Raw genomic sequence first — 57,954 nt, 5'->3', positions numbered from 1 at the left:
TGGCAAAACCATGGTTTCACCATGGTTTCTTAACCATGGTTTTTTAGCAATGGTTATCCAATGGTTCAACAATGGTTCAATAGCCGTGGTTTTTGTACCGTGGTAAAACCATGGTTTCATCCATGGTTCAATAGCCGTGGTTTTTCAACCATGGTAAAACCATGGTTACATCATGGTTTCTTAACCATGGTTTTTTAGCAATGGTTATCCAATGGTTCAACCATGGTTTTGTTACCATGATTTTTGTACCGTGGTAAAACCATGGTTTTAAGCATGGTTTCTTAACCATGGTTTTTTAACGATGGTTATTCAATGGTTAAACCATGGTTAAAAAACCATCGTTAAGAACCCACGGTTAAACCATGATATTGCCACGGTTAAAAAACTATGGGTTTTGAACTATTGTAAAACCATGGTATAACCATGGTTCAATAACAGTGGTTTTTCAACGTTGGCAATATCGTTGTTTAACCATGGTTTCTTAACCATGGTTTTTTAACAATGGTTATTCAATGGTTTAACCATGGTTAAAAAACCATTGTTAAGAACCCACGGTTAAACCATGATATTGCCACGGTTAAAAAACTATGGTTTTTGAACCATTTTAAAACCATGGTATAACCATGGTTAAATAACAGTGGTTTTTCAACGTTGGCAATACTGTTGTTTAACCATGGTTTCTTAACCATAGTTTTTTAACCATTGTAATACAATGGTTTAACTATGGTTTCATTACTATGGTTTTAGTACCATGGTTAAACCATGGTTTATTTATGGTTTTGTTACCATGGTTTTTGAACTGCTGTAAAACTATGGTTTAACCATGGTTTTGAAACCGTGGTGTAATAACTGTGGTTTAACCACGGTTTAACCATAGTTTTTAAACCATGGTTTATTAACAGTGGTAAAACCATGGTTTAACCATTGTTTAACCATGGTTATGTTGGTAAAACCATGGATACTCACGGTTGGATCCTGAAAACAGTCGATCCATTGTAAAACCATGGGTGAACCATGGTATTACCATGGTTATGATGGTAAAACCATGGTTTTTTTTTACAAGGGTGAATATCGTTATACTTTTTTTTATTCAATCATTATCCATTTTACAAACCTGGTTTGTAAAAACGCGTCAAAACGCGTCATATGACGCACGAAAACCAAGGTTTGACAACAAACCTCCTTTGTGAACTCGGGCCTTAGACTTTGATCACTTATTGCTTTTTTAGCGTTCCTCATTTTCGTAAATTACCTTTTACAACATTGCATTATTCAGCTATATGTATAAAGAGCTACGGTCAAGGCTTAAGGGCACACTTCCTGTCACATACAAAAGAAGCTTACTCTGAATGTGGCCTGCCATTGACCCTCGCCGGGGACAAAGGCCGTTGCCCTAGCTACAGATAGAGATCCTTACATAATACCTATTGTTCAGGGGGTTCCCCTTGAACATAGGATCCCCGTGAACAATAGGTATTGCATGTACGTAAGTATGTAAGCCACTGGCTACAGAGTGTAGGGAACAGTTGCAAGCCGAGAATGAATAAGGACTTTTAGAATTGCCGAACGACAACGTGGATTGCTACGATCGACGTCCTTTTAATACACTGCCTTGAATGGACGTCACACCTATCAGAACACGCAAATCTAAAAGTCCCTATTAGAATAAGTGAATGGCCAACTGTCTTTGAGTTACGTTTAGCTAGCGGCACAGTGTCCCCCACTTTTTCAAGTTCCCCCAAATTGCCCCTTTGAGTGTAGGAAAAGTACCTATTTTGCTTTGACAAGTGTCCCTATTAATTTGTAAAAGTGCCCCTTCCCCTTTTCAACTCTGATAAGTGCTCCTTTTCTTTTGACACACGCCCCTTTTCCTTCGACGAGTTCCTATTTTCCTTTGCAATAAGTGTCCATTTTCCATTCTCATTAGTGTCCTTTTAATCTCTAGTAAGTATCACCCTTTAAGTACGAGAAGTGCCCCTCTTCACTTTTGATAAATGCCCACATCAACTCCGATAAATGCCCCTATTAAAATCTGATCGGTGTCCCTTTTCTTTCAACTAAAGCTTTTTTTTATCTCTCTCTCTCTCTCTCTCTCTCACTCGCTCTGTCTTTCAATATCTTTCCATTCCCCCATATCTTTCTCGCCTCTCTTTCCCTCATTATGTTCCCCTCTTACCTTATTAATTTGTCTCTTTTCCTCTCCGTTTCATAGCCTTCTCATTTCTGTTAATTTTACTATGTTTCGCCCTTCTTTTTTATCACTCTATTTCACTCTTTCTTTTCTTCCGGTCAATTTTTAGTTTTCCCTTTTTTCTCTCTTGCATATTTTTTTCTGTTTATCTTTATCGTGCCTTTCAACCCTCATTTTCCTTTTATGTGTTCCCTTCTCCTCGTAGCTATCTTTTTTCCTTTACTATTTCATCTGTCTTCCTGTTCAGTTCTGACGTTTTCCTACCTTGTCTCACGGATTAGTATACGATACATGTTAGTGGAAAGTGCTGAGGTTTATACACGAATATAAAGTACAGTAATTAACTGATGTACACTGAAGGTAAGTTGTGTATAAAGCAATTGGTGTCAGCAGGATACGATTTAACGATTGTTGCAGCTTGTCGCATCGTTCTACCAATGCCCTTATAACCCTAATAAGGCAAGGCGTCAAAAATAAATATACCAGCCAGCGGCAGCTAACTGCACTTGTGCGTCCTGGCTGCATTTTTTAAATTAGCTCAGCCGGCTACCGCTGGCGGTAGGAAATGGCATTCAAAAGCATGCGCCGGCTGCCGCCTTTTAAATGGAAACCGAGCCTCAGATCCCAGCCTGGCGCAAGCCGGCTGGGCTAATAAGTGAAAAATAATTGCCCCAGCCAGGCTTCGGCCGTAATTGCAGCCTCGATGCGCCAATACGTGAGGCGGCAGCCTGCTGGTATCGATATTTTTGACGCCTCGCCTAACTATTTACACGATTACACGATTCAGAGCGACATTCTTCAATCGTGTAAATTTACACGATTACACAGTTACACGATTGTTACATCTGGTCGAATCATCCGACCAATGCACTTAACTATTTACACGATTACACGATTCAGAGCGACATTCTTCAATCGTGTAAATTTACACGATTACACAGTTACACGATTCAGGTGAATCGTGTAAACCGTGTAATCCTAAAAATAAATCGTGTAATCGTGTTGCGGAGATTTTCGGCGTGTACTGTATATTGTAATAACACTTATCAAGGATATTGATTCATAGATACCGTAGTAGTACAGTATTTCCTTTTTAGTGACATTTTTGCATTATCTTTTGATCCAAAAATGTTGGGTCTATTTTTAATCGATTCTAATGCAATACAATGTGCTGTTCTCAAATAAGAGCAGTTTTAATCATAACTAATCAATAATGTCTCTAAATTTGCAATGCTGTGTAAGATTGCTATGTTGTGTACAAATAGGCAACTTTTCACCTAAGCTTTGCAATTTTCTTTCACACTGGTTCATTTGATAATTTTTCTTTTTTAATTCAAACTATGAAGGATCGGAAATTAAGATTAATTAGTGCCAATTTCGAGAGGGGAAAACTGTTTAATTCAGAAAACTAGAAAACTCTGGACTTCAAAGGTTTAAACTTCAAGATCAATAAGTCTGATGTAAATTGAGCTGTTACCAAGTAAGTGTTTTCCTCATAACTGGTCGATATTATTGATATCCTCATGCCAGCGTTGATTGATTATATCCTTCAGCAAGCAAGCAAACTGTATTCCCTAGATATTTGTTTTTAAAAAAAATGTCCATATATTTGGGTAAATGAAAATGCTTGTTAACTCTTTGTTTGCTTTGTTCGCCGATTTGCACGGACGTAGGCGTGCCAACTTCGCATTTTTGCACAGATGTATACGAGTCAATTAGACATTCATAATACCGCTCGCAGTGTGTAGCCACGCGTTGCGTTTACTATTGTTTACATTGTATACATCGCACACTTTCCGGTAAACTGTTTTTCTTCATAGTGTTACATTCGAAATTACCGTGTATTTAGCGGTTTTCTTTGGATTTTTTTTACTGATGTTACGATGGCACCTGCTGGAAAACGTCAACGTGTGTTTAGTGTAGAGGAGGCTCGAGATCTTGTTACTATGGAAGCATGGAGCATGGACTCTGATTCCGACGAATCGAGCAGTGACGAAGACTCTAGTGATAAAAGTGTTCCCTGAGAGTAGACTGATAGAATAAGAATGAATAAAAATTAATGAAAGAGCTAGAGATGACAGCAAGAAAGAGAGTAGACTGATAGAATAAGAATGAATAAAAAAAATGAAAGAAGGAGATAGAGATGACAGCAAGAAAGAGAGTAGACAGTGATAGAATAAGAATGAATAAAAATAATGAAAGAAAGAGATAGAGATGACAGCAAGAAAGAGAGTAGACTGATAGAATAAGAATGAATAAAAATTAATGAAAGAGCTAGAGATGACAGCAAGAAAGAGAGTAGACAGTGATAGAATAAGAATGAATAAAACTAATGAAAGAAAGATGTATCCTGTCTTGCCGTCATCTTTATATCTTTCTTTTATTATCTTTATTCATTCTTATGCTATCAGTGTTTACTCTCTTTCTTTCCGTCATCTCTATCTTATTATTATTATCATTTTCCTATCTATATGTACCCTATGTCTTGCCGTCATCTGTATATCTTTTTCTTATTATCTTTATTCATTATTATGCTATGAGTGTAATACTCTCTTTCTTGCCGTCATCTCTATCTCATTATTATTATCATTTTCCTATCTATATGTACCCTATGTCTTGCCGTCATCTCTATATCTTTCTCTTATTATCTTTATTCATTCTTATGCTATCAGTGTTTACTCTCTTTCTTTCCGTCATCTCTATCTTATTATTATTATCATTTTCCTATCTATAATTATGTACCCTATGTCTTGCCGTCATCTCTATATCTTTCTCTTATTATCTTTATTCATTCTTATGCTATCAGTGTTTACTCTCTTTCTTGCCGTCATCTCTATCTTATTATTATTATCATTTTCCTATCTATATGTACCCTATGTCTTGCCGTCATCTGTATATCTTTCTCTTATTATCTTTATTCATTCTTATGCTATCAGTGTTTACTCTCTTTCTTGCCGTCATCTCTATCTTATTATTATTATTATTTTCCTATCAATATGTATCCTATGTCTTGCCGTCATCTCTATATATTTCTCTTATTATCTTTATTCATTCTTGTGCTATCAGTGTTTACTCTCTTTCTTTCCGTCATCTCTATCTTTTTATTATTATCATTTTCCTATCTATATGTACCCTATGTCTTGCCGTCATCTCTATATCTTTCTCTTATTATCTTTATTCATTCTTATGCTATCAGTGTTTACTCTCTTTCTTTCCGTCATCTCTATCTTATTATTATTATCATTTTCCTATCTATATGTACCCTATGTCTTGCCGTCATCTCTATATCTTTCTCTTATTATCTTTATTCATTCTTATGCTATCAGTGTTTACTCTCTTTCTTTCCGTCATCTCTATCTCATTATTATTGTTATTTTCGTATCAATATGTATCCTGTCTTGCCGTCATCTTTATCTCTTTCTCTTATAATCTTTATTCACAGTAAAGTCCTTTCATTTCATATCACTATTTCTCTCTCATAATGTCTCTCACGTCCGTTCTCCATATTTTATTCATTGCATACTCCACTCGTCAATCATTTCTGATAATAAGCTCTCTCACAATAAAGTAAATGGAAAACAATGCAATATAGTTTATATTTTAAGATTGATTCATTCTTTCTTTGTATATCTATGGCTGTGATAAATGTACTTGAAATCAATTTTATTGAGGGGTAAAGAAGGTGAGAGAACAGATGCGGTGAACATTCATAATGAGACATTTCAATAAGATGCTGATTATGTCATGTATATCACATATAATATATTATGCCTATACCATTTTTACATGCTCATACCAGTGGGCAAAATCAATAACATTCTCTTATTTCTTATTGACTTATCATGGCACAACAAAGAAAAACATCCCCACGACGTCCCTTTTCATGCCCCGCTAAACCGGACATTGACAATAACCTGGGGTAATAGGGATTTCAATGGGCAGATTAGCCCATTGTCAAGGGTGGCTGAGCGGGGTACTTTCAAGTCTCTCCCTATTGAACTTCTTTTCTTCAACAACCTAAATACTAACCTTCTGAATTGTTAGAATACTTGAGCAAGGTATGTAAAGAAAGGTAAGAAGTCCACCTTTCTAATAGATTCGATTTGAAGATGTCTTATCATTGCTAAATAAGAAATTCTAGAGGGATAAAAAACTGCCGTAAATAAGAAAAATTAAACATTATATAATTATGATTATTATAAAAATGATAATTCAAAATATAACAAATGACGGTTCATCGAAAAGCACGTTTTCCGGTCTACAACTTTGCTGCACAATATTTTTCATCATGATCATCCAGTGAAGAGTTATAGCCTCTTGATTCAGCAGAGTCAATAAAGATTCCCTCGAAATGTGTGACCCTAAAAGAATGTGGCACAGGGGTTTTTTTTAAGTGGCGCATAAAGAGTTAAAGGGAGAATTCAACTTTGATAGTGTATGTGTAAATTGTTTTTCTATAAATGTTACAGTTGGGAAAACAAGATTACAAGAAAGTTTGCCTACTAAATCTTAAGGTTGGTAGAAGCCAAAACAACATGTTAATATTAATTTTACAGCATTAACAGTGCACAATTATATGAATCATATGTCTAATAGGATGAAACTGTACATAGATCTACTGTTTAAATCTATGGTTTTTTATGCATTTTTATTTGATACAATGTGAACTAAGTATTGTTAGTCTTTGGATTTTTTATTTGGTATATTTTTAATAAAACTGAATTTGAATTGAATTGATAACGTATAAATAAAAGGTTTCTTGTACAGAAGTGTAAATACAATTTGTTCTTATTAAAATAGACAAAAATATCGGACCCCTTTATCAAAATTTCAAGGTCTAGAAAAAACAAGGAAAAAAAAAGAAAAACAAAACTGGATCTCATTTAAACATTTTATGTTTAAATACTTATATTTTCCCCATCTATTGGCCTGCTGAGACATATATATATATATATATATATATATATATATAATCACTCATTGCAGGTAGATTCATGCATTCAAGACAGTGCACAGAGAGAGAAATTGACAAATTTGCCCCAGTTTTACAAGCAAGCAAGGGCATTGACAAAACCTGTTGACATAGAAGTCCCACTTGTCCGGTACGTGATTGCCAATTTTGGATGTCCGGCAGCGTAATATGAAGATTATATTAAATAAGCAAACAAACATGTAGGCGTCTTGTGTCCATGGATAAGTGACATTTTATGACGTTGCTTTATCATTCTATTATTGATATTATTAGTCAGCCACCAGAGACTAAATCCAGTCAGGCAGTGATATAATTACATTCCCTGAATCAAAGATGAAATGATTTTGATTTACATCCACTTACTACTGAATTCTTTTATTCCTATAGATATAAAAACAGGTACAACCCGGTTAACATAGGCAAGGGTTAAAAGAAAATAGAACATATTTACTTTCAGACTATCAGTGCTAAAGTGAAGACATGGAATCCTGAGATAAAGACCAGGGGGGGGGGGGTTCACAAAACTTGTCATCAGTGACATATGACAGTTTTTGTTATAAGCTACTGAAATCCTTGCTTCTGATTGGTTATCAGCAGATTTGTCACTGATATTTGTCATTTGTCATTGAAAAAAGGCTTTGTGAAACAGGTCCCAGGAGGAAAACTTTCATTAATCATCTTGTCAGAGCCAGGATGGTATTGAATCTGTGTTAAAGTATGTGAGTTAATGCCTTCTGATTCCAAACAGAATATTATTTAGCATTAGATCCCAGGATCAAGAGCATTATCAAAGACATCGAAAACTTGAGACAGACCCAAGACAGGTCTCGATCATTATACCAATGTTGATTGTATTATGTATTATGTAGTCATTAAAATTAACATAGAATGATACAATGATTTAATGCCCAGACTTTTCTTCCAGCTCCACAATTCGTCGCTGTTTTCACGAAGTGATGGTAGTGAAAAAAATTGCATTCACTTTGCGTTATGATTTTCCTCACTACCGTCACTTCGTGAAAATAGGGACGAATTGTTGATATGCAGCTCAATTTTTTTTCTTACCATTTAAGAACTGATTTACATTTCATGGGCAGTACAGCCACTTAATAGAGCGTGTGAATCTCTTCTGATCGTAGAGTTACGCTATCTGGAGGGGAACCTGACACTGGCGTTACAATCCAATCCCCAAGACTATACAGCACTTGAGGATACTTTCACATCTTTTATAACGTCCTTCCTCAAGCAGGCTCAAAATCAAAATCAAATATTCCACTCCATGGATGTCATAATTGCCTGGATTCCCTCAAGACCGCCGCCCCTCCAGCCCACGGGTACCCCCATCATCTTACTCAGTTCCATTAGTCTGGAAGAACAGACTCTCATTTTGATACTTATGACAAAATGTATTGTGTCTTGAATCTTGATTGAAGCCTACAAAATGCTTCCCCCAAAATGGAGCAGCTACAGTGCATGCTTGCATGTTCTAGTTAAGCTAGTCTACAGCTTGAATGGTTCAGACTGTACAAGAATTGTCTACACTCATTCTCTATCTCCATCTGTCACTACCTCACTCCTTTCTTCCCTATCCAACCCTCTCCAACTCTCTCTCTTTCCCCTTCTCCAAACAGCATCTTTTTCTTTATCTCTCTCCTTCTCCATCTTTCTTTCTCTTTTTGTACCTCTCTGCCTTTCATCTCTCCCTCAGTCTCTCTCTTTCTCCATCTCCCTATCTCTCTCTCTCTTTCATATTATATTTCCCCATATTTCTCTTGGTTTCCATTTCGATTCACATATTTCTAGTTTGCTTGCTCTATCTTTCTCTTCCTCCCTCCCTGTCTTTCTATTTTCTCCTCTCTCTTTCTCTCTCAATTTTTATTGCACCCTCTTTCTTTCATGATCTTTATCTCCCACTTTCTCTCCCTCTCTCTCTGTCTCTCTCTATTCTGCTTCTCCTATCCTACTCACCAGGGACAATTGCATAAAATCTAAGTCAGATGTAAAATTGCCTGAAATTGCTTGCTGTGTGATACCGACAACAATGATGATAGCTGGCATTCAAGTTTGTTGATAGCAATAACATTTTGTCTCTTCTGGTGAAAAAAATTCTTCTTAAATTCAAGACGTCGGGATGGGATATTGCATGAAGCCTTGTATGATTAACTCTGATCGAAACCAGAACTGCTATCTTGACATAATTGCCAATTTGATACAACTTCATTATTTAATCTTTTATGTTCTTGCTTTTTTTCCTTTTCAAATGCCACTGATGATTACCTGGATAAAAAACTAAATAAATATTACATCACTGGAATGATTGGATATATATGCCCTATTTAGAAGCAATAAAAAGCATCTTTACAATCTCGAAGAGGTTTGGGGTAAAAAGTATGCAAGGTCTACAGTTCCAGAATTCTATACACATAAAAAATACCAAATGAGTCTACTGAGAACTAGAAGGGCAGTTACTATTTGGACAACTGATGTTAGTTTAAAGGTATAGACCAGTTTTTGGAAACGCCCCCTCAAAAAATGAAATGGAAGCTTATTACCAATCATGGGAAAGAATATGTTTTGAATAATACGTGATGATACAAATTTTGCTGAGAATTACCGCCTACTTATTGATTTATTTGGTAAATTATTATATCTATTTGGACCTGATAAATATCACACACATGTCACGCATGTGTCGCGTAGTCCCATACACATCTTTCTGTGTACAGTGCTTGTAACTTTACCAAGTGGGCCAAATTTCTTATCATTTTGATGATTCCAGAACCTTGCAGTACACACCAACACTTGCTAGATGATCAACCTTTTCTGATCGATTCCACAACGTTTCTTTCACAATGCAATCGCATGACCATAACTAGTCTTTACCTTGAACTCTTTTAATGTCACAATCTCCCTGTGCCACAAATAGTACTTATCAGATAGACATACCAAAAAGGTTTCAAGCATATTTAATTGTTTCCAGTGGAAGGTTAATCTTTACTGGTGTTAATAATAATAATAATACATAACATTAGGCGCTTAATACGGGTGTTTCTAAGCGCACCATTGTCTGACTTAAGATTACCAACTAAAACTAATAATAAACACAAAAAATATAAATCTGTTCTTTATTCAATAAATCATGCATATATAATACAAAAATAGAAATGAGATCAAACATATGGACAAACAATCATGTCATTGAGCAAAGGAAGACCTGAAATGTGTTGCACAAGGCAAATATGTTAAATTTCTATCAAATAGCAATAACTGATGCACGCGTTTTGATGATATTTTTGCTTCTTCAAGTTTCAGACATTGTCAGAAGTATGAGACGGGAAATGAATTCTGACTTTCTACCTTCATCCAATGCTGCCTGGGGACTATTCTAGAGCAAGTTTGTGTAAATGTCAATGGAATGGCAATTGAAATATAATGAACTCCTTCAAACAGGTAGTAAGCCAGAGAGAGAGAGGGAGAGAGCAAGAGAGAGAAAGAGAGAGAGAGAGAAAGAGAGAGAGAGAAAGAGAGAGAGAGAGAGAGCGAAGGAGAGAGCGAGAGAGAGAGAAAGAGAGAGAGAGAGAGAGAGAGGGAAGGGGGGTAAAGATAGATTAGGACATGAGCACAAGAAGTCTACAAGGGATTAAAAGATGGAGATAAGTAGCTCTGTGTATAAGTTCTACATGGCAGTTTGATGGGGATATTTGGGTTGTATTGACCAGCTGTAAACCAGAGATAGAGAAGAAAAAGGAAAAAATATATAAGCAATGAAAAAGTATCTGCCTCTAATTTTCATCAAATTGCATGAAATGGTGTATGCAGCAGCAGTATGAGAACCTTCTTGCTTAGTTCATGGTTCAGCTATCATCGGAAATGTTAGATATAAAACAGTTAAAGAGTTCATGTCGCTGATATGACATGCAATAAATATATTTAATTCCTTTGTAACTGATCAGGTGTTAACAATGGTAGTCATTTTGACCGTTCTAGAAAGTAGTTTGTGTGAACTTCCATCAAACTAAATAAATATGTGCATTTTGATGATTTTCCGATATTGTCAGAAATTAAGAAGGAAGTGCTTTATACATACAATTTTCTTCATCCAATAAACATATGTACTCTGTAGGCTATTGTAACCGACAAGGCATTAATAATGGCAGTCCTTAGGCCAGTTCTTGAGCAAGTTGGTGAAGATTTGCATCAAACAGCAATAAAGAAATGTCCATGACATGTCTGATGTAAGAGTAAGATTAGTATTTCAAATGTCATCATTATGGTGGAAGAGAGAGAGAGAGAGAGAGAGAGAGAAAGACGCAATGGAAAGAATGAAGAAAAGAAAGAAGAGAGAGAGAAAGAGATAGTGAGAAAGAGAGGGAGGATGGAGATCAGAGAGGGGGAGATATGATAATTACCCTAAAATAGCTTTGGAAATAAAGAGAGGGACTAGCTTAGACAGTTACATAAAACTAAGGTAAAAGAGACAAAATATTTAGCAGAGAAGGAGAGGGAGAGAGAGAGAAAGAGGAAGAGAGAGAGAGAGAGGGGGATAAGAAGGAGGAACATGGAGATATGAAGAAAGGGTAGAATACATGAAATATGAGTCGGATCTAGTGAAGACCTAATTTAAAAGAGAAATGCTGAGAGAAAGACAGGAATGGCTAGCAATGAAGACAGACAAAAAATCAAGTGGAAAATAGAAGGATGAGAAATGAAAGAAAAGAAAAAGGTTTTAAAAATAGGAAGAGAAGAGATGAAGGAGGAGATAAAGTAAGAAGATACCCACCTTTCAATTGATTCTTTTCTACTAGTATCTTTAATACCTAAATGTAGTGGATTGGCATTTTTTTTTAGAGTGACATCCACTTTAATTTATTGGACGACTTCCCACCACAAACAAGAGCTCAAATCAAACCCTGGAAGCAAATTTCCTGTGGTACATGGAGACTTCATAATAGAGATATTAAGAGCAAAAGAAAAACAAACATTTAACTTTTCGGTTGCGGGAACACAAGATTGACATGTGAAATCTAATGTCCTTTACCGCGAACTAATGCAAAAATCAGAAATGTCAACCGTGATATCTTTTGGCATTATTGCATTGTGGAGGGGAGCCAGAAGGAAGTCGCTTAACCCGTACATGGCCAACTTCTGCTGGTTAACTTGTGGCAGCATGTACATCAAACAAATAGGTGAGCAAATTTTCTACCGGTATGGGCAGACACAGTAAACGTTGGGTTCAAAAGACTTCAGGGTTTATTGGAGTGAGAGTTTCCTGGGCACTTGGATGTTTTCAGTTTATACTTTCATGAACAAGTTATTGCTTCCTTGCTCTTCTGACTTCAAGAAAGAATACAGTATTGACATACAATAATCCATCAAATTCAACAGACAATGAAATGGTTAAAGGCGTATAGGGGAAATTTTAAGGAGGTTTGTCAAGAAGTTTGTTCTTTTTGGGGGGCCTTAAATTTAATGCCATTACATCAACTCACGTAAGTTGTGTTTACCTTAATTTTTAGAGTGCAAAACTTATAATCCACAGACTTCAGAAAACATGGCAGAGGATGTTGGAAATACTTTGTTATCAAAGAACAACATGTTCTTTAGTATGTTGCCTTTTATATTGATATGACAATCCCCATCTTTCTTTAAGAAAATATTTGATAGTATGATAAATGTATGCCCCTATGGTATACCTGGTACTATACCTTTTCACTAGTACTACTGTATGTTAAACCTATTCATGTGCACTCTCCAGCTGAACAGAAAATCTACATAACCCTCTCAGGTTTCAAAAGGGAAATATTTCCCTTAAACTTGTTGAATGTCAACTGTTTCTCAATTTGCATGCATTGCTGCATGTGATCTTTTGACAATGACATTAAAGCAGTTCATGTCACCATGGATGATTACATGGGAGAGGCCTATATAACAACATGCTCTTTGAAAATAGGAGGTTGTGTGGTTAGTGGATGAGTCTCTGGACTGTGAACCATAAGGTACAGGGTTCAAATCCCTGCCACAGCACTAACGTCCTTTGGTAATATACACTAATCTACATTTGCCACACTCCTCCTATCCCAGGTTAATGGATACCTGGTAGGATTATTCCTTGAAACGCTCTGTGCTGGGCTATAGCCGGGGTAATGAATTCTACATCTCTTTGGAAGCACAAGGGGACGTTATATCATATGTGATATGCCCTATACAAAAAGGAATATTTTTATTAGAAATCAATTTTGAAAAGCATCAATATAATGCTTGGATATAGCATGTATCATCTTCAATTAAGTTTATAACAAGAAGACGGAATGTACAAGAAGAAAAAATTGTAAGAATAGATACAGAAAGAAAAGAGAAAACGAGAAAGACAGAGAAGACGGGGTAAGAAGCAGATTGGTGAAAGGAGGGGGAAATCAAGAGAGAGAGAGTGAGAGAAATCAAGAGAGAGAGAGAGAGAGAGATGCACTCTAATCTTTCTTTCATTTATGCATTATAAGTGAATAATGAATGATCTACAAGCACAGAGAGGGAAGAGCGAGAGGGAGAGGGGGAAAGAGAGAGAAGTTAGAGACAGACAGTGGGAGGGAGAGAGAGATTTGCAACTCCGATTTAAACTGGTTCAAAATTAATGAAAGCAGAATAGAATAAGTTGATATCCCCTAAGGGCAAACTCATGCATCAAAATATTTATGAAAGTAATCTTTCTTTCATTTATGCATTATAAGTGAATAGTGAATGATCTACAAGCACAGAGAGGGAAGAGAGAGGGAGAGAAAGGAGAGACAGACAGAGAAAGAGAGAGAGGGGGAGGGGGATAGAGAGATAGAAAGAGAAGTGAGAGAGAGACAGAGACAGACAGACAGACAGAGAGAAAGAGAGAGAGAGAGAGAGAAAGGGACAGACAGACAGACAGACAGACATCCGGAGGGAAAAAAGGAAATATGTAGAAAGAAAAGCTCGAGCTGGTATCGGGTATAATAGGGGAGCATTGATCTCTAAATTGAGATACTTGAGGTTCCTTGATGGCATTTAGTAGGCCATTCATTACTGGCAATGGCTGCAGGCTATACAGGAAATGGGCAGTTAGCTGCTATCAACCATGGTCTGCGACTGTCCAAATCACTCAAAGCCTAAACTGCATGGCTTTGGATTGCAAGTCATCAAAAAACATCAGCTTAATTGTACAATATTTTGTTCTGTATATACATGAAATACTGCATCTCAAAATCCGACATGCTCTAAAAGGATTAAAACCTATTATTGAAGATGACATCATTTCCTTTTCACATGCCTTTCCAACAGGCTACATTTTGAGATATCTTGGTCTTCAATAAATTCAGCAAGACGTTTCGGTAATCCCTGATGTAGACTTACAATTTAAGTTGAATAATGTTCCCATCGACTTGCTGTCATCAATATAAATTCCTTCTTTTATATATTCAAATCCTAACCACTTTGCCAAAAACCAAGTAGATTCCAACTGGTGGCACTTTGCCATAACAGACATCTCAATGTTTCACAGTAAACATCTTCAAAAACATGGAGTCCACTGAGTTTAATATGATGACAGCTTGCTTACTTTCATGGCTTATCAAAATTCTCCATCAGATTCGACAAGCAGATTAAAAAAACAAAAAACATACAGTGATCAGGTAACTGGCATCAATGTACCAAGCAATATTCCTCTGCACCTTGCTTCAGAGTGGCATTTCTATCCGCTTACTTTGAAGAATAAGCGAAAAGGTATAGACATTTTATCTGATTTCTCAACAAGATATTTTGTCAAGCTTTGTTTTGTTTTGATTACACTTTCTCATGAAATAATCATATACATGTATGATCATCTATTCTCATTGAGAGCATTTAACTTGGATTTGAATTCATTCTAAATTTTAGGAGGCAACAGAGGTTTACAAAATTGTACCATTTCCATTTCTTACTTTGGAGGACTGCAATGAAGAAGTAAAATGTCTTCAAAAAAGTCAAACTAAATTTTCGGTCTTTTTTATATACTGTGGGACGGATTTTTTTTCTTTCTTCAAAAGACACTTAAAGATATTTGAATGATGAAAGTGAGAAATGGAGAAAGTTAGGAAATAGCTTGATTGACTGGTCGGGTATCAACTGAGAAATTAAAAAAAAACGTGATTGTACACCTGTCTGTTAAAAGTATCATTCACAAGTGGCTGTCATTACCTGCATCACTTTGCCTTGATAGCAGATCAGGCAGGATAGCTTTAAGTATCCTTTCCCTCCTCAACAAGAACCTCAACAACAACTTACAGGTCTGAAGGGGTTTTGTTACACCAATACAGAAGTGAGAGAGACACTTCAAAGTGGAATACAAGCGTACCACTTCTTCCTGACTTGCCGAATGCACTCCATAACACTCACCAGAGCATAGTATGTCTGTTAATTGAGAGCCATGCAGAAGGGCACTAGTCCTATGTCACATGATATGACTTAATGCCATTCAGGCTCTCAACATACAATACGCACTTCATGTATACTTACACACATATATATATCCACATCAACACTTCTTCTCTTTGCTTAAAGTAAGCGGTAGAAGTTTCACTGCATTTTTAGATTTCATGCCTGATTAAATTGTAACTTTTGTATTTTCCACCTCATTTAGCTCAGTCAGCTGTAAGAATGTTACTCTATTTTTAGATAAGATTGAATGCGTGATTTCTTGTAATTTTTGTATTTTACACCTCATTTGGCTTGCAGAGGGAAACAATGTTGAAAATATGTTTCTTGTGATGTTACCAAATGTGATTAGTTTCAATAAAGTGCCACAGTTTTATGAGGGCTTTCTCAGCCTGCTGTTCAATAATGATTTGCACTTGTTTGAATTTTGATATAAGTTTCTATAATTTTCACATGTTGGATAAACAAAGATCTGTAATTAGATTTGAATCATATGACAAATCATCCTTGAGTTTGTTAAATCATAGTATGTCAATAATTTCTGTAACATTTTTGTTCTACAGCTGACCCTTATGATATTTACATGTATGTCTACGGGTACGTTTATCATGTCTTGCCAGTCAGAATCAGCATTTCTATATGTACATATCGAACCCCACTATACAAACGTGATTTGCGGGATGTTGCAGGATATCGACTCTTAACGATTTAAAATAAAGACCTTGTCTCTGTGTATAGCTGCTTTTTTTGGCCTTTCAATATCAGCGTTTTAACTCCTTACAATTTTGCCAGAAAGACGTTTGAAAATGCTGATTCCAGGCAAAAAATGTACTATAAATGCGCCCTACAATGTCATACATTCTTTCAGCTGTTGGTGTACCGGAAATATGCAATTACCAACAGGTATAAAGAGGCCTTCAGTTGCTCTGTCACCACTACTTCTTTGGCTAATAAATGCTGTACTGAGACAAGATATTTGAAATATCTCAACGTGACAATAGATATTCTGAGGCAAGAGTGATAGAAATCGAACATTTCCATAAACTCAATGATGATGAAAAGCATTTAAGAAAAATATGAGATGATCCTTAATTAGATTGAATTGGATTGATAGTAATAAATCTAGAAGATATATCTACAAGTCAGATGAAGTATTAAAAGAGGTTGATTCTTACCTTGTATGTGGGACATTGCTGCGTACCATGTCCAAGATCTCAGCTGTATTGTTCGCACCACCGTCTGTGAGGATGAAGATCTGTCTGGGACACCCCCTGACTACAGGATGTCTGTAGACCCACTGCAGGGGCACCAGGAGATTAGCCATGGCACCTAGATCAGCTCTCATACACCTCAGATAGGCACTTGCCTCACTAACATTGTCCTGGGTGTACGGCCGGCTCGACTCAAAGAGTGGCTTGTAGGCCGAGCCGAAGCCGATGATGTTGAATCGACAGTTCATAGGCAAGCTCTTAAGCACCATCATGAGTGTTTCTCGCGCATTGGCGGTGTACTCCCCGCTCATGCTACCACTGCGATCAATAAGGAGGACGTACTCTCCAGGAACATCAAAGCGATAGGTCAGCATCTGTTGCGTGAGCTTTTCAAAGTCCGGGCAGTAGTTCAGCATCAGGACGGGGTTGTGCATGACATCCTTGAGCAAACGCTTCTGCAAGAACGCCCTTGTTTTGTCCTCGTCCTCACCCACCTCACCAGGATTCTTGTACTCATTTTCAGTCTTGACGAATTGTTCGTAAGCGGTGGGGCTGATGTCACCGTGTTCCAGGATGACGACCGGCACGTGCGGCTTGGGGTAGTGGATTGTGATGGCGAGATCGCGATCCATCTGGTGAGGTTCAGCTAAAGTCACAAAAACATTGGAAGCATTTGCTGCAAAGGGTTCTGCATCTACACGAACAGCATGTGAGGAGCTTGAGACCCCAGAAAGCAACGATGGTGCACGGATCTGTGAAATATTGGTATCACATGAACAAAATGGAAAAATTATAGATCTTCAATTAGTTTTAAAAGACACACCAATAAATCTTTAAAATAATAAGTCTGATAACAATACATGTTCATAAGCAAGGGCAAACTGTAGGACTTAGCTGAAATTTGTTATAATTATTAAATCACATTTACTCTGCTCTTATATCAACAGTCTTTTCAGTAGGGCTACCACATTGTGTGCCTGAAAGCCTTCAATCATGAACTATTAAATTTATTGTGTATTACACCAGTGATAGCATACAAAATGAGATAAAAATCTCGATGCTTATTATCATTTCAAAGTCAAGTATTTGTAGCATTCTTTTTTTTACAATCCCAACTGAAAAGCATATACAACAACAAAATGCAGGAGCTATAACAACCATGAATTTATGCAATATCTTCCAGTATAGAAGAAATATATGAAAACTATTAAAAAATTGAATTACCTCGAGCTGGAATTCAAACTCATATTCTTGTGGATTTTCTCCCACTTCATCTGCTATATCCAGTAGTGACCTGTGCAAATGTTCTGTAGTGGTATTGTTTGAGGATGATGATGTTGTCTGTGACGCCTGAGGTTGACTCTGAGGCTGCTGGGGTTGTGGTTCGTTCTCTTTGACCTGGGCTTTCTTATAACGAGGTGTGAAGACACTAGGAATATGAAGCTTGGCCTCACCTAACGTCCCTGTATTCATGAGCGAGGATATACTGAGAAGGATTGTTACGGTTCCATGGGGTCTGATTGTCCCAAGGTTTGAGCAGAAGACACGGGCATTGTGGAACTCAGAGAGTGCAAACTTTCCAGGGGGTAGGACGTTGGGTTGGTTGGCTGTCATGGTGATGCGGCCTGTGAGGATCTCGTTGAAGTGCTCTACCTGGGTGCGGTCTTTGAGGTGTACGGTGATGGTCCGACCTTGCAGCATCCGTGCCTCGAACGCAGCCACCGTCGTGTTCTCGTTCATCTTGAAGCAGAAGACACCTTCTACCACATGATCTTCCTGGTTGTAGTAAGTGAGCGATGCTGCTATGCCAACGGAGAGACCGTTGACGCATGCTGACACGCGGGCTGCCTGAAGGGTCAAGGGAGCCCTCGTGTGGCGATTGATTAGCCCTGGCATGGTGGTTATCACTTTTGTCCACTTTTATGTCATGAAAGTTGATTAGGACTAGTGAATGGTTTCAGAGTTTCTTGATATTTTTGTCAATGTCATGCTTGAAGTTCTCTCCTAACTCATCTGTAAAATAAATGATAGAAATATAAACACCGATAATTATACAATATATCAGACCCCCATGAGAACTTTCAATAGAGTCACATTTTTCATACAACAATAGAATTCTATCTAATTTTGTTATGTATGACGTCTGAAATTAAGACTATTCATGTCTTGACTTGTCATTTTATGTATACGCATTGCCCAATGTACCGCGCGCAGTTTCCATCGATGCCTTCATCGAATAAAGTCCATGCTACCACCATGTAGTTTTAAAGTTACGAATACGTCTTTATTTGTCATCTTTATTTGGCTGAACATCAACCTTGAACATTGACAGAACATAATATTGGCGACGAGGTCGAGATGATTAGTTTGGTTTGCCGCAGTTTGCTGAAATAAAGACTTGAAAAAAGTTTCTCCAGCAGAGACCCGACATGGTTTGGAATTATGCCTGTACACGTGCAGTTTTTTATGAACGCTTTGCCGTACAGCACGTACAGCTATGGAGAATAGTGCATCAGCATGTATTCAGCAAATGAACCGAACTAATGGAGCTGAGTTTGCCTAATTTGGATGAAAAACTCTTTAGCCAGGAGATCCAGCCGTTGATCGTAGGTGAGCGAGTATTTGTTTTGCTGATGTTGCCTCATCAGTTTAACTTTATTAGCCGCAGTTGGATGAATGGTGAATGGATGCCCCCAGCCTAACTTTCAACTTGACGATCAACCAGTGGCAGTGCTGCAGTAGTACTACAGTAGGCCATGCAACTCAGTGGCAGTAGCCAAGCCCATGAAAGCTCCAACCAAGTTCAAGGCCCAGCCCATGGTCAGCCAGCCAGCCCGCCAGCCAGCCAGCCCAGCCCGCCAGCCAGCCCAGCCAGCCCAGCCCGCCAGCCCGCCAGCCAGCCCAGCCAGCCCAGCCCAGCCAGCCCCGCCCAGCCAGCCAGCCAAGCCAGCCAGCCAGCCCAGCCCAGCCAGCCCAGCCCTGCCCAGCCAGCCAGCAAGCCAATTCAGCCCAGCCCATGGCCAGCCAGCCAGCCCGCCAGCCAGCCAGCCCAGCCCGCCAGCCAGCCCAGCCCAGCCAGCCCAGCCCAGCCAGCCCCGCCCAGCCAGCCCCGCCCGGCATACATTGTTTCAGAATCCAGGTTCCTGTATCTAGATCTACTGCAGCGTAGACTAGAGGAGGAAGTGTTTTGTTTTAGCCTTAAAATTGAAATACAGGAAGTTGTTACTTCGTGATTGCCTTCAATTTAGGACCAGGATCCAGTTCAGTGACAGTGTCAGTTGACTCAGTTCATAGTTTCGGACTAGTAGCAACCCACCCAAGTGAAAGCCAGACCACTCATCATGAAGTGATGGTGATGTTGATGCAAGCAAATAAACATTTAGAACTCATTTGATAATATTGTCGATTGTTATGATGAATCTGTTTTGTAACTGAGTGTAAGGACCAGTCCCAGACCAGGACTAGTACCATTACAAGTTGAAGTGTGATTCAAGTGTGAAGATGTGGATCTAAGTAGGTCTACAAATTTAGAGTTAGACATTAGTCTCGGGTTTTTACAGTAAATAACAGTAGAACCTATTAACAATCAGACAATAATTACAATAGATCTAGTCTTTGCAGTCTAGTCCAGGTCTAAAGTCAAGAATTTGGTTCTTCAGTTGTAAATTGCTTGTCAAAGAAATGTGTATGTGTTAGATACATGTGTGGAAGTGGAAAGAGCCCAAATGTTGTTGTTTGGTATTGGTATTTCAAGTCAAATATTTATGCAAGTATTTGTTATGGTATAAAGTTGTTCATTACAAGTTTAATGCTCCTTACATAAACATGGCAGCACAAATGTTTGGTAATGTCCCACAGTTGGACTCAGGGTATAAATTTGAAGATTGGACTGAGGTTCTTGAGTCATGGTTTATAGCTAATGATATTACAGCAGATGCAAAGAAGAAGGGTATATTCTTATCAGGATTAGGAAGTAAATCCTATGCCACATTACGTGCATTGTTGCAGCCCAACAAACCAATTGATAAAACTTACCAAGTATGTAAGGATACTCTGTCTGAACATTTTGCCCCCCAACCAACTGAAATAGTCCAAAGGTATAAGTTTTATACTTGTGTTCAAGAATCACGTGAAACAATCCCGCAATTTGTTGCTCGTTTACGCCAGTTGAGTGAAGGATGCAAGTTTAAAGAATTGAATAGCATGCTTCGAGATCGCCTTGTAGTTGGTTGTAAGGACAAAGCTACACAAAGAAAGCTTCTTAGTGAATCAGAGCTTACATTTGATAAAGCGTTGAAAGTAGCCATGGCCATGGAGATAGCTAATAGAGATGTTGAACAATTGCACTCCAGTGACAATGGTAGTGAAGACAAAGAGGTTCACCAGTTAAGAACCACGCAGATGAAAGAAAGGTCTTCAAGCAAGTGGAATTCCAAGCTTACTGAGAAGGAAAAGCCCACAGGTCAGTGGACTGACCAGAAGTTAAGGTGTTGGCGTTGTGGATCGACAAGACATGTTCATCAATCCTGTCCGTTTCAGAAAGAGCAATGCTATCAATGCCAGGAAATTGGACATACTAAAAGCCAATGCAAAGCAGTAAAGAACTATTTTGCAAGATAATTATATTTATGCCAAGTGAAACTATTGTAGATCAAACTCTATTTGTTATGGGGTTAAACATTTTTAATCTTGTATTGCATAAGTCTGCAAAAGTTCAACAGATGTTGTTTATATGTGTTACATAATTATAAGGCAATGATTAAAAGGTAAACATTTATTTTCTTTAGCGATGAAAGCTAATTTGGTGCATTCATCACAAGTGTTGATGTTTTAAAAGTAACAGTGTAAATTGTTCCACATTTTATCAAAAATACTACACGATTTTCATGGAGAAAATGTCACTTATTTTGGTCTGTTCTTTATTATGCCAGGAGATAAGTTAGTTGATAAAGTTTGGATCCAATCAGTTTTGTATCAAAGTACAAGGATTTTGTTTTATTTTCTTGCCATGTAAAGTTTTCATGCATAAAGTAATGCATAAAGTACTGCATAGAGTAATGCATCAAATAATGCATATGTTGACTATTTTCACGGAGGAAAAGTGTTGTTCCTTGGGTGTCAAACAACCTTCAAGTAAAACTTAGATCAGTAAAAATAGGTTGTTATAACAGTGAACATTTTGTGTTGTTGTATTTACATGCATACAAGCAATGTTGCTAGTTTATGTTATACATGGAATAGGATTTTTTTAATAGAATCAAGTTGTGTGAGTACATTCCTATCTTGCCAGTGTCACATCTCTATACAAACATTTTTTGAGAAAATAAGACCATATTGTTATATAGTTCTGCCCTAGTCTGCATGCCAGTTTGATACATGTATTTCATTTTGATGTACCCATGTAATTCACTAAAAGGGGGAGGAATGTTATGTATGACGTCTGAAATTAAGACTATTCATGTCTTGACTTGTCATTTTATGTATACGCATTGCCCAATGTACCGCGCGCAGTTTCCATCGATGCCTTCATCGAATAAAGTCCATGCTACCACCATGTAGTTTTAAAGTTACGAATACGTCTTTATTTGTCATCTTTATTTGGCTGAACATCAACCTTGAACATTGACAGAACATAATAAATTTAAATGAAAAGTCCATTATTGAAAACATGTGCATGCTTTGAAGTAGAAGACTTGATATAAGATCCTGAAGGATAAATGTATATTTACAATCCTCATGTTCTTTTCATTTCTTCCACACAAACTTCACATCTAACAAAGATAGCAATACAAAAATTGACTCTTCACTAGCTCACTGATCTTCCTACACAATCATGTAGTACACCAAACTTGTTTCTACTTCTCTCCTTCTCACCCACATTCTCTCTCTCTCTCTCTCTCTCCCCATCTCTCTGTCTCTATCTCCATATATATAACTCTCTCCCTCCCTCTCCCTCTTTTTCCATCTACCTAAATATCCCCCCTCCCGCCCACCGCCTCCCTCTCTTTCTATCTCTATCACCATATAACTAACTCTCTCCCTCCCTGTCCCTCTCTCTACCTCTTTCTCCATCTATCTAAATCTCTTTCTCCATCTATCCAACTATCTCTCTCTCTCTCTCTCTCTCTACATCTTTCTTCATTTGCCTAACTCTCTGTCTCTCCCTCTTCTTGAAAACTGTTTGACTTAGCATCTTTTCCACTCTGCAATAGCTCATCCCACTTCCAGCACCTGTAGGCTATCCTGTCGGTGATACTGAACCAAATCACACGTCTTTCTCCTTAGTGGCTAACATGATCCTAAGAGTATTATGCGTGATAAATCACTCACTATCTCAGCCCTTAAAGCTAGAATTCAGTCCTTGTCAAGCGATTACATTAGGCGTGTCTTCATCATCTCGAGATTGCCAAATAGCCCGCTATTTCTGATTTGGGAAATAATCCCGAAGTAACAAATCCCGTCTTCACTATCTCGAGATTCGACTTCGAAACTTGAACTCGACCTTGAGAAATTAGCTCAAGATATTTTGCTCAGCGTTAGCGCGTTTTGCTAATCTTCGGTCTAGTGAAGACGCACGGGACAAATAGCTGGATATTTTGCCAAATAGTGGGATATTTTGCAAACTATCCCAAGATATCTTGGAATGACAATCCTGACCAAATATCCTTCTAATTGCTCCTTTGGTCTGATGATGACGCAAATTAGCTGGATAGTTTGCAATCGGGATAGTTCAAATAGCTGGATATTTGGCAATCTCGAGACAGTGAAGACAGGCCTAATGTGACTGAAACCATCTGGAGGGAATATGACATTTGATTATGTGGTTAATAAGAATTGGTATATACTGTAAAGTTTTAGAATCAGTGAACTGATTAAAATAGATTCAAATTTGCTCTTTAATTCACAGGCACTGCACACAAAAATGCACATATGGGGACTACACACACATGTGGCATGCATGTTTGGTCTAAACTTTTCAGCTAATTCGCATCATATTTCAAATATGAGGGAATATGAAGAGCAATTTTTTTCCGGAGACATTTCTACTATGATGTTCTTCCAAACAAGCGTTAAAAGAATGAGAAAGATAACAAATTGTTTTACCCCTTTACTAGACCTCAATCTTCTCTTTGAAATAATCCTAAGAGTATAACTAGTGATAAATCACTCTCTTCCTGAGCTCGTAAGCCCCAGAGATTTCCCTGAATTTCAAGAAAACCCAAGCAGCACCTGAGAACGTCAAACCATGAAAGACACTTATCCTAGTTACATACAGAATACAGTTTGGTTCTCCAAATAGTAGTTTTGATTGATTGATTGAAAAGGTTTTATTATAATCGCACTTCGCAGCCAAATGACTGAATTATGTACAATTTACATTGGCAATAATACATACAAATGTGGTTTGAAATTCTCACAAAGTATAATATACAGTATATAACAAAATTCATAACCAATGTGACTAAGGCAATAACAGAAAAAATCAAATTAGGTTTTAAATATATTTTGTGAGATACTAGAGGAGGGCTTCAGGGGCTCTAGCCCCCTCTGACTTTAACCTCTCTTTAATGTGTAACTATACCAACCAGTTGTCCATTAAAAAAAAACAGTGATTTCAACAGAACAACCTCATTCACAGGCACTACAAAAGCCTTAAATTTCAAACACACCATTATTCAGGATTTAGAACATATTTTGTATCTGATGTTTACTTGATGCAAGGTGCTGATCATTCAAATAGGTCGCAGTGTTAGTCAATTAAAGTTTGTATTTATATAAACAATCCATCACTCTCATTCGAAACTCCCGTTATTTTTTTTCATCCAAGTAATGCCAGCTGTACCTTGGTATACATGACTATGTTAAGTCCGCAGAGAAATGAAAAATGAGAATAAGGCATTACACAATGCTTATCCATCAATCTGATTTAACTTGGAAGTGATAGTGGTGCATTATGGGAGAGCTAGGTTTCAAGACTTTCAATGATGTTAGATTGATGAAGTTACAATTAATTCATTGCAAGGTTCCGGTTACGTTAATGGTTACCCAAATGTATCAATCTTTTCATACCGGGAATGCCTATGCCATTTCACTCATTTCAATAAATAAATAATGAAACGCAAGTCCAAAACCATCAATCTGGTTTAGATTTCAGCTGATAGTGGTGTACGTGGGCGAGATTTCTCTCCCTTAGAAAATGATTAGATAAAAAGAAAAGAAGTTATAATAGATTACAAGTCTGGTCTATGACAATGGTAATCTACTCTTATCAATCTGACTCAAATTTTGGCTAATGGATGAAAAGCATTTGGGTTGAAATATTGAGAGGATTTTGTTGTTGTAATTCAGCCTTTTATACAGTGCTTCCCAGAAAAAACGAAACCGAGAACTATCTATGTTTTAACTTAATCACAATTATGATTAATAAATGACACATATTTGGAAAGCTTAGATCCTCTTCTTTCATTTGATGCAACTCATATAATGCACATTTCACGCATGAGTGATTAAAAGCAATTTGAAGAGAGGAAACCAAAAAGTCATTTGGCAGGCAGTATCTGAATTTCAAGGAGAAAATCACATTTCCAGAAAGTTCAATTTCTGCTCTTTCATATGACACCTCAATCAGGAAAAATGAGCCAGGAATAACAAAGTTCTGTTTGTTTCAAGTAATGCTTGCCTTTTCATAATTTAGTTGATCAAACAAGTTTGTTTTCACTAACTTCCTGCCATAGCAACAAACAGAGTCGACAAAAGACTTAACTCCGTTTCGTTGAAGATCAGCCATGCAACAGGTCTTTCGTCTTCTTTGAATCATATGAGTTGCATCAAATGAAAGAGGAGGATCTAAGCTTTCAAAATATGTGTCATTTATTAATTATAATTGTGATTAAGTTATGATAAAATATTGATAATTCTCATTTTTATTTTTCTGGGACGCACTGTATGTAAACATCAAATCACGTTTTGAGCTCTGAACCACTTATTGTTTCTGGTTTTATAATTATATGATGGATCCATCAATTCTTTATTCCAAAGATGCCATATCTAAATTAAGTACAAGGCTACTCATGGGCAAATTTAGAGTAAAGAGAAAATGTTATTTGTTAAATTTTTAAAAATATAAAGTACAAGATTCAACTACAAGAAACAATTGTGTAAATCTCAGCATTCCTTGTCATATATTCTTTTGTAGAACATAGTTAAAACTTCATATTCGCCAAGAAAGCAACTTAATGCTGCAGAAAATTGAAATTTAGCATATCACCAAAAAGACCTTCTCAACATAGCCATATTTTAGATGTATATCTCAGATTAACATAGAATATATTGGAATATAATTTCAGGAATATCAGAGCACTATGGTCCTCAAGAAATATGAATTTAGCATTAAATTAAAGCATGTCAATAATTCGACCAAAATTGCAGCATTTCTTAAAAAGAATCAATTAACAAAATGTAAATTAAAGCTTTTTTGTGTGCATATTACGGCACTATACATGCCCAAGGCAATATAAATTATTGCCTTTAACCTTAATTAAGGTGAGTAACTCATATTTTAAACTAGATGGAATTTTGACTGCGCGCAGTCGAAAAGGATGCCTCCGCCATAGAGCAATTTAAACAAGTTTGGAGTTTAAATCTCCAGTGGTTCTTGAGGTATCATGATAACAATCTCAATGTATGGAATTTCATAAGTTGACCTCTGTGACCCTTGACCTTTGACCTACGTGCTCCAAAATCTAATCAGATTGTCTTCCTATGGTGATACACACTATCATTAAGTTTGAAGTTTAAATCTCCAGTGGTTCTTGAGATATTATGATATGGTGATACATACTATCATTAAGTTTGAAGTGAAAATTCTCCAGTGGTTTTTGAGATATCGCGATAACCATCTCAATGTATGGAATTTCATAAGTTGACCTCTGTGACCCTTGACCTTTGACCTACGTGCTCCAAAATCTAATCAGATTGTCTTCCTATGGTGATACACACTATCATTAAGTTTGAAGTTTAAATCTCCAGTGGTTCTTGAGATATTATGATAACAATCTCAATGTATGGAATTTCATAAGTTGACCTCTGTGACCCTTGACCTTTGACCTACGTGCTCCAAAATCTAATCAGATCGTCTTCCTATGGTGATACATACTATCCTTAAGTTTGAAGTTTTTACATCTCCAGTGGTTCTTGAGATATCATGATAACAATCTCAATGTATGGAATTTCATAAGTTGACCTCTATGACCCTTGACCTTTGACCTACGTGCTCCAAAATGTAATCAGATTGTTTTCCTATAGTGATACACACTATCACTAAGTTTGAAGTTTAAATCTCCAGTGGTTCTTGAGATATCATGATAACAATCTCAATGTATGGAATTTCATAAGTTGACCTCTGTGACCCTTGACCTTTGACATACGTGCTCCAAAATCTAATCAGATCGTCTTCCTATGGTGATACATACTATCCTTAAGTTTGAAGTTTAAATCTCAAATGGTTCTTGAGATATCGCGCTAACAAACTCAATACAAGGAATTTCATAAGTTGACCTCTGTGACCTGTGACCTTTGACCTACGTACTCCAAAATCTAATCAGATCGTCTTCCTATGGTGATAAATACTATTCCCGAGTCTTAAGTTTAAATCTTAAATGGTTCTTGAGATATTGTGATAACTGTCAAACGGGACGGACGTACGGACGTACGGACGGACAACCCGAAAACATGATGCCTCCGGCACCACCTTCGGTGGCGGAGGCATAAAAAAGGACCAGTAACATCACCACATGTTAATCAATGCAATTGGGATACAAGTTGTAATTTAAAGCAAATTTTCCTTTCCATATTTGCTCTACATCTGTCATTGTTGTGCGACATCGCAGCAGTATATAGATGCATTTCATTTCAGAGCTCTGTGTATTTATTTCAGAATTTCATGAATATCAATTGAAGCTTTCATTGCAGATTTGTCATATAAGGTTACTTATATTGATTGGATGGGTTTTATACGATATATCATGCAAAACTAGACAAGGAATGAGCCGGGGTATCCAAACATTTCTACTCTGTCACTCTGCAGACCATTACACAGGATAGAAGAGAAGTATGAAATTGAAAATGACACAGGCCTAGTAGTGCTGCATTGCACAGTGAGTTTGGTGTAGGATATGATTTGATGTTGCTCACACAGTTTTCATGGACTTCAAATCCAAGTTATTTTGGGTTTAACAACAAATAAATCAACTTGAAAAGGCAATTTACATATCAATTTTATTTTCACTATTCTAGTGGTCATTTCCCCCCCAAAAAACATTGTATTATTTATTCATCAAATCAACTCAGAAAATGTTACAGATCTATTCAAGCAATGAGAGTAGAAATTGAATGAACATGTTTTCCTTCATGAAATCCACAACTTCTCTGTAAAAGGCACATAATTATAAGTCAATGACTTTCTCCTTCTCTGCAGAAGAAAATATTGATGATGCATCCCTAAGTAAATCAATTAAAAAATAGAACCGTTTCCAATTATGAGGATTACAAGTTTCTTTCATGAATTAATCATAAGATTATATTAGAAACCTCTGCCAAGCTCAAAAGGACGTGTTACCTTTTTAAAATGATTGATGATGATAATGGGATCGGCTTTAGAATGATTCATATTTCACAGATGCATGCTTTAGGAGGGATATTCATTGATAATACATGTGTCTCTCGTTTTCAATTTAGTAGTGTTATAGCTTATGAATAAAGTAGTTAAATCTGTTAAGTGTATAAAAGTGTTGATTTTGTCTGAGCAGCTCAACTACTAGTGATGGGATGAGAACAGGGTGATGAAAACTGAATTATATTCATCTGAATAAACAGTGGTCTGTCGATGAATGAACCTTCCTCATCCGGTCAATGACTCATACTTACACATGAATAATACATCAAGAAGGAGAGCAAGGTAGTGAGAGAGGGGAAGACGAAGAAGAGTGGGAGATTGAGGGGAAAAGAGAGAGAGGGATAGCGGGTGAAAGTGATTGAGAGAGATATGAAGGGAGATTATGGAAGGAGAGAGAGAGGGGGAGAAAGAGAGAGAGAGGAGAGAGAAAGAGAGGAGAGAGAGAGAGTGAGGGGGAGAGGGGACAGAAGAGAGAGAGAATAGGGGAGGGGGAGGGGGGAACAGGAGGAGCTTGAATTATCCCTGGAGATGTCTTCATGCTTCTTTTGCCAAATTTTGACCTATGAATATATATAGCACTAGCTGACACAGTGTATCAGATAAAGGGAATAGATTTTGATTGGACGCACCTTCAAACTTGCTTCTAACATTAATGATGGAGCTCACCTAAACCTATAATAGTCAATGCTTAAATATTTCATCTTCATGAATATTAAAATATGGTACAGGGCAAGATCCTACATGGTGGAAGTGTGCTCCATAGTTCATCTTATCTCTCTTCTCCTCCTCCTCCTCCTCCTCTCTCTCTCTCTCTTTCTCCCTCCCTCCCTCTCTCCTAAAAGATTGATGAGGTAATCATTGGTTTTACAGGTTATGCATGCTCATCACAATTTGGAGCCTTTCTGAAATGATCAGAGCCTTTATTCATAAAAGATTTCTCGCTCTAATTGCCTGTTGCATGTATTTATACTTGACAACTAGTTCAGTGGAATTTTGGGAATATGGGCTCTGATATTTGGAGATGACTTCTGTATGCATAAATAAATAAATATTGTCTTTAGAGAATATTGTAATTCATAATTTTCTTAAATATTCCATCATATTTCCCTGAAGCTTTCACTGATCTGTTTCTCTAGATTTTCCACATAGCAATCTTAACAACAGGGTAGAATTCCCCTTAATAGCAACGACGTGAAATGAAAAAGCAAACACGAACTCGTCTAATACCTCACTGAATCCCACTGGCACCCATCACTATCAATTTGCCTCAAGGCTACATCTTATAAGTGGAGTTTGTCATGGTATGCTAATAATTGGTAATAGAGATACCCAAAGCCAACAGTTTTATCATCTACCCGCTAATGACTTGAATGAGATGAGAAACGAGTTTGATTATTGCTGCATTAACTTTATGAATACGTGGAACAATTCCAATAGGAATAACTGTGGTGTAGAGGAATGTGTTTTTATGCGGCATTCACAAACAAGTTTGGTAATGTGTGCATCATATTTAACTAGTCATTGATTTTTGTTTTAATAGGAAAAGGTCGTTGTTTTGGGGTCAGGGTGGGAGGAGCAGGTATGTACCCATTATATTCTCCTGGATATGCAATGTTAAGTTATCAAAATTGGGTAATATCGATTTTACCTGGCTGCATATGAGACAATATATTCATAAAATTAGAAGCAACAGTGATGAATTTTTTAAATTTCTAAAGAACACTGATGAAAAGTACAACAACTTTCTGGTAGGAAAAAATATCAAATAGTAGTCATTGAATGATAGAGCACCTTATTGGGTAGCACTGCTAAAGCCAGGGTAATAATACTACAGTGCTTTGAAATATTAATATTAAACACCTTACAAATGTTACCATCATAATCATTATTATCATCATAATTACTATTATTATTATGAGTAGTACTAGTAGTAGTATAAATATTATTATTAGTAGTAGCTTGTAGTGATAAATTGTAGTATAATAGTAGTAGTAGTAGTAGTGTAGTTGTAGTAGTAGTAGTAGTAGTAGTAGTAGTAGTAATAAGGAATAGTAGCAGTAGTAGTGGTAGTAGTAGTAGTAGTAGTAGTAGTAGTAGTAGTAGTAGTAGTAGTAGTAGTTGTAGTAGTAGTAGGAATAGTAGTAATTGTAGTATTATTAGTAGTGGTAGTAGTAGTAGTAGTAGTAGTACTTAGTAGTACGTAGTAGTACGTAGTAGTAGTAGTAGTAGAAGTAGTAGTAGTAGTAGTAGTAGTAGTAGTTGTAGTAGTAGTAGTAGTAGTAGTAGTAGTTGTAGTAGGAATAGTAGGAGTAGTAGTAGTAGTAGTAGTAGTAGTAGTAGTAGTAGTACGTAGTAGTATTAGTAGTAGTATAGTAGTAGTAGTAGTTGTAGTAGTGCAGTAATAATACGAGTGAAGTAGTAATAGTAGTAAATGGAAGCAGTAGTAATATTAGTAGTAGTAGTTGTAGTAGATGTAGTTGTTATAGTATTAGTTTGTTATTATTATTTCAGAGGAAACAGCGCAGCCTTGCATGCCTTTCTTCTACATCACTATGTGCAACAAACCACCACTAACACTACCACCACAAACCACCACTACTACCACCAACCCTTGACAGGGAATTCATTTTGACGTACGGTGAGGTGAAATGATGCAAAACAAATAGGATCTGCATGGTCGGGCTTGATAGATTAAGAGACAGCCATGCTAGTATTGAAGCGCTATATAAAGTACCATGACTGCACCGGTTTAAAGATCATAGTAAAGATGAGTGCTGATCAATGCGATTGCAATATGTGAAAGACACTGTCTGCATGGAGGCAATTATAGGAAGGCGCGATGTATACCATAATAATTGGTTTTTATAAATGTGAGGTTTTGGGAATAATGTAGTCTTGTTGAAGTTGACATGCACTGCACACAGAAATGGGTACCGGTATATGGGACTATATACACGTATAGTATGCAAGTTTTGTCCGAAGATCTCAAATGTTTCTTGTCATATTTCAAATATGAGGGCATTATGAAGACCAATTCTCTTCACAGGACATTTCTAACATGACATTCTTCCAAACTGCCATAAACAAAAACGGGAAAACTCACAAATCAATTATCCTCTTTAATTTCCAGAATTTAACTTTAAAAAACGGAATGCCGCTTGCATTGAAGGTCAAATACACTTATTGCACTGAATCAGTTATAACAGGGTAATTGTAAAAAACATGGAGGGATGGAAGAAAAGAGAAAGATATATAGAATGAAAGAGAGATATATATGGAGAGAGAGAGAGAGAGAGAAAAGAGAGAGAGAGAGAGAGAGAGAGAGAAGAGAGAGAAAAGAGAGAGAGAGGGGGAGAGAGATGGAATAAGAATTATAGAGAAGAACAATTTATTCAATGAAAGTAAAGTTAAACAGGAATGATGGGGTTCGTGGGTGTGTGAGTAAATAAGATTATTTCAATTTCCTGTGAATTCAGACCTTCTCCATTATCTTCATGAATTGTAAAGTCACCTCAATCCAATGAATTATTAATACAGACCTCGGAGCATAAACAAACTAGGCCTCCGAGTCTGAATCAATATACCTTTGACAGTTTCGCATTTGCCATCAAAGCATCCACTTTTCCAATATCCTATCACAACCAATGTCAACGGAGGAGGAGAAATTAATTAAGGTAATGCTTTCATGCATTTATAGCTTTTCCGTCTTTGTCTGAAAATGAAAATTAAGGTCAAACACATCACGAAATAGCATGGAAGGGAGATATCTAGCAAGAAACTGTGTACAATGAATAATGGTTTTTAAAGAAAATAGTTGGACAGAGATTGAGGGCAGAGAGAGAGAGTGAGAGTGAGAGAGAAAGTTTTTTTTCAATTTTCACTGCGTTTATGGGTTTTGATCGTAATAAACAACAATTTTGCCTTGATTATTATTTTGATTTCAAGTAGATTTGGTACCTTACAAATCTATTGTTTATTATTGTTCACGTTAAGTAATATAACCATTGTTACCATCTTAAATATCATTATTAACATTGTTTTTATAATTTGTAATGATTAGCATTATTATTATCATTATTAATTTTAGAAGAGAAGTTTTAAGAGTGTCAAATCAAATTTTTGATTTTTTTGATTTTTTTGCCTTTCCAGCATACTGTGATGAAGTCAGAAAGACTTAGCTACACTCACAGCACTTGCCCATTGTGAATTATCCGTTTACTTTGCTAGCCTCATCAGACTTTTGAGCCTAGAGATAAGTTTAATCCATTTTGATGATAACAAGACATAGTTTTCTCAAATCAACAGTTTCTTCACATTTTTTCATCTTCAAATTAATGCACCTCCAAGCCCCATGACATGATGAGAAAAAAGTTAATTTAAAATTCAGGCCCATGGTTTCATCTGCAAACAGCTTCTAAATTTATATGCAGGACACACTACACTTTCTACGATGACACGTAGCCAGGCCAGGCTGATGTATCCTTGGAAAATTCCTCACAAACATCACTTCCACCACCGTCCAAGTAAACACTTTATCGACCCGGCTAATTCAGCACTTCTAAATTCAAAGGGCAAAACCGCAAAGGATGATACCGACAGTAAGTTCTCCTCTCGTGGAGCCGGCCAGTAAACCTTCCACCAACCGTGAAATAATCGTATTCCAATCACGTACCGGGCATCATTTCCTTCAAGATAAATCACGCGGATGTTCTGATTGAAACTTTCCATCATCATCAGGATGATCTCGGTGCCCATCTACCATAAACACCGTCATATAACACTCTGTATATCCCACTTGGTATTCTCACGCCGGAGTAGATGAGAAGAGATAAGATCATGTGATGTACTTAACACAGAGTCTATGACTAGAGATTGAAATAACCACCAAAATGGGTCAAATTCATCGCATTTTGAAGAAGGATGAGGACTCCCAGGTCCTCACTGTAAGTGTTGACAGAGATTGAAATTGCCCCCTCCAAAAAGTGGGTCAAATATCACTGCATTTCGAAGGAAAAAGATTCATTATTTAATGCAAAGTTCTTGGCCTTTAGGGGAGAACATATATGATTTGAGATTGGATGAGCCATCAACATGGGTCAAATTCATTGCTTTTTTTTTAAGAAAAAGATTAAGAGTCATAGCTTCCTGCTAAATTCTTGCTTTTAAGTATGAATAATAGATCTTGCAATATGCAAATGTGATTAACATTATACAAAACCCACGACTCGAATTGCCAACAAGTTTCTCCATTGCTTTATTTTAAAAAGGAAAAGAAAGATTAAGAGTTAAAGTTTCTTGCCAAACTCTTGGTTGTTTTTTCAAGAATATTGCCATTGGGTAATAAGATAATTAATAAAGAATCTACGACCCTACATTGAAAAAGCCAGCAAAATTCTTTCCATTTTGGAGAAGGATCAAGATTCATATGTTCTGGCAAAGTTTTTTGAATTATGAAGAGATGAAACAAACTACAGAAGTGAAATGTGTAAAATTGATCGCTTTTTTTTTAAAGAAGGAAAATACCATGGACTCACAGTTTCCTGCCATAGATGAGAGATCTTACTTTTAGGTTTGAATATATTGCCGCAGGCTTAGATATTTCATATAGAATCTATGATCGAAGATTGTTATACCCAGAAAAATGAGTAAAATTCATTGCCCTTTTTTTTTTTACAGAAAAGAGAAGTAGTTTTGTGGTGGATCCTTGCTTGCTTGTTTAACTCTTTATCTACTAGACACAAGTGGTCCCTGTATGAAGCCTATGGGGATTAGGGAATTCAGTTGCGAATGAGTTAAACATGGAGCATGGCAAGATATTCTCACAGGTAACATTTGTGGTAATCATTTTTCCAAGGGATGAAGGAAACTGATAAGATGGTTTATCCCTAAATATGTCATGCACTCCTATAGAGATTTGAGATGAACCCAGGAGAATCCCAAATCCAAATCTGAATTATGGAAATGTAATGAATAAATCATTTCCCCTCTCTCTCTCTTTCTCTCTCTTTCTCTCTCATACTCTCTCATTCACTCTGATGCCTGTCTGCCTGTCTCCCTCCCATTCTCGCTTTCTCTCTAGCTCTTTCTCTCTCTCTTCCACTCTCTCTTTCTTTCTTTCTCTTATTCTGTTGAATACTATAAGCCGGAGATACTTTGAGCTTGGGTCTATGGATAATGAATATTTTACCACAATCAAAAAGTACCCAGTGATATAAACATAAATGTTCATTCATATCACATGAGGAGGAGGCGCGATAGCTCACTTGGCAGAGTAGTGGTCTTGTAAACTGGCGACCCAGGTTCGAAACCAAGTCGATGCGCTAGTGCCCTTTGGTAAGGCACTAATCCTCATTACCAGGTCCCTCGGAGTGGACCTAAAGCAGTCGGCCATCTGATTGCTTACTTACAAGCATTTATGCTTTCTTAGCAGCCAGGTAAAATAACCACCACCACATATACATATGATATCACTGGCAAATTATGAACCAAGACAAATTTATTAAAATTGTTGAAATTCTTCATCTCCTACATTTTTGTTTCTCTCTTAATAACAGCACAATTCAATCTAAACCAGAAATTAAGAAAATGGAAAAGCAATGTTTAGATTCTAATTGAGACTGAGGACTTTCAACAGATTAATAGACTACATTTTGATTTAAGAAAGAGAGCTAGGATAAATCAAAAGGTGCAAACAAAAGGCATCAAAAAGTAAAAGAACAAATCTCATATCATAATAAATTGACATGAAGATGTACATAGTGAGGGTTTTTTTTTTAAAGGTGCAAATTGAAGTAAATTTGGATGAAGGAGTCTAATGGGATAAAAGCCAGTCTAATGGGACAAAAGGGAGAAGACAGTTTGAAGATTAACAAGAATTGAAGAAATAATACAGTAGGTTGGGAAAAAGAAAGACTTGGAAAATGGGAGAACATTTATTTAAAAATCATTTTAAAAAGTTTAAATAACAAATACAATAAAGAATAAATGTGTCACGGATACCTCTAGATGAAGGCAGTATATGCTTCCATATTTAGATCCAGAATTTTTTCCACAAGTTGGCTACCATCACAATCATACTTGATTGATGCTCTACATCAACACCTGTCCAGACCAAACTTCAAAGCTATCATGAAAAAATGGAGTATAGACGACAAAAATAATAGAGAGAACATACCAATTAGCTCATCTGCAGGTGAAAACAAATCCACTTTGTCATTCCTCCCACATTTCTAATTTGACTGTTTATATATGATGGACACACAGTTGCACCATCACATTTATACCAATCAAGGCCTGTCAGATTCCCATCTCGTTTTATCTGCAGAAATGTGACGCAGACGAGTCGAGCACGAGCTTTTTAATGATGGTGCTAAATTTCTAATCCAAACACGATGCTCGATATGCGAGAGAGAGAGCAAGAGAGTGAGAGCGATTGCAAGATAGGAGGGAGAGTAGAATTTGCAGAGTCTCAATTTGCAAACCGTCTAACAGTGCTTGTGTGGTGGTTGTAAGCTTGCACGACAGGATATCAACGCTGTAAGCTCTGCCCTTAATGTAATCTGGAGAAGGTGATACGCACACACCTTGGATGCAGCCAGGGGGATGCTCCAGGCCATCCTCTGACGTTCAAAAAGTTATAACCCGCATGAATACCACTTGTTGAACCTCATTATCGAAGGATGACATTTACAAATTTCTCACTGAGGCCTTATCATTTGAAAATGTCTTCCGGAGTTCATTTCTCTTTCTCTTCATCGTTTCTGCGTCATGTCATTTGCATTTAATCTTAGTTTATGCATGAGTTGAAGCCCTCTAAGGAACGCTAAGAACCCAGGCCTTGCATTAAAATGATTATAAATGTACATCAAGAAATTGCCTCAGGGAAATCATTGCAATAAAATGACGCACGACAGCATTAATTTTCAAATGAATTCAATTCTTTGTGCAATTGTGCGTATATACATGCAGCATGCAGGGCCTTCTAAGATATTGTGATAAATATTCAAATATACACTCTGTACTATTAAGAGGTCTCGTGAACAGACATAGGAATATATATATGCAAGCTGTTTTTATCAAGTATGTTGTAATATGGCTTTTATAAAAGCTTACACATAATGAACATATGATGCATTCAATACTTCAGCAACTACCAATGTGATATAGAAATATATATGAACAGGGTAAGAAATACAAAGTGAGAACTACAATTTTGAGGTTACGATGATGCTCTACTCAGAACTGATCATATATTTGCACTAGCTGTCAGGGCAAAAAAGTGGGTCTTAATGTCTGTATTTACCATGTCTATAATACAATACCATTAGTGAAGTAATCTTATTCCTCAATTTGGTAGATGGGGTTTAGCAGAGAGATGGCAATCGATGAGGATTATAGTAAGACTTGAAGAGAGTGATCCCAGAGAGACAGGAAGAACTAGATTGGGAAAGGAGGTTATCATTGGGGTATTGAGGGAAGATATAAGAGAGAAAGAGAGAGAGAGAGAGAGAGAGATGGAGAGAGAGAGATGGAGAGAGAGAGAGTGAGAGAAGGAGAAAGAGATGGGGGAGGAGGACAGGAAGAGGGATAACAAGTTAGCAGAAATTAAATGCGTGTAGAAAGATTATAGTGATAATGTCTTTTTTCCCATGGTAGCCTCAGAAGTATTAATATTGTGCTCTCAAGGGCCTGCAACGATATTATTACTCCCAGCTAAAAGCCTAGCTACCATAAAAATGCGCTTAAGCATTCAAGGAATTTCTTTCTACAGGGTACCCATTTAACTCACCTGGGTGGAGTGTGGAAAATATAGATTAATATCTTGTCAAAAGACATTAGCGCCTCCCAGGGACTTGAACTACAAACCATGCGATGTGAGGAAAGATTTTAAAAAGTTGAAAAATAAGATGGAGGAGCCACATATACCAAAAGGGAGAGAGAGAGAGAGAGGGAGGGAGAGAGAGAGAGAGAGAGAGAGAGAGGGGGAGGGAGGGAGGGAGAGAGGGGGAGAGAGAGAGAGAGAGAGAGAAGGAGAGGAGAGGGGAGGGGAGAGAAAGAGAAACATACTTTCAGAAATACAGAGAGATTAAAAGAGAAAATGATTGGGGGGAGAAGGTATAGAGAGAAACTTTGTTTAGTCCCATCAGCATAAGGCCCCATGCAATACCGATTTTGCTTTCTTTTGATTAAAAAAAAATTCACTGAAAAACTTCAGATCTTGGAGCTAGAATGTAATGGAATAACTGTGATAGGAAGGGTGGAGGAAGCAAAGGGGAGAGAGGAGAAAGAGCAAGAGAGAGAGAGAGAGAGAAAGAGCAAGAGAGAGAGAAAAAAGAGAGAGAGAGAGAGAAAGGGGAGAGAGAGAGAGGGAGAGAGAGAGAGAGAAAGGGAGAGAGAGGGAGAGAGAGAGAGAAAGGAGAGAGAGAGAGAGAGAGAGAAAGAGATAGGAAAAGAGAAAGAGAAAGAGATAGAGAGTTGCATGACAGCTTGAGTACTTAATGACAAGTTAGCTCGCCATTGATAAATATAAATTAGTCTTAAATTCTAACAAAAAATAAAGGTCTTGGAAACGAGAACACAAAAATCCTTTTGGGAAAATTGATTTTTAGATACAAGATGGTGGAGGAAGATTACAGGCTCCTAAAATCAATAACAGATCCATTTCGCTTGCGAGTATCCTCAGACTGCTTTTAAGCATGGATTTTGTCTGATCTAATGGATTAGGATGTCTGCTTTTATCCTCATCCTATATGCTTTGTGAAACCTTACATTTGTTTCTCATAATGGGCATATATCAAATGTCGCTTTTTCACCACTCTCTTTTCCCAGGTGTTCAATTTTCTTTATCTGTAATGGCCACTGGAGAAAGTTTCATTTAGATTTTAAATTTTCATTAAATATATTCAATCGGGTTTGAAACCCAAGTGTACAAGTAATCTAAGGCCTTAAATTCAATTTGTTTTTATTCATTTCAGAGCCATAGATAGGTCTGTTACCTTATCACAGCTCAAAACAAATTTTATTGCAAACAACAAAGACTTTCCCTTTTCAAAGGTTATCTGAGCCCAAATTTCATGGCTTCCCACAAGACTGTTACTGCCATTCACGATACATTCATGGAGGCAGCCTACGAGTTGAAAACATTTTGATGATATTTTTAACCGATTTGAACAAGATGATATCCTAGAATTGTGGAAAATGAGCTGTTGACTATACTGCTGCAAAAAAGAAATCAACTTCCTTTGGAGTTCCCTATTCAACAGCTGGCTTTCTCCATGACAGTTAATAGATTCAAAAATATCATCCCTATTTTTACGAAGTGACGGTAATGAGGAAAATCGCATATACTTTGCATGACGATTTTCCTCACTACCGTCACTTCGTGAAAATAGGGACGATATTCTCATTCCTTTAATTCACTATTTTGCTAAGCTCCAGCTCGACTTTTCCTGGAAATGCAATTTCTCTTCTTCTCACATCCGAATGGTGAATGCAAGCACGTACCTTAGAGAGAGATTGGTAAATTTTTCATTTCTCTTCCCAACCTACTTTCAATTATGACCTTTCCAGTAGAGAATCTATCGGTGAACCATAATCACTTCTGATTTTGCCAGATATTTGTGCTGCTTTTCTACTTCTATTCCTCCCTTTTGTTCTCCTCATATTTAATCAAACACAGAAATCTATAACTGACGTTGGAAATACGGCGGTCGTAAACTCTGGGAAAATGAATTTCTCCTTGGAGCGGTGCACTACAGTCGCTGCATTGATGTCTATAAGCAGAGTGCATGCATCACTGAATAGTCTTCACAATTAGACGCTCTTGATCACCAGTTTGTTATGATATTCTTTGTCTGCATTATCTTCAAGTGTCTGCCAAAACTCAGAAGTGGATTAAGTCATTTTAACAATGCATATCAGTAGAGTAATTCAGAAACTGCATAACCAATCATATAATCAAGATATCCATATAGTGTGATATTAATGACAGTTTAAATCACACATGCTTATGCTTCCTAAATTGCCTAAAATATTAAATAACAAAATAAAATGATGTAACATATTCAAATTGCGATTCGCATTTCTATGGTGATCCGACTTTATGCTCCAAGCGTATGTCATCAAAAGAATAGGTTAGAGGCAGATCAGGTACTCACTTACACCTGGGTGAAGAGTGGCAAACACAGATTAAGGTCTTGCCAAAGGACATGAGTGCCAAGCTGGGATTAGAACCCTAAACCCTTGATTGAAAGTCAAGTGAATGAACCATTGAGCCATGAGAACTCTATGGCTGTCTTCTACTTACATTTAAGTCCAATGCTGCAGAGGATTGAGGTTTTGTTCAAAGTTGGGTTTAATTAAGAATGTCTAAGTTTTCCTTTGTCAAACGTGTTATAGACCCGGGATTAGGCTTAACTGAATTAGTAGAATTATTATGGACCTATTGATTTTCAGAATCAAACTAGGTGGTATTTTGTTCAACAAGCAGGGGCTGAGAGTCTAAACTACTCTGTGTAAATGAGCATCATGAATGTATCGAAAGATCCATTTACCATATCATGAATGACATTTAGGCTAGACAGCCTAGTTAAGTGATATATTGGTTTCAGTATGAGTCAGGTTTTAACTAAAGAAGCGGAGAGTCTGAGAGTAATGAATTCTGAATATAATTGAATTTTCAAGGTAGATGGATCACAGAAAGTTTTATTGGATTACATGTAAAAAAATGATATTAATGCATAATCTATGAACATGATGTACTACCACACATAAAAAGATACAGCAAAATTGTTCAACTTGAAACTCTTAAGATATAATTCAAATAAAACTCTTCATGGTAATAAGAAATTAATGACCAAAAGATAGATCAAAAGTTATCAAAATCAAATAAAAACCTAATAAAATTGCAAAGCTTTGTCACACATGTTGTCACATTGACTGTTTTCAAATCAAAAATCAAATTTCAATTCTGTTTTGACTAATTACAATGGGAGAAACCATTCAAAATAATTTGTTTCATTCAGGAAAACATGAAAAGTATTTCAAACAGAGAGAAAAGCAAGACATGTTGTCATTATTTATTCAATTTCAATCAAAATTTGACTGCAACAATATCAGGAATAATTCTCAGGGTTAGAGAACACATCCAACTTTAATTTTTCAACCTTAGCAAACATTAATTTCCATTTCAATCTCCATCCATCAATCTTGAAACCACATGAGATCATCTTCATAATTCAGGATCAAAACGTGACAACTATCTCAAAAGAAGATGTAATGTGACGCAGACACAGCAGGGCTGTTGATTAAGTTTCACACTTACATGTGGGGTGTACATTGTATGTTCTGCAGAGTTACCAAGCCTGATGCATGATGTTGAAATAGGTAACAACAACACGTACCTGTTTTCCAAGGTGTTATGATGATTCTAAACAGTAACCCTACACCTGTTTTCAATCATTATGGAAGGTACTCCGACGGTGTTTGCAATGGGAAAAGTGTGGAGTCATTCATCAGTCAAAGAAATTAAATATGTAGGAAATTTCTGGATATTTGGGCATTTGTGCAATTTACAACAGCACAACAAGGAATAAAAGAAGAGTTTTCTGACAATCATTTTGTCTGTAACTTGCCTTTCCACACATTTTATGCACAAAAGCGCAATTCAACTACCAATTCACAATTCAACCAATATCATTTCTACCTTTAAAGGCAAAAGTTAAAAATCACCTTGCTCTGCTTGTAAAATTACCAGGAGTGTGTCTTTTATTATTGAAAAAATATTATACTAGTAGCAAAAATGGATTATCGCTTGTTGAACTTCCATTGTATGAAAAGTGCAATGACATGTTAACTCAATTCATAGATTGATACATTCATAAAACATGCTTACATTTGATCGGACGATACTTCTCTTTTCAACATCACTTAACCTAATTGTTGGGAAGAGCTGGCATATAAATACATATATTCGTATATAGATCTAGAAACCAATCGAGTTAAAAGGTTGAAACCTCTATGGACATCTAAATTAATTCTATAAATTCCCTTTGTATGGTCTTTATCTAGAGATTATTTTCCTGGCTTAGAAGAAGAGATTAATATATACATATCTACTACAATTGATTACATTAAAAATGATTTTGTGTGATTGATCACAACCATCAGTCTAAACCAGAATTCAATTTTTATCTGACGTTTTTTTTACTTATGGTACCTACCCTTTCATTAAATTTGTTATTCTGCAAATAATCCCCACCCCCCCCCCCCCCCCCTCTCTCTCTTTCTCTCTTCTAGCTCATCCTTAATCCTTCCCAATCTTGTTTTATCTCCCTCTGCCCTTAATGCTCTTTACTATCACGCCTTCTCTCTACAATTTTCAGTAATTTCCTGGGCCTTTCTCTTCTCTTTTTTCTTCCTTGCTGTTCTTCTCTTCCTCTGCTTTTATCATTCCCTCCCTCCTCCCCCCCCCCTCTCTCTCTCTCTCCCTTCCTTCCTCCCTCTCTTACTATATTTTCTACTCGACCTATTCATCCTTCCCTCCTACTCTCTCTCTATCTCTCTCCATCACTCTCTCCCTTCCTTTCTCCCCGTCACTCATATTGTCTGTCCCTCCTACTATCTATATCTCTCTATCTGTACTTTACTCTCTTCAAACCTATCTTAACCTCCCTTTAGGTCTCCCTTTTTTAAAGAACTATATTCTTTTCCTCTCCCTCTTGTTGCTTTACCCATCCATCTTCTTTCTCAAAATGTCTCTATAATCACTTCTCCAGACGACAATACCGAACGAAAAGAGGGCCTCCCATTGGGTGCTAAGATGGATGACTTCTGTTCACCAGCTACGGACAGCATCCTTTACAGACTTGATGTAATATAAGCAAGCATCATTAAAAGGAAATTAAGGAGCGCGTTCTTGCCTTGTGTCGCTGAAAGCTGATTTGTCAACCGATCAACACAATACACTTGTTCGCCCTTTAGGCAAGCTAGGCTTGCAAAGGCTTGTGGCGGTCACTTCCCTCACTTTTCTCTGTCTCTCTCTCTCTCTCTGTCTCTCTCTCTGTCTCTCTCTGCCCCTCTCTCTGTCTCTGTCTGTCTCTCTCTCTCTCTCTCTCTCTCTCTCTTTCCCTTCCCTCTCCCTGTCTCTTTATTTCCTTTCCTTTTCCTCTTTTCACCTCTCGTTTTAACTCTCTTCTTCTCTGTTTCTTTCTCCTGTCCCACCCTTTCTCTCTCGCACTCACCCCCAGACACAAGCTCAAACACCAAATTTCCTTTCATTCTTTCTCCCACTCTTTCTCTCTCTCTCTCCCTCATTTCCATTCACTATCTTACCCTATTTCAATTGATTGATTACATTTTCCTTTTTCTAATTTTTCTAATACTGTAAGCAAAACTCTTTTTATCTCCCCTACCCCTCTCTGTCTCCCTCCATTTCCCCCTCACTCACTCAATTATATTTTCACTGGCTACTTTAATAGCATTCTCAATTTTCACTCTCTCTAATGTGACAATGTATTAGTATTCAAATGATGCAGTAGAGAGTCCATCAAGGACCTAATAGCATTCATTAGTATCTAATCAAAATCCATGCGTACATGATGGTCTCTTTATCAGTGTTCCAATTCTAAGTGTATGCATGCATTCATTAATTGCTCTATTCTGAATGATTTGAAAGTCTCTTAACATCATTGGACATTAAAAGGCAAAGGGAGAGGGGAAAATTATGCAAAAAATGGTGTCTGGCACAGGAGATACATATAGTAAGGAGAAAAGAGAGAATGAAAAAAGGGAGATATAGAGATAAAGAGACAGATAGATAGATAAGGGCATGGCAGAGAGAGAGAGAGAGAGAGAGAAAAGCAGAGGGGAGAAGAGAGAGGGGAGAGAATGAATGAGAGAGATAGAGAGAAAGGATTACATAGAGAGACAGGCAGGCATACTATATGCAGTGAGCATACAAACGATCAATATTACCGATGATCTTCATAAAAGTGATCAGAATTTGCAGAGAAAGAAAAAAACTCAAAAAGACAGTGTCTAATGATTAGGATACAGAGAAGAGCACGAAGGGTACAGATATTCATGTGGATAGAGAGAAAGAAAGAGAGAGAGAGAGAGAGAAGGAGAGAGAGAGGGGGATTGAGAGCTCCTCCTTGAGAAAGAGTGGTTTCTCTTGCTAAAACTTTTCCTTATTCATAAGAAAAAAAGGTGAACAAACAGGATTTTAAAAAATCAGAAAGAGATTGGGGAGAGGGGGACAGAGAAGGTGAGACAGAACAGGAGAGAGAGAGGGAGAGATAGATAGAAAATGATGAGAGAGACAGAAAGAGAGAGAGAGAAAGAGAGAGAAAGAGAGGGATAGAGAGATAGAGGGAGATTGAGAGGTTAGGTTCTCTTGCTGAAATTTTCCTAATCCATAGACAGAAAGTGAAAAACCAGAGAGAAATAGAGTGGGAGAGAGAGACACACACAGGGTGAGAAAATGTCAGTGCCAGTGTGAAAGTGCAGGAAATATTTTACGAGTATTAGTAGCCATGGTAACAAAACACGATAAAGTCTGCTGGTTAGTGACATCATCAATGAAGCCATTCAAGGATCACTAAGGGTTGTTGTTTCCTCGTCTACACAAAGCATGCTTTCATTGCCATTCGAGAAACCCTAAGATGCTAATTATTACCTCCATAATGATGTTCCAAATTGAAGGCACATTAAAACAAAAATGGCGTGCAATGAAGGTATAAACAAAAAATGTATTTTACAACTGGATAAACTGTGGGTATCTTTACATCTCTTTTGCAGGTCATTAAAATGAATTGATGACTTTGGAATTCACCAAACACGATTCTTAATACATAGGTTTATTATGTGTAAATGTAATGTACTCTAATTGCACTAAACAGCAACACGACAGCACAAATAGTTGTGAGCTTGTAGATTTATAGTGAGCAACATATTCTTCACTGTCTTCTTCATTTCATTAACAAATTAGCATAAATAAATTGGTAAGGAATGTATTTGCAATAAATAAAAACATTAATACAGCTTTATGTTATGGCCCATCTGCACAGAAAAAATGATTTTAAAATAAAATTCATTTCATAAAGTTATATTACAATATTTTTCAAAATGTAATGGGAGTATCTTTATAAAGAAAAATGATATACAACAAATTATTAAAAACAGCAAATTGAATGAATATTCCAAAATGTTGCTGAAATATCAACTATTTGAAAGCAAAGTGAGAAACAGAGATACAAAGGGTGAGAAAATATGAGTGTGTGCGTGTGTGTGCGTGTGTGTATGTGTGTGTGTGTGTGTGTATGTGTGGGGGGAGGGGTGAACACATGAGCAAGAGAGGGAATTTGATAAGGTTTCTCATTTTACAAGCTACATGTACTTTCAAATACTTAAAATCATGGGTTTTTTTGCTGTTTGATTTGAGTCAACTGATCATTTTAAGATATGAATATGCTGATATCATGTTTCATCATGCATTACAAAAGGAAATGAGAAATTAAATCAATTACTTTATAAAAGAAAATTTACCCCCTGTGAGTGATACATCATAATTGGCCGTCTTGTGTTTCTTTGAACGAGAGCGGAAAGAAACAGACTGCTATAGATGTAAAAAGAGTCACCCGAGGCTTATCTACTGTACTTCGTGAATAATTCATGATAAAATGGACTATTCTCAGGGGCAAAGTAACCTAATAGCAGGATACTCTCATTTCTCATGAGAGCAGGATAGAAATAAAAAGAGGAAGAGAAATATTGAAAGAAGACAAATGAAGGCAATGAAGTGTCAAATTAATTATGAGTACAAATTTAGAGTGAGCAGAAAGATATAGAAAATAAGAAATCATCATCATTATTCATTAAAGTCAGCCTTTCCCTCTTACAAAGGGTTACTGTCTTTCATGCCATGACATTCCTTCCCTCCATTTCTTCTTGTCTCAAGCATCCTCTTTACTTAGACCAACCTTACTGATTTTTTCTTCATCCTATCTTTATCCTATCCAATCCTATTCACTCCCAGATCCCAATAGGATGGTATTTGATAACTAAAAGTGGAGAAACAAAATAATCTTAATTTCAGTTAAGTTCTTATAAGTGTTTTAAAGCTTATCTGCCGTAGTTTATAGGAGGGATTAGACTGCCCTGCAAGGTCACTGGACAGTTGGTTATCTCATCAACTCAGCTCTCAGTTAACATAAGAAAAAGAGGATCATGGGGGACCAATGGTCACCGATTAGTCATCGTTTGTTATATAGAGGGCGCAAGTAGCTACAAGTAGTGCAGTGGGCCTTTAAAGCCTTTTATACAATTAACTTAATACAGTCAATTTTGTTTACTGCCTCATAGAAACCTTTAATACCTCAATAATGCTGGCCCCCTAAAGATAAAAAGGGTTCTTGTTTTCATTTTCACTAAAATGCCGGAGCAAAAAAATAATGGAAAAACAACCATCAAACCAAAAGAATCAATTTTGTTTTTCTCTTGAGGTTTGGAGCTAGAGGGGCATCAACTGATATGCTTTAAAACAAAGTCAATACTATTCTGGCTCTTGATCAGATGAAATAACAGTTGTGGTGTGGAGGAAGAAAGAGATACAAGAGAGAAATAATTGATTGGAGAAAAGGCTTCAAACATTCTGAAGAGGACAAGGGAAAAGGGTAGACGAAAGATCAAGAGTGGGTGTGATGAAGGTGCAGTGATCAGGAGGGCAGCAAATCGGGACAGGGAGGAGATTCAAGAGAAAACGAGAAGACTGATAGAATTGGATCCCTATGGGGCAGATCGAAGCATGAACATCTTAGAATTCATGATGCATTCCAGTTCTAAGAAGATGAATCATTCATGCTCTTAATTACATACAAGTACCTGACAGCAATACAGATTGTTGGGTGTCATATGGAAAAGGAAAACGTCCTCATCGATCCATTTGCAAGAGAATATTCAACTTGCAACTTCAGGCTGTTGAGAATTAAATCTTGTTTTGACGGAAATGCTCGAGGAGAAGAAAGATTCCTGTTTTTTGTGGCAGATCTAGCCCGGCCCCCCCACTCAGTGTTATTTAGGGTACGCATATGCTCGTACCCTCTTTTTGAAAGCACCCCCTATCTGAGGACTGCCAACATTTCCGAACCCCCCTTTCGCGGGCTTTTCGCGGGCTTTTTTTGCATTGGAGACCCCCCTAAATCAGAAAAAATGCTCAATGTACCCCCTCAATTCGGAATAATTTCTCAGGAGTCCAAAGAGATGAGAGAAAAAAAGAAAAACACCCCCTTTTTAAAGAAATCTCCGGGTGAAAAGTCAAATACACCCCTTTTCTTACAATTCTCGGGCCGGACTTTGTCGCACGAAAAGTACCCCTTTACCGGACATTTTGGCAACACGCATGCGGTCATTCCGACCTCTGAGTGGGGGGGCCGGGAGATCTAGTGATTCACCATCCCAAATGCACGATGTACAGTCTCAGTGCATTAGTGAGAAATGTATTACAGGGTGAACAACTCTTTCTCCCCTTCCTCTTCCAGGTGAATTTAACCAACTCAGTTGAATTTACTACCTAAATTACTTTTTTATTAATCAACTGAAATTAAGCCACCATAACTGATTTCAGAGATTTCAACCCATGTGCTGTTATTTGTCATATCCATTTGAAAAAGTTCAATAGCTCCCCGGCCTGCCCTGGTAAGAAAAAGGAAAATCCCACTTTCATTGTGTTGATACTTTTCTCAGAAAAATAATAATGATTGGTATAATTAGAGTGATTTATAGATTGCCACATAAGGAAGTCCTAATGTTAAGAGGCATAATTATCTCAATTACAATGACAAAACACCACTTATGTAATCGCAATTATATTTACTCTCTCATAATAAATTCAATGTTTTTTTCAACAGGAATAAGTTACAGACATCCTAGATACAGCTCGTTGTGCAATTACCCTGTCCAGCTTTCAACAAACTTTTATTCCTACTCCTCTCTCTCTCTCTCTTTCTCTCTTATTCTGCCTTCCTCTTTCTTGTCTTCTCATGCTCTTTCCTCTTTACCTTTATCCCTCTTTTATCTCTCTCTCTCTCTCACAATCTTTCTTCCCTCCTCTTCTCTATCCTCTCTCTCTCCTTCTCCCTTCCCCACTCTCTCTCTCTCTCTCTCTCTCTTACCCTCACCCTCTCTCATCCTCTCTTTCTCTCACCCTCTCTCTCTCAAAATCTTTCTCTCTCTCTCTCTCTGTCTCTCTTTCTCCCCTCCCCCTCCCTCTCTCCCTCTCTCAACCTCTCCCTCTCTCTCTCTCTCTCTCTCTCTCTTACCCTCACCCTCTCTCATCCTCTCTTTCTCTCACCCTCTCTCTCTCAAAATCTTTCTCTCTCTCTCTCTCTCTCTGTCTCTCTTTCTCCCCTCCCCCTCCCTCTCTCCCTCTCTCAACCTCTCCCTCTCTCAACCTCTCCCTCTCTCACCCTCTCCTCTCTCACCCTCTCTACCTCTATCTCTATACACCCAGATGTAGTAAATATGTGGTAGGAATTATTCCTCAATATACTCTACACATCAATAACGGCTGTTTAAATTTAAGCCATTTTAATCACGTCCAAAGAATTCTGAAAGCGCACTGTGAACATTATATCCTATTGTGATTTACAAGAACAGAATAGTTCCGGTAATATCATTATTACTTACTTATAGAACACAATAAAAACAGATTTGAAAATCAACCTCAGGCTAATTTCAATAGCCTATATGTACAAGAGCATATCACATAATAAACATGCTTTCTAGAGGCAATACTATAGGGAGTTGAAATTTCCCCCGAGTTGATCTCTTGAAATTCTTTGCGATCAGGTTACATAATCTTGGTGTCAGAACGTTGGGTTATCACCCTTTAATAGGCATTTAGATATTGCCAACATCGTAAATATCCAAAGAAATCAAGATAATGCGGATTCAATAACTGACTGTATTGCTTCAATGTTCAGATTACATGCTATAGATGTTTTGTTTATGTTTTTCCAATAGGCATTGGGCTAGGCCATTGAAATTGCCCCTAGGTAAAACAACTGATAGTATTTTCACTCTTGTTTCCTGAATCCTGTTGGTACATGTGACCGAAGCTTCTTGTACCAAGCTTAATACTCTGTGTAATCAGGCATACTCACCTCAATATTTGAATTCACAGGAAATTCTTCACAGAGCTTCTCCTGCCCCCCGGGCTACATTCCTCCGACAGGCGAGCGTAAATACGACTTCACCGTCAACGCAGATTCTGTTTGTATCAGATCAGGCAGGCAGGCAATAATTGAGATGCGCGCTGACGGTTGGTTTTCAAATCACACGCTCCGATATTCCACTTGTAGCCTGACACTGATGGATTGGAAGATGAGGGGGGGGGGGGGGGGGGGGGGAAAAGAAAACGAAAGGTGATCGGAAGAGACAAAGGATGTATGCTGAGGAGAGACATTGTTGGTGTTGTAAAGCTTGTATTTGTGAAAACTATACAAATAGATCTCTATAATCAACAAGTTAATATGCAAGCAGTAGATGCAGGTTCAAGTCCCGCTGGTTCCAAGATTTTTTCTGACTTATTTTTCAATACAGATCAATCAATCTTATTTACTGGGTGTAAGCCACAAATATGTTTAAATAATTGAAATTTCTCCCAGGAAGCATTGCATTTATAAAAGTTAGGATATGTAGAGCCTTCTTTCAATCCATCAATAATGTGAATGTGCCAGACTAAGCTAACACTAGAAGACCTCATGTACTTCAGATAGAATATTGCAACAACAAAATTTGTATAAAATAAACAATTAGTAGATAGGTACAGCCTTCATTTTATCCTGTTAATTCAGAGCAAGACTAAACTATCACTATAAGTTTTCAATTACTTTAAAAATACATTTTTTTATGACGACTTAAAATGATTACTATCAACAATGAAATTAGTGCAGCATATGTGCAATCCATCAATGTCCAGCAAGACTAAAACTTACCAGAGTCTGGATATTTACAATAACTTGAGAATATTTCTGACAACTAAAATGTATATGCAATCAACAAGATTACATCATAGATAATGACCATTAATATACCATTTAGGTGTATGGCCATTTGGTCTAATCTCCATCATCATTATATTATTAGTTATGATTATATTATTATTAGAACATATGAATTTTAGACAAAATGGGCATTACAAGAACTTGAAATGAGTCTAACTGGAAATCGTCTCGTCAAAATTTCTCAAATTTTAATTGAAAATGCTGGTACAACTAGCAGGCTTGAATTAATTAGAAGATAAAAAATGTGTCTAAAATCACATTGAGCTCATATTTATAAATATGATCAAAAAGAGAATAACCTACATGGATAACATACTGCCTAATTCTTTAAGACTATACTAGTGTCACTACTAACGTAAAATGGAGCATTTCAATTATACTGCTGTATACAGTTGGAATGAATGTCTGTAATCTATTTTAATGAAATTATTGTAATAATAGGATTTATTCCTGATAGATATAGTTTATATCTTCACAGAACTTGATTGATCAACCTCTATGACATTTCAATATGATCTGATAGTAAGGTCTGAGCAGATATCAACTTTATCTATCAAGAATAAACCATCTTATATATTCAAAATTTATGGCAAACAGTGTACTTCAAAAATACTTATAATAATATAATAATAATAATAGTAGTATGTCTTGTTTACCCAGGGTAGCCTCATCAGTATTCATACTGTTCTCCCTGAGGGCCCTGCAATCATATTATTATCCCGGTCATCGGATTCAGTATGCACATTCTCCACTCCCTGGAGAGCATTCCAGCCAGGCGTCATTTTTACAAGCGCACACTTGCTAATCTAAGCACATTAGCTTTCGCATCCTACCGGGTACCCATTTAACACCTGGGTGGAGAGTGGCAAAATGTACAAGCAAAATAGAATCTATAAATGTAGTGAATGTTGTACGGTGTGCTCTTCTTGTCTAACATTTGTTGGTGTTTTGAATCAACAAGTGCACTACAAGTTAAGCTTCCTGTCCAATCCCTCAATATTAGACATGACTAATGTAACCCGAGAAGATTTTAATTACTTCAAAAATAGAATATAGACATGTCTCAAGTGATGTACAGAGTGGGGATTCAATTTCCACAACCTGGAATAATCAATGAGTGTAGTGCGCATACAGCCAGCTGTCCAAAACCCTCAATCTATGTACAAGTATTTAGTATGACAAGAAAATTTAGAGTTTTTAGAAAAAATAGAATACATTTTTAAGCCTGTTTGCACTGGTTTGGCCAGGAGGGATCAGACCTCCCTGCATGGTCACTGACAGGTGGTTATCTCATCCCATCAGCTCTCAATTAACATAAGAAAAAGGCTTAGGCATTGTTTGCTATATCTAGAGGGTGCAAGCAGCTACAAGTAGTGCAGTCCTGCGTTAAGTGTCTACAACCTTGGAAATGTTATGTTATGTTATGTACGAGCAAAGTATGACTGTTGATTCAACTATTCTAAAAATAGAATGTTCTGTAAGGATACCGAGAAATTCAATTTTGGAATAGGCAACATTTAATACTCAGGCAATCACCATCTGTCTCTTCATTCAAAATGGGACTTTAAAACATTTCTTTTTTAAATCCAGATTTTTTAGGATTCTGTAAGTTTTCATTTTTTCATTATTTGTAGGATTCTTCTTGTTGTAATCGCTTTGGGCCGCTCTGGGAAAAATGCAGTATATAAATAATAATAATAATAATAATAATAAATTTTAAAATCTTATGTACGAGCAAAGTATGACTGGATGACGTCACTAGTTCAAAAGTAGAATGTTATGTCAGGATACCAAGAAATTCAATGTTATGTCCATGCAAATGCAAGCTAAGAATAACTCTAAGATTTTGGCTATATACAAATAGAGCATACATCAGCAAACCCCCTTATTCATATTTGCAACAGCATTATGGAATAAAAAATGTACAAAAGTCAAATTGAAACACAGAAAGCCTGTAAACCTCTGTAAGGAATTATAAATAACATTATTATGGGGGGAAATGATCAAGATTCAAGCTGATTATGATGTCAATTTGAGCATAAGAAACTCAGTTTTTTTTATGGAAGTCTACTTGATTGTTTCTTTTAATTTCCATTAATTTGAAATAATTTTTCAATGGATGATATGATCTGTTCAGAGCAGAAGGGTATTTCTCATCTACTTTAAAGGGATAGTTGAGTTTTTGATAAAGTTTTTTTTTCTTCACCGTTTTTTAGAGAGAAAAAAATGTGTAATGAATACAAAATATCTATAGAAGAATTCAAAACTGAACAAATATCAGCCCAAAGAGGAAGAAAAAAGGTGGGAAAAAAAGAAGATTTCCGACCGATCGACCCATGTTATAGCACCTGAAGGGCAATACAATATCTTTTTGTTTAGGCCTAACAGAGCGATACGAAAACAATATTGATCTGTCATGAAGGAATTTAAATTCACTGATTTATTGTACCACTTGGAAGCCTTATATCGATAATAAAATGTTATATTTGATATTCCGTCAGAAAATTATGATATTATTAATAATCTTAAACAATCCAAATAGGTTCATATCTTGTTTTGATAGTCATCCAAACTTGCAATCATCTTACAAGCTTGCTCTTTGTTTCTCTCTTTTGTTTAGAACTAATTTGATGTGTGGCCTCTAAATGGATTTAAATAAAGAAATATTGTGGGTATTTGTTTTATCAGACTCATCCACCATCCTTTTTATTTAATAATGAGTCCACATCTACCGTTGATTTCCAGTTTCTCTTAAAGGGATAGTTGAGTTCTGTTTTCAGACTGCAAATGCCTTTGAAGTGCATGGTTATTGCTCTTATTCTTATCTATGACATTTCTAGTGCCCTTTTAGAAACTAAAATTGCTATGAAGGTAATTTTAGACCCCAAAATGTGTGAAATTTAGCCAATACGATCATACCAATTCAGCTCCACTTTAAAAAAAATATGGTGACTGTTAATTAATTATTTAATTCAAAATAACAATACATGGGCCAACTGGTTGTGCGTAATATAACCAACACGAAAATGCCAACAATAAAGCTAACATCGGCATTGGCTGAAATACGACGTAAAAGGCACTTTTTTGTTTTTTCAACGGCTTTTTCAAATTATCTAATATTTGTGGTGGTACCCAAGTATTAGAAATCGTTATATTTATGGATATTTCAGCCGTCTCTGATCCGATTTTGATCAAACAAAGATGATTTTTGTCATTTAAATTGTATGTTCTTTCAAATTTGACACTCAGTTTTTCATTATCTCACAAAAAAGTTATTTTGTGTAGCGCAACAGAACTCAACTATCCCTTTAACACAGAGATTAGGCTCATTCTGGCTCCTAACAGACCATCAATTAAATGAGAGCTTTCAAGAAGATAGAACGACCCAAATTTCCATTTCCTGGTTGTACTCATACATAGGAACAATATGCGATTGGATGGCTGTGTAGTTATGCAGATCTTAAGTAGATGTAGACTTAGTGTTGATGATGAGAAGATCCTCTCCAGATACAGGGGGGATTAGGGAGGGATTGCTCCACTCAGAACAAGACAAGGGATTAGGGAAGACAAGTGTTTGCCATGCTCATATGCCTTGTTCATAACTGTGCCTACATAAAGGTTTAAGTGTATACCAATCACTACAGAATGCTTTGCTGGATGCAAGGTGTTACTTGTCGCTGTATTGTGTTCAAACTATGATCTTCAAACAGTACTTCTACAAAGAGATATTGCATTACAAAAATACATTTTCAGTCAACAAACAAAACTGACTTGTTGAGTGGATAGTCAAAATATATGTACAGGCTTGGATAGAATAGGACCTGCATGGAACCCATGTATGAGTTGGGTTCCATGAGTGCATTTTTATGTTATATACTTTATTTACTTCATACTCCTTAACTATTAACCTAAACATGCCTCATTTAGATTGATTTTATACATTCAAAGTATGCACAAATTATGTTTTGGGGTGATTGGTGACTTTAATAATGATACTTTTGTTTACCCAGGGATCCCTAATCTGAATCAATTGCTGCTCTTACAGTACCACAGCAATTACTGCCAGTTACCCATTTTACACCTGGGTGGAGAGTGCCAAATGTGGATTAATGTCTTGCTAAAGGACATTTGGGCCAGGCTGCATGGGATTCAAACCTCAACCCTTACATTAGGATAAAAGTGAATATACCACTATATGACATAACAATATAATCATATACAAGGTAATAAATGCTGAAGTAATACAGCATTTCTTTCAATTCTTCAAGATAATAACTGTAAGAAGATGTAAGCACATTATCCTATCTTATAAGATGTTTAAAGAGAGAAAAGAATATTAGAAATACAGTACAGAGAGCAGGATAGAGAAGAAAGGAAGAGAGAGAGAGAGAGAGAGAGAGAGAGGGAAGAGGAAGAGAGAGGAAGAGAGAGAGAGAAGAAAAGAGATAAAAGATATAGAGATAAAGAGAGAGATAGAGAGATGGAGCGGGAGAAAGAGAGCGAGAGAAAGAGAGAGAGAAAAAAGAGAAAAGATATAGAGATAAAGAGAGAGATAGAGAGATGGAGCAGGATGGAGAGAGAGAGCGAGAGAAAGAGAGTGAGAGAAAGAGAGAGAGAGAAGAAAAGAGAGTGAGAGAGAGAGAGAAAGAGAGAGAGAGAGAAAGAGAGAGAGAAACGGGACACTGCACAGCGAGAGAAAGGAAATCTCACTAATTTACCTTTCCTATAAATAACAATTTCATGAAAAACTAATCAATCATGTATTACAAGTTCAAGTCTAAATACCACTTTTGGAGGAACACTGCATTGTACACATCAAGCCAGTAAATTAATCAGACTGTCAATGTATATATATATCACCCCTTTATAGCAAGCATATAGGCAAAAAAAAAGCATGATAAAGGGCTTGGCTGACCTACAAAATAAAACCCTTTACCTATTGACCACACACCCTATTAGACAAGATGTGTAAATATATTAAATTGCTGGAGGTACGTGTAGCTTATCAAATTTAGCTGGTAGACAATTTCCCCTCAAGCGAGGGAGTCTCATAAAAAAAAAAAGCCTGATTGGATGCTCTGGGTGAATAATAACAGTCTGGTTTATTGGTAGTGTTGATGCATTCAGAAGACAAAAATTGATTGAGAAGGGGTTGGATCTTTGTTGAATGAAGCATGGTAAATTGTTTTTGTTTCAGAAGCATGATTGAAAACAAATGAACAAACAATTATCGCTATTCTGTATTGATAATGATTTCTAATTCTCCCTCATTTGGTCTGTTTGTGTATCAGTAGATGTACTAGATAAACAAGAATTGTGTCAAAATGAATACTGATAAAAATTGTCTCCATGAAATCTATATTTCATTTTTATTTCAAAATAAATTTCTATTAAGTAACCAGATTTAAGTTACTTTCAATTAATGGAGGATGGTCACTTGGGACATAATAAAGATAATAAAATAATGGACTGTGTTAAGCAAAGTTTAACGACATGTGTAAGTTTCCATACAGACATACTGATCCATTAAGTAACCATTACTAGTTGAATGAGCATACACATCTTTATTAAAATGAATTTGACAGGCAGATATCATACAATCCTAGCTCATTTCATCCCTGTATTTAAGGTACCTTCCAAGAAAAGAAGACGTTATTGTTTATGATGGGTTAGAAATAGTGAGGGTCTGTGAAATTAATTATCATATCACAGAAAACAGATACAATGTTGGATACATTTACAACACATCATAGCATCCATATACAATGAAACCTGTTATATAAACACCGCTCAAGGGAGACATGAAAGGTCATGAAAAAATCTAACAGGCAGTTGGTCTTTATATACAGGTTCCTATAGTACAGGTTTCAATTAGAAACCCTATTCAAAGGAAACCTAAAATGTGGTCCTTATAGACAGGTGGCCTTTCTATACAGGTGGTTGCTAAAGCAGGTTTGACAGTACTTGTGATTCAAACTCCTCAAAATGTAGACAATTCTATTAATTCAAGTATTAATTATCAGGCGGTTGTAAAACGCAGAGCATATTGACATGTTACAATCCATCTTATTTCATTTTGGCTATATAAGTTCCATATTGCCCTGGCACATTAGTTCCCTACACATCCATGAAATGAGAAACCCTTTCTCCACATATTCAGGGGCAAGTTCACATATGCTCATCCTATGCAACATCTTAAGGATATACAGACAGATTACACTGACAGACCCCGTTGCAAATTATCATAGTTATCTTTTGGCTTGATCATGACAGCATATTGCCTACTTAACACTAGATTTATGAACTGAGAAGGCACTACAATCTGTTCCTTGCTCCATTGTGGGATAAATTCACATAATGTCATGAATGATTATGTTTATTCAATCCATTAATCGTACAGATTTACCTACAAAGCATGAAGATCTAGTAACAGTTCATCTTAGTTTTATTAATTCAGCTATAATCTTGACACCATATTGTCAATATTTACCATCAAACCTAAGCATTGAGAAGGCTTTGAAATGCCAACGTTCATCCTCTCATTAAGCACTTCTCTTCAATGAAAACATATACAGAGATATCACAATGACGTGGTTGCAAAACATCTTTTTTTTTTCTTTACCTGATAAGAAAACCATATTGCCTACTTACCTATCTAATGAGAAGGCACTGCTAGGACACGATCCTCGCTATATAACCCAACGCAAACACACATCCACACACTGTCGGCTTGGACTAGGGATCTCCAGCGACTGCCAACGTGTTTGTGGTTTAATATGAGCACCACCTATGGTTAGCTACCTGGCTAGCGATCAAGCAATTCAAGCGCTGGTGTATATATGCCGAAGTGAGACACTACGCATCCTCTAATATGTTGTACAAGAGTATTAATGTTGGCGGTCTGAGGTGTGTGCAGCCAACGCAAGATGAGCTGTTTGCTTGCCTGTCATCTTGTGACCGCTCCAGCGTACTGCTTGCGTGTCGTATGAGGAGGAATCGTGTCTTACGCATGTTACCTTTTTTTTCCTTCTCAAATTGACATCAACCTCTTGTTTGCTTCTCTCTTTCACCCTTCTTTTTTCCTCTCTCTCTCTCTCTCTCTCTCTCTCTCTTCATCCTGATTTTTCTCACTTCCTTTTATGGTAATGTGGATTTCTTTGTCTAAGTACATTTATATTGCTCCATCTCTTTTTCTCTCTCTGAGTCCCTCCTTTCCTCATTCCCTCTCATCTTTTTCTCTTCATTTCCTCTCTCAACTCTACTTCTATAATCCTACTCTCTACACCCCCTTTTTCTCTCTTCCTCTCTCTCTCTCTCTCTCTCTCTCGCTCACTCTCTCTCTCCCTTCATCTTGATCTTGTGTTCTATTTCTCTTTCTCACTTCCTTTTATGGTAATGTTGCTTTCTTTGTCTATGTACATTTGTATTGCTCCATATCTCTCTCTCTCTTTTCCTCTTCTCTTTTTTTCTCCATTTCCTCTTTCAACTCTACTTCTGTAATCCTACTCTCTACACCTCCTTTTTCTCTCTTCCTCTCTCTCTCTCTCTCTCTCTCTCTCTCGCTCACTCTCTCTCTCTCCCTTCATCTTGATCTTGTGTTCTATTTCTCTTTCTCACTTCCTTTTATGGTAATGTTGCTTTCTTTGTCTAAGTACGTTTGTATCTCTCCTTCATTTCCTCTTCTCTTTTTCTCTTCATTTCCCTTCTCAACTCTACATCTGTAATCCTACTCTCTACACCTCCTTTTTCTCTCTTCCCCTCTCTCTCCAATAATTAGGTATGTCAATCAAATAGATCAGAGCTATCTATGAATTATTATCTACTCGAAATGTTTGACCTTTAAATAAGATCTCATTGCTACTACGATCATCATCTATCCTAAACCAATTATTTCTTTCCCATCAACATTGACCCAATATTACTATGTATCCACTGTGATTTACATACTAATTACCCAATTTATATTATCTCTCTACGTATCTGGATTTGCATCTCCCTCCCTGATCTCACCTCCCCCTCTCTCTCTCTCTCTCTCTCCCCCTCTCATTTCTTCTTTTTCTCGTTTCCCTTTCTCAGTCTCTGTCTCTTCATCTCTCTTTCTTTGTCTGTCCCCACACTCCCTTTTTGGTCTACTTTCTATACCTTTCTTTCTCTTTCTCTCCCCCCATCTTTGTCTTTCCCTCTCTCTCTCTTGCTCTCTCTCTCTCTCTCTCTCTCTCTATATATATATATATATATATATATATCTTTGTTCCTTACTTTCCCTCCTCCCTCTCTCAACCTTTCCTCCATTCTCTTCCATTTCTTCTCTTCCCTCCTTTCTGTCTGTCTGTCTCTTTCTCTCTCCCTCTCTCTCAATCAAACCACAACTCACCCCTCTCCCTTTTCCCCTCTCTACCCCCTCATCTCCA

At 36.9% G+C, this 57,954-nt stretch overlaps 2 protein-coding genes across 2 annotated transcripts; one reads left to right on the top strand and one right to left on the bottom strand.

Moving 5' to 3' along the window:
- Positions 1–16,767: 16,767 nt before the first annotated feature.
- Positions 16,768–18,816, bottom strand: LOC581535 (von Willebrand factor A domain-containing protein 5B1). Its single transcript, XM_030987507.1, has 2 exons — positions 18,032–18,816; positions 16,768–17,559 (listed from the first exon to the last, which is right to left on the bottom strand). The coding sequence occupies exons 1-2, from the start codon at positions 18,701–18,703 to the stop codon at positions 16,768–16,770; spliced, it is 1,464 nt and encodes a 487-aa protein (XP_030843367.1). The 5' UTR covers positions 18,704–18,816.
- A 775-nt stretch (positions 18,817–19,591) lies between these two features.
- LOC115924729 (swi5-dependent recombination DNA repair protein 1 homolog) lies at positions 19,592–42,360 on the top strand. Its single transcript, XM_030987506.1, has 3 exons — positions 19,592–19,850; positions 21,033–21,269; positions 42,257–42,360. The coding sequence occupies exons 1-3, from the start codon at positions 19,592–19,594 to the stop codon at positions 42,358–42,360; spliced, it is 600 nt and encodes a 199-aa protein (XP_030843366.1).
- Positions 42,361–57,954: the final 15,594 nt, after the last annotated feature.

This window comes from Strongylocentrotus purpuratus, unplaced genomic scaffold, assembly GCF_000002235.5.
Source record: "Strongylocentrotus purpuratus isolate Spur 01 unplaced genomic scaffold, Spur_5.0 spur5_scaffold_16, whole genome shotgun sequence".
Lineage (NCBI taxonomy): Eukaryota > Metazoa > Echinodermata > Echinoidea > Camarodonta > Strongylocentrotidae > Strongylocentrotus > Strongylocentrotus purpuratus.
Note: the sequence above shows the minus strand (reverse complement) of the source record. Positions and strands in the feature narration are given on the sequence as shown.

What these genes read in the sequence shown, in the direction of transcription:
- LOC581535 (XM_030987507.1), bottom strand. Translation starts at nt 18,703, where the DNA reads ATGCCAGGGCTAATCAATCGCCACACGAGGGCTCCCTTGACCCTTCAG. An exon ending in AGTTTGAATTCCAGCTCGAG is followed by an intron (nt 17,560 to 18,031) that starts GTAATTCAATTT and finishes AATATTTCACAG; the next exon opens with ATCCGTGCACCATCGTTGCT.
- LOC115924729 (XM_030987506.1), top strand. Translation starts at nt 19,592, where the DNA reads ATGAAAGCTCCAACCAAGTTCAAGGCCCAGCCCATGGTCAGCCAGCCA. An exon ending in GCCAGCCAGCCCGCCAGCCA is followed by an intron (nt 19,851 to 21,032) that starts GCCAGCCCAGCC and finishes ATCGCCTTGTAG; the next exon opens with TTGGTTGTAAGGACAAAGCT. An exon ending in TGAGAAGGAAAAGCCCACAG is followed by an intron (nt 21,270 to 42,256) that starts GTCAGTGGACTG and finishes TCACTTCTCCAG; the next exon opens with ACGACAATACCGAACGAAAA.